At 36.2% G+C, this 72,089-nt stretch overlaps 3 protein-coding genes and 1 long non-coding RNA gene across 5 annotated transcripts; 1 reads left to right on the top strand and 3 right to left on the bottom strand.

Moving 5' to 3' along the window:
• Positions 1-30,239: 30,239 nt before the first annotated feature.
• Positions 30,240-31,133, bottom strand: LOC145073693 (subtilisin-like protease). Its single transcript, XM_079020207.1, has 3 exons — positions 30,808-31,133; positions 30,653-30,727; positions 30,240-30,535 (listed from the first exon to the last, which is right to left on the bottom strand). Exons 1-3 carry the CDS (start codon positions 30,970-30,972, stop codon positions 30,482-30,484), a joined length of 294 nt encoding a protein of 97 aa, XP_078876333.1. The 5' UTR covers positions 30,973-31,133; the 3' UTR covers positions 30,240-30,481.
• A 12,730-nt stretch (positions 31,134-43,863) lies between these two features.
• LOC145074423 (sec34-like family protein) lies at positions 43,864-50,001 on the top strand. Of its 2 annotated transcripts, XM_079020804.1 has the most exons (26): positions 43,864-44,120; positions 44,233-44,331; positions 44,877-44,960; positions 45,053-45,160; positions 45,250-45,294; positions 45,396-45,470; positions 45,547-45,642; positions 45,733-45,810; positions 45,896-45,981; positions 46,075-46,141; positions 46,234-46,296; positions 46,379-46,480; positions 46,564-46,668; positions 46,747-46,839; positions 46,929-47,017; positions 47,098-47,317; positions 47,415-47,501; positions 47,582-47,698; positions 47,782-47,814; positions 47,908-48,057; positions 48,158-48,274; positions 48,360-48,452; positions 48,535-48,660; positions 48,738-48,838; positions 48,936-49,111; positions 49,722-50,001. In XM_079020804.1, the coding sequence occupies exons 2-25, from the start codon at positions 44,248-44,250 to the stop codon at positions 49,063-49,065; spliced, it is 2,349 nt and encodes a 782-aa protein (XP_078876930.1). In that variant the 5' UTR covers positions 43,864-44,120; positions 44,233-44,247; the 3' UTR covers positions 49,066-49,111; positions 49,722-50,001. The 2 variants fall into 2 exon arrangements, with proteins under 2 accessions (XP_078876930.1, XP_078876929.1); XM_079020803.1 differs by lacking the exon at positions 49,722-50,001 and having other exon boundaries at positions 48,936-49,176.
• Positions 50,002-50,214: 213 nt separating this feature from the next.
• LOC145074426 (uncharacterized) lies at positions 50,215-55,070 on the bottom strand. Its single transcript, XR_013691837.1, has 4 exons — positions 54,829-55,070; positions 53,961-54,048; positions 50,729-50,787; positions 50,215-50,534 (listed from the first exon to the last, which is right to left on the bottom strand). It is a non-coding gene; the product is annotated as an uncharacterized LOC145074426 (long non-coding RNA).
• Positions 55,071-58,154: 3,084 nt separating this feature from the next.
• On the bottom strand, positions 58,155-60,905 carry HMG1 (hydroxy methylglutaryl CoA reductase 1). The gene is made up of 4 exons (XM_079020805.1): positions 59,877-60,905; positions 59,487-59,668; positions 59,051-59,397; positions 58,155-58,545 (listed from the first exon to the last, which is right to left on the bottom strand). Exons 1-4 carry the CDS (start codon positions 60,836-60,838, stop codon positions 58,297-58,299), a joined length of 1,740 nt encoding a protein of 579 aa, XP_078876931.1. The 5' UTR covers positions 60,839-60,905; the 3' UTR covers positions 58,155-58,296.
• Positions 60,906-72,089: the final 11,184 nt, after the last annotated feature.

Genomic DNA, 72,089 nt, shown 5'->3' with positions numbered 1-72,089 from the left:
TCAAGGCTAATTCAATATACACAATTTGATTAAATAATGGCATCGCGGCTATCTACGAAATTCAATACACTACAATACCAAAAGTCGTTGTTAAACGAATTGGTTCGGTCTCGAACCAATAAAATCCGAAAACTACTAACACTACGACGCTATGACACTACGACACTACGATTCATACAACTAACGATTTGGAATTCACTATACATACGAGTGTGCACAGACGTCTACGCACCATCTTCGGGCCCCAAAAGTGTAAAATCTTGCTTGTTGAGCCTAGCTAGCCCAATGACCTGATCTTAAGGCCCGAAGACCTCTATCTTACGAAGTGTTGGGTTTTACCAATCCGACACGACGTAACCGGACCTTCAATGGCTGTAGACTACTGGTCCCCAAGGGTCCTTTAGTGTCGCCAGTGGAGTCTGCCTTTTTGCGAGGCGGGTCTGGGACCCCTCGTACACTATATCCCCAACCGGTTAATGGAGTCACCGGGGTCTTCGTGACCTCTTTCTCTTCGGATGTGGGACTACACCTAGTCAGGGCGATTGGATAACGCGATTAGTACTGACGACGCCTTCGGGTTCGTTAGTATAACTATAAACTGGGCGTTTGTGTGACGCGGGTTTGTAGTAAATAATCCTGCTCGAGAACCTTCCAACGTCGCCTGTGACTGACACTATACGCTATGCAATGGTTTCAATGTAACTTCATGTAATTCAAGGAACTAGGAGAACATCGGGTTTTCCTAGGGTTTTCAATACATACAGATTTGAAATGCATACATCTTCAATGAACATTTTTTTTCAAGTATAGAAACAAACAAGCATACCTATGGATCTTCACAAACGTTTTCCAAAGCTTTTCTTTTCAGAAAATATCGGATTTTCTGGTGGTCTTTCAAGCAATACAAACATTCGATTTCCAACACTACTTATGAACTCACCAACATTTCATATGTTGACGTTTTTCAAAATACTTGTATTCTCAGGGAACCAGTGAATCAAGGGAAATCATACTCAGTGACGGTTGCAGTTTATTTTGTATGAATTGAACAAATTAATTTTTGGGGAATGTAATGTTAAAACAATGTATGACATGTAAACACTACTGGTTGTACTATGTTGATGAATGGTGACGAATGTTGTTTTGTTTCATATATATTCAATGTTATGGTATTCAATTGAGTCACGACAGCCCCCGGACGTTTCCGCCGTCTGGTTCGGGGGTGTGACATTGACCCTACTTGCCGAGTCAGCCTACTTACTCGCCGAGTTCATAAGCTCTGAAATCCCTTTCATTCGCGACTCGACTCGCCGAGTCAGACCATGACTCGCCGAGTCTACTGGTTTCCGAGTCCTGACATGTCCACTCATTGGGTCCCCACTCAACTCACTGATCCGAGTCTTAACTCAAAGGGTTTGGGGTTTCGCGACTTGACTCGCCGAGTCCTAGAACAGACTCGCCGAGTCCAAGGCAATCTTCAACAGACTCGCCGAGTTGTTCTTCCAGCTCGTCGAGTTGCTGTCTAACTTCATACAACTCGCCGATTCCACCCATGTGACTCGTCGAGTCTCTTCAGTTTTTAATCCATACAGTGGCTTTTCGAGCCATGCAGGGGCTCAAATCCATAGATCCATTCCTCTAGAGCCTACCCCCCACGTAAAGTGGAAAACTTTACGTGTAACCAAGGAGTTATAGGCTTAGAACACTCTTGGGCTAGGGTTTGTAACAAAGGGGCTACACCAACAACTTATTGGCCTAAACTTTATGACTTTCTAGGTTATTACCAACCTAGATCTGAGGTAGCAACCTCAGATCTACTCCAAACTCGAAATAGATCTCATCCATACTCAAAATACCCAAAACTCAAACATAAGCTAGATCTAGATGCACATAAGCCCAAACAACAGACTATTACCTCAAATGAAAGCTCCAACTGAAGTAAATCCCGGATCTACACCACTCCTTTGCAGCAAAGCCCTTGATCTTCAAGCCCCTCTCCAAGATTCTCTCATCCAAGGCTCTATTCTCTCAAATAATGAAGGCTCACTCAACACTAGGGTTTCTGGAACTAAAAAGGGGAGCAAAGAGGCTGAGGGTGGGTTATAATGTGCTTTATATAGGGCACATCCTCTGGGATTAGGGTTTTTCTCGCTCAGACCAGACTCGCCGAGTCCACTCGCTGACTCGCCGAGTCGGTCACTTACTCAATGACCCGGATCCCGCTCTGACTCGTCAAGTTCATCCCTGGACTCGACGAGTTGACTCTTGATTTAGATCTTAACCTTTATTTCTTGGTCTTCCTGATTCTGGGTGTTACAACTCTCCCCCACTTAAACTAGACTTCGTCCTCGAAGTCCACCACGGCCAACTATTTCACACCCCACTTACTGCTTTCCACTAGCTATGCATTGGACACTTTTCGCTACTTAGTATTGAGCACCCAACAATTAACTAGTCGAATTCTACCATAGTCTGCTTTCCATTACTGCCACTGACTAAAAATTTTTGTTGTCCCTTATCTGCCTTCTGGATGAACCGAGACCACCCTGGTCCTTACTGATGTCTCCATATCTGGATTACCGGACTCCTACCGGTTACTACACCCCATCGCAATCTCCTAGTTGCTTTCTGCGACTTCTGAAGATACCTCGACTATCTATAACTGTTCTATCCACTCTGCCACTCATACTGTATCGATGCTGCTGGAACCAACCTGCTTATCTCTCATCTGACTACTCAACTTCCAATAACTCGAGCCTTCCATCCAGAAAGAAAGGCTACCTGCCTAATTATCCTTGCAGATCACTTATACTTGGCAGAAAACTCAACTGATCCTGCCGAGAGGGACTTGCCATTTCAAATCGACCAACTATACCGTCAGCACTTGCATTCCAACACAAATACTAATACTGGCCATCATACTGAAACTATCCGAAACACTGAACTGCCTGCAATACTGAACTGCTTGGATCACTAAACTACCTGAAACACTGAACTGGCTGAACCACTGAACTGGCTGAAACACTGAACTAGCTGAAACACTGAACTGACTGAAACACTGAACTGACTGAAACACTGAACTGGCTGAAACACTGAACTGACTGAAACACTGAACTGGCTGAAACACTGAACTGACTGAAACACTGACTGGCTGAATGGCTGCTTCCCACAACACTTCAAGACCTTCCTAGTCTCCAATCATTCATCGGTTATCTGCAACACTGAGTTCCAACTCAACTGTGGAGCCCAAGGACTCCTTACTTAGTCGCTCCCACAACTTCTGAACGAAATCTTTCTCTGGAACTAGTTTCCACTAGTCATCCTGACACTGTGACTCTAACAACCTCCCGATCCAACCGACCGGGTCCATACGTCGAATCCTGACATCATCAAATCCAAAGCTAAAATTGGTGGCTCCCAGACTAACGGTAGCCCTTAACATACACGAACCCGCACGGTCCACTGGTTCCCTAATCTCATAACTAAGGTGACGATCTAATGACAATCGCCGACTTAACCATAACTGAACCATTTGGGAAATCCGAAATCTAACCCGTGGATTCCCATATTCTCACTATTGCACCCGAAGTGGTGGGTACTACTGCTTCCCCCGCGTTCAACAACGCGCTCAAGCTGCCTACCAACCTGATAAAGGCCACGGCTACACCCGCGGACTTACAACTCTCTAATACTATCTGGATGCTAGTGAATGCTACGGCTACCCCCGCAGACTTACAACACTCTACTACTATCTAACTGCTAGTGAATGCTACGGCTACCCCCGCAGACTTACAACACTCAACTACTATCTAACTGTTAGTGAATGCTACAGCTAGCCCCGCAGACTTACAACACTCTACTACTATCTAACTTCTAGTGAATGCTACGGCTACCCCCGCAGACTTACAACACTCTACTACTATTCCGAGGACATCCTGACTATCCCTAGTCCTGCTAGTGATTCCTCATCTGATTTCTCAAAACCTGCCCTCAGACATCGAATGCTACATCAACCTCGACATCTTATATCCTTGATACACTTAGCGGTCCGTCGAGGAATTCTTCAGCTTGGTTCCCAAACCAACCGTCTACTAATCTGGATACATGAAACTATCGTTGGGAAGTTTCCAAAACCCCCAACTCTTGAATCCACACAACCTGCATGCCGTCTCTGCCACTGACTACTAACATGAAAGCATCTCTTGCTAACCGTTCTCAAGATCCTCATTCCGACTCACTAGAGTCCTACAGGCGGTCCTCCAACCCTGAATTCCCAACCAGCTACTAACCATCTCAATCTCATGAACTCATTGTTGGGAAGTTCCTCAAACTCCCAACTCTGAACTCCTCAATCCATCAATCGCTGCACTACTATCTTTTCCTCTCAGAGGTCGTGTACTCATTCTGGAACTGCGTGCTCTTACCCTTGTATACTCGGAGGGTTCTCCCCCACTTGGATCCGGCTAACTCCTTACTGCTCACTGGTCGAAAGGATTCCCCAACCTTCCTTCCATTAAAAGGGCGATCTGCTGTCCGCCAATGTTTACCTCTATCAGCGCTCCAACTAACTTTTACCAGATCCGAACCATTCTTGCTATCTAACTGAGCACCCTTCAATCCTTAACTATATTTGCTTTAGGGACTGCATCCTGAGAACCTGCGTTTGGGGTGCAAATCCCCAACCCACTTCTTTACTGCCCGCTGGCTACCTCACTAGAAGCTCTAAATTGTCACTACTAAGAATTTAACTAATCAATCCCGAATGATACCTTTCGAAAATAGTGAGGTGTTACTGATTCTTACACATACATGCTACAGTCACCGCATCTGAAGTAACCTGATCTAGAGGGGACGACCTCCAATTTACCATTCTAATTCCAAGGTATGCAGATGGCATAAAACTCAGTCACAAGCAGGTAATATAATACCCCAACACTTAAGCTTATTGATAACAATGCAGCAACATAACAATAATATCATGAATAATAATTGACAGGAAGGTAAAAGATACGTACCCCCATCATTCAGTTCTGCTCGAATCCTTGCTGAAATCAACCGGAAAACTCGGCTCCGAGCTGTGGGCGCCCTTGAAGTCCCAGGGGCAGGAGCTGGCACCTGCCCTGCTGTATATAAATTCGGACAGTGGGCCTTCTTGTGGCCCCTCTGACTACAACGAAAACATATCGGATCAAGCCCCTGAGCGACGGTAACAATACAATCTCTGCTAAAATGGCCAATCCGGCCGCACTTGAACATCCAGCATCACCACCACTTCTACGCCCGCACGCACCCTCGTGCGTCCTACCACACTTCCCGCATCGACTGCAGCTCTGATAGTCCCTCGTCCTTAAATCCGAACCCTTGGGCCTCTTAGCCGAACCTGTGGCTACCTGAGTCTCATCTGTTTTCCTCTTCCTTTCCGACTCTGTGCCCGACTCACGCTCATACGTTACCTCGTCAACCCCATCCATCGTCTGAACAACTGTTGCCTGATCCTGAAGCTTCGCAGTAAACTTACCAGTGACCCGTCCAACGATGTTGGGCAGCTCCTTGCAAATGGCTTGCGCAACCTCCTTGACTATCCAATCATGCAGAGGTCTCTCCTGGGGACAGTGTGCCCCACTAACTCCTATCCCCTGATGGCAAGAGCTAAAAATAGGATCTCCCTCCCTGATGGATCCCCGAGCTCCATAAGAATCGGGCTCTAGACAAGCCCCAAACTGCCCTGAAACTATCCCGGCCCTAAAGGCCTCAAGACGACTGTCCAAAAGCTCCATAATGGCCTCCCTAACTGAACCAAATATCACGGGAGTCTGATCAATGATGTTGCGCATAATCTCTGCAGAAATAACATCTCTCATCTGATCATCAAACTGTTCGGCTCTAGGGGATGAGCCATATCCTTCCCCGGCATCTAAAATGCCAACTGATATCTCACGCAACGTCACCACGCTGGAAACACATCACAAATCTGATCGATATACATACCGCTGTTGAGGGATCTTTCACACACTTTACTAGCTCCCTGGTTTTGTCTCGGCCCCTCTTGAATCGAGTACGAATCCTCTGCTTTCAGTAGTACGGGCCCATACTACCTTCCACATTTATCCGTACTTTCCTTAAGAGTTACCTCAACTCCACCAAGTCCCTTTCCTCTACTGCTAATCTTTGCTACTCTCATCCTAGGCTGGCCCTAGGGAACCTCTGACTCCACCCAAACCAATCCTTAGCTGCTGAAGGCCCCCTTGCAACGCCAATTAGCCACCACCTGAATACCATCACATGCAATGAGGCTCGGATAATCCTTCGAGTACAAGACTCATCCTTACAACGGTTAGACTTAAACGAGAGCTGCACAATAGGGTCAAATCCGACACTCTGAGTTTATCCAATCCTGACCACATGTGACGTGATGTATTCACCTAATGGCTAACTCCCATCACTCAGAGTCCCACTAAGCACAAAGCAAGCAACATTCGGATAAGGAAACATACTCATGCAAACTATTCTCAAGAAACTATACTAGCATACCACGTTGAACTCATACTATCAGGCATAACCTAAACAAGCTATCCTACTGCTGTCCACTCAATACTATCATGCAATTCTCATAACGCTGAAACACATAAGCAGGCACATAAGGCATCCTCCTAGATCCTTAGTCCTATACCAGCATGCAGTTCTACTAAAACTGAAACTGAGACTGACACTGGAACTAAAACTGAAACTGAAACTGATAATCATAACTTGTATGGGTATTTTGGGGTACTTACTTGAGCTCGACTGATTGCATGCACCACACCCTTTTTCTCTTTTCAAAGTTCTTTTCTTTCTGAATTCTTTTTGCTTTTATAAAACCGTTTTCTTTCTTAAAACCCTCTTTTTACAAAACTATCTTTCCATTTTGAAAATTTTTATACCAATTCCTCAGTTTGAGTTCAGACACACTCGAGAGCATGTCCGAATCCCTCAAACCAAGGCTTTGATACCAACTTGAAACGACCCAAAAATCACGACTAAAAATTTCTTTTAAAACATTACTAAAACCATATTTATAAAACTGTATCATAAGTCATAACATAATTTTCGAGTATTAATTCAAAAGATAATCTCATTATCAGAGTAAAACATTCTCAGGCTAACTGACTATGGTGTGTAGGGATGAGAATTTGGCCCGAAAACCCGAACCGAACAGAAAACCGAACCGAATTAGACCCGAATAAGCAATTCGATTCGGTTTTTGGGTATCTATATAAGGCTTATTCGGTTTTCGGGTTATTCGGTCCGGGTTACCCGAATAAGGGCTTATTCGGTCCAAAAGGACCGAACCGAATAAGAAAAGTCACATTAGTTTTCCACTTGCACGATTGCTTATTCGGTCTTGTGTTCTATTGACCGTTACCCAAAATACCCAAGTAATGTTTCATGTTTAACTTATATACTTATAGATAGATTTTTGGGTGTTTTAGATATTAGTGTTTAATATGTTGCTTAATAACTATATCTTAAGAATGTGGTGGTTGGATTTTACATTTCATATATCAAGAATAGTTAATCCGTGTTATTTGTATTTATCATAAGCTAAAAAAAGTCATACAAAATACACTATTTATAATCATATTGTAAATGTTATTTGGGTTATTCGGGTTATTCGGCTCCTTAATCATCTTGTACATGTTATTTGGGTTATTCGGGCCGGAACTGAACCGAATCAAATAATACCCTAACCGAACCGAACCCGTATTGCTCATTTGGTTCGGTTTTCGGTTCATATAATTACCCTTATTCGGTTTTCGGTTTATTCGGGTTCGGGTCGGTTCGGTTCGGTTCTGACCCGAATAACATCCCTAATGGTGTGTGTGCACTGCAAGCTCTCCGAGCTCCTTTTTTGAAAACTGAGTACCTGAAACCAAAACTGAAAATCGTAAGCACGAAGCTTAGTGAGCTCCCCCAAACTACCACATACCATACAATAACATATAAAGCACTACTGGGCCTTGCCCACTTCATCGGACCGAAGTCCGGAAACTGCATCGGACCGAAGTCCGGAACTACTGAAGCCTTGCCTCCTGCATCGGACCAAAGTCCGGAACTGCATCGGACCGAAGTCCGGAAACTGCATCGGACCGAATTCCGGAACTAACTAAAGCCTTGCCCTCTGCATCGGACCGAAGTCCGGAAACTGCATCGGACCGAAGTCCGGAACTACTGAGGCCTTGCCTCCTGCATCGGACCGAAGTCCGGGACTAACTGCATCGGACCGAAGTCCGGAACTGACTGCATCGGACAGAAGTCCGGAACTACTGAACATAGCATAGCATAAACATCTCAACTAACACAACAACATATACTGCATACTGCTTCGGGCCATAACCCGGAACACATAACACGCAAACCTGTCTGAGCCACGAAGGCATCAAACATACTAACTACTGCATCAGACCGAAGTCCGGAAACTACTACTAATTGAACGGGCCGGCATTGTGGCCTTAGACCCGTTCCTACTGGAAGGAAACTACCTGGTACTGCTGAACTTGCTGATAACCCTCTGGCTGCTAACGGACAACCTTCTGAGTCGCTGCTCCTCTAGCTCTCTGAGCTACCAATATCAAAATGATACTTAGTCTGACAGTCCTTCAAAAGTCAACTAAGTCAACTCTGGTCAAAGTCAAAGTCCTGGTCACAGTCAACCTTCCAGGTTGACCCTACTCGCCGAGTCAGCCTACTGACTCGCCGAGTTCATAAGCTCTGAAATCCCTTTCATTCGCGACTCCACTCGCCGAGTCAGACCATGACTCGCCGAGTCTACTGGTTTTCGAGTCCTGACCTGTCCACTCACTGGGTCCCCACTCAACTCACTGATTCGAGTCTTAACTCAAAGGGTTTGGGGTTTCGCGACTTGACTCGCCGAGTCCTAGAACAGACTCGCCGAGTCCAAGGCAATCTTCAACAGACTCGCCGAGATGTTCTTCCAACTCGTCGAGTTGCTGCCTAACTTCATCCAACTCGCCGAGTCCACCCATGTGACTCGCCGAGTCTCTTTAATTCTTAATCCATACAGTGGCTTTTCGAGCCATGCAGGGGCTCAAAACCATAGATCCATTCCTCTAGAGCCTACCCCCCACGTAAAGTGGAAAACTTTACGTGTAACCAAGGAGTTATAGGCTTAGAACACTTTTGGGCTAGGGTTTGTAACAAAGGGGCTACACCAACAACTTATTGGCCTAAACTTTATGACTTTCTAGGTTATTACCAACCTAGATCTGAGGTAGCAACCTCAGATCTACTCCAAACTCGAAATAGATCTCATCCATACTCAAAATGCCCAAAACTCAAACATAAGCTAGATCTAGATGCACATAAGCCCAAACAACAGACTATTACCTCAAATGAAAGCTCCAACTGAAGTAAATCCCGGATCTACACCACTCCTTTGCAGCAAAGCCCTTGATCTTCAAGCCCCTCTCCAAGATTCTCTCCTCCAAGGCTCTATTCTCTCAAATAATGAAGGCTCACTCAACACTAGGGTTTCTGGAACTAAAAAGGGGAGCAAAGAGGCTGAGGGTGGGTTATAATGTGCTTTATATAGGGCACAGCCTCTGGGATTAGGGTTTTTCTCGCCCAGACCAGACTCGCCGAGTCCACTCGCTGACTCGCCGAGTCGGTCACTTACTCAATGACCCGGATCCCGCTCTGACTCGTCGAGCTCATCCCTGGACTCGACGAGTTGACTCTTGATTTAGAGCTTAACCTTTATTTTCTTGGTCTTCCTGATTCTGGGTGTTACAAAAACCCTCCCTTTAGGAGCTTACGACTATAAACCCCCCAAGAATGGGTTCCTGGGCCGTAAACTCATATACACTAGTCAAATGATGCCCTAAATCCATTCTAAGGCTTGTAAAATTAGTTTGAATCACATGTGATTGATCTAAGACCACCAACTCATTAACATAAGAAATGTATAGGAGCTTACGGCCGTAAACTCCTAGTTTAGGGCCATAAACTCCCTTTGATGGTTCCTTTGGTGGTTTAACTCATTCCTATGCCTTAGATTAAATCATAGCAACCTTCCCCAAGTGTTATTTGTCCATTTAGCATCATAAAACCCTCATCCATGAGTTCACGGCCGTGAACTCATGTGGAGTTGGTCTAGGGGCCGAAAACTCCATGAGGAGTTTACTCTTGAAGAGTAAACACATTATCCAAAGTCCCATATGTCCGTAGATGTCACCCGGGTCACTCCAAACACTTGATTTGAAGTGTTTTCGCGTCTTGGAGTGCATAATCATATCTAATTAGTAATTCAAAGTCTAATTAGATACCTTTGTATATCATTTCATATTACATAGGAACCTCACGCGTTATCAAGCCCCGAACCGACAATTAGCATCCAAACCGTCACGTTTTCTCGTCTGGTGAGTTCATACCCTTATCCCTTTTCAATGTTTTTAGGGGGGAATACAAGCAATAGTACAAGAATACCTTGTACTTAAATTCATTATTTCATTTGAATGGTTTCATAATCTGTACACTTTTAAGAATTGAAAACATATTAACAAACTGTTTGACTTGTAGAGTTGTTTTTCAAACCGATTTCAATTCTTATTATACAGTGTTATACTTTATACTTCGCAATTGATTGTTCACACATTTACTATTTGAAATCATAGAACTTTTGTATTGTCCTTAATAAAACACCCCTAGACACGAGTGTGAAGGACAGGTATCATTAGAACTTAGTCAGTCTTAGATAGTACTCCCCCTAGATACGAGAGTAAAGAGTAATCTTAAGATTGGAGACACGTCCTTTGTAACACTTCCCCTAGACACGAGAGTGGAGGACTATCCTTGTAACCAGAATCTCCGAAAGGGAGAGCGTGGCTTGAGTGTATAGATCTATACGGGGCTGACTACCCCGCACCTGGCTGCTAGCTACAGCCGAACCGAAAGGTTCAAGGGTGACAAAAGTCATAAAAAGATACTGGCCCCAATCCGAGTCATATCTAGTCTGAAGTATGGTTAAGGAACTCGCAATCAAGATTTATGAGAGCTTTAAACTTATTTATTAGTTTTATATACGTGTTAAAACTAATGTACATTTAAAGGTAACCAAACTTTCAGGAAACTTCACACACACACTTTAAGTATGGTGGATACTTGTACGTTACTTTCAGATTCGATAGCACTTCACAAACATTTTAGGAAAATAAGGGTTTTTCCTGGGAAAACTAAACTTGTTCTTAATCAGAGTGTGTAAAAATCAGATAACAAACTATTCTTAATCAAACTGGGTAACAAACGGGTAACTAAACTTTACATATAAGAAAATATGGGATTTTCTTGAGTTCGTAACTTTTCAGAAAAACCGGAAGGAAACTCGTTCATTTTCAGAAAAACAAACCGCTTATGAACTCACCAGCTTTATGCTGATTTTCAAAGTGCTTGTATTCTCAGGTCCACATTAGACAGCTACCCAGCGACCCTTTTGGCGAAGACGGAGTGCGTAGAAGACACGTCTGTACTTTTGTTCATATGATATATAAGTATGACACTTGTAACATTTTGATTTCAAACAAATGTAATAACTATATGTAATGTATTGCTTTGTGTTTACTATGCTTACTATGTACATTGGTTGCGATATTCATGACGTCCTCCGCCCCGGAACGTTTCCGCCATCGGTTTCGGGGTGTGACAAACACCCTCCCACTAGTGCTAAAAACGGATTCCGAAGCCACGAGTGAGACGGAAATGGCAAACAAATCTCTTGCCATCAATGATAGAACCGGGAATCTTGGACTATTCACTTTCCACCAATCTAGAATACTAAACATTTTTGAGTCGTCTTCAACACTTTCTTGCAAATACTTTTCTAACTCCCCAATTGATTCAACTATGTTCGTCTTCATCTTTTCTATTAGTTTATTTCTTAATGGGGGATTAGGTGCCATAAAATCCGGGTTTTGGCGTTTACCTAGTATCGATGATGAAGTGGTAGACTCGGCAGTACTTGAAGTAGAACTTAGAGGATGAATTCTAATATAATCATTATATAATTCATACATGGAATCCATGATATATTTCTTTTTGGCCTCCACCCCCTTTTCTCCATAACGATCCTCAAGTAGTATAACCAAATATTTTACTTTGTTCCTCGGATCAAGAATCAAAGCAAAGTAGAGCAATAAATTCATTTTTTCTATGTCGCCAAAATACATGTCAAACTTTATTTTCATGGCCAATGCAATATCACAAAGACTAGAATCGGAAATAGGATCATCCAAGAGCGTACGAATGGAATATATATATCTTCAATGCATGTGTTTGATGTCACATAAAGTGTCCCGGAAATCCTCAAAGTAACATCACGAAAAGGTTTTAAAAAATGACATACATTCCTAACCCGTTCCTAATCGCTTGATGAAGGTATCGGCAAACCCGCATTTTCAATTTCGTATCGAAAATCAAATTCATATCTCTCAAAAGTTTTTTCGTAAGCTTGGGAAATTCCAACATATGGTAAGTAGAGTTCCATCTTGTTGGCACATCTCTCTTCAAGTGTTTTGTTATACTGGGATTAGCAACCTTAGCAAACTCGGTAAACTTATGAATTCTAGAAGGCGATTGCCTAATCCATTTAACCGCCCATCGAACTATCTCAACCGCCTTATCAACTTTTTTTATGCCATCTTGCACCACTAAATTTAAAATGTTGGCAATACATCGAATGTGCATCCATTTCCCATTTAGAAGACACTTGTTGGATTTTTGAAAACTTTTTTTCAAGAAGTCAACTGCCACATCATTCGCACTTGCATTGTCAACAAAAATTGTGAAAACGTTTTCTATTTCCCACTCCGTTAAACATTTCTCAACCATTTTCCCAATAGCAACCCCACGGTGACTCTCTTGAGAAGAAAAACACAACACTTTTTTTTAATTTTCATTCATTATCAATAAAGTGGGCGGTGAGACACATATAACATGATCGTTGTTTAGAAGCCCACGTATCGTTGGTCAAACATATTCTACCAACATTTTTTTAATAAAGTCACAGATTTTTTGTTTTTCGTCGACAAATAATTGGTAGACATTCGTTGTGCTTGTACTTCTACATGGAACTTTAAACAATGGTTGAGTAACACTATTGTAATACCTAAAGGCCGCACCTTCTACAAAGCTAAAAGGAAGTTCATCAACTACCAACATGTGAGCTAGGGCTTTCCGACTCTCATTTTGATCATATTTTCAAGCTGACAATTTGTTTTCATCACCATATTGGAAAGCTAGTTGTGTTTTCCCACCACTAAGTTTAGCCAAGTAAACTTTACATTTAGTTAAATGATAACCTAGATTTTTGGTCCCATAACCATCTGATTCACACTTGTAATTCCCGCCACCACAATGCTTACATTTGCATCTTTGAACACCCTTTTCGTCCTTATACCTTTCAAATTCTTTCCAAACTTTCGATCTTGGGTTGAATTCTTTAGTTTTTTTCTCTTTTTCTTGTGGAACTTGATCATTGGTTGGGTTGTCAACTTCAATCGTCTCATCTTCCACTTCAATATAGTCATCCGTTTTTGACATCTAAAACAAGAAAAAAAAACAGAAAAAGTGTTAAAATACATAAAGTTCAGGAAAAAAAACAAAAAAAATTATAAACAGGAAAAAAAACAGATAAACTGCTGATGTAAAACATATTTCATCAATAATAGGCAAGCAAAATATTTCAATGAAAACGATGAATAGCATATTTCTATGCAAAAAACAGAAAAAAAAATTGTGTGCTTTACATAGTTTTTCAATTAAGTCTATGCATTTAGGTAGTAAATTTCATGGCTTAGTTTTATTTGGAAGTTCCAGTTGTACACACATTATCATATTCCTTCTTTGCCCCTTCTTTTCACATTCTATATTTTTGGACAAGGCCTTAATATGTCAATTAATGTTCCATTTTCATTACTTCATCTTGTGGGGCCTAATCTACGTCTCTTGATTACTTTGTTTCCAAATAAGATTTACAAAAATGAAGAACGAAAGCCAAAACAAATAAAGAGTATGAATTTTTCTACAACTAAATAAAAGAAGAGATGAATCCCAACAAAGTTATAACTTTTCTTTTGGGTGAATCTTTTCTAGTTTATGATATATATATATATATATATATATATATATATATATATATATATTATACTAAACATTTGAGCAAATTGTAAATTGTAAAATAAATTGTAAACTATAAAATAAAAACAAATTGTAAACATTTGTCCAGTTATGTATTTGACCTCTTTTAACTGTTTTCCAATGCAACTCGAAATATAATTTCATTTGCTTATTCTTATATTATTAACTTAATGTTTTATGAAGTACTTCTCATCACCCAATGCAAAGTTCAAAAAAAATTCAGCAATAATTGTGGATCAAGCTCTCAATTCTATAGTAAAACCCACCAATTTATCCACAAAAAAGTATCATCAGATTTGGAAAACAAATATAACTGAACGAAAGCCAAAAAAAAATAATACTATTAGTTTTCCCAACACACACAAACATAAGGCCATGTCTTTATGCCAATCATGATCAAGCTGAATCCCAACAAATTGTAAAGTGTAAAATAAATCCAATGCTTTTGCTTTTGCTTTTTCTTTAAAGCCACAAGAGCCTCATTCAAAGTTGCACTGATTTTCTAATTTTCTATGTCAAAAAAGGATCAATTTGTTGTTATAACTTACATTTGAGTTTGAAGTTCAAATCCGTGATTTTTTTCCTGGAGTGGTGACGAGCTGAAGTGACGCTGCGACGAGCCGACAAACACCTGATGACCAGCGAGGCAGCGGCGAACCGATGACCACCTGATGACCGGCGAGGAGGTGGCGACGACCAGCTGAAGTTGATCGACGGTGACAAACGAAGAGGCAAACAAGGGATTTTTTTGACGTAGAGAAAATAGAACGAGGTAAATTGGGTTGTGCTTTGGGAATTGAGACGGATAAAAGGGATATTGCCATATTTGGGCCATTATTTGTTATATATATTCCGGGTATACCCGAAACCCAATAAAATTACCCTTTACCCGACCTAAAAAAATCGGGTTACCCACATACCTGAAAAAACTAACCCGAATTACCCGATACCCGAAAAAATCAGGCAAGTAATTCAGGTAACGGGTATTTTTGACAGGGCTATAAAGAACCATGACTGGTTCGCATAGCGTATATCATCAAATATACATATAACACTTATTTCCAGATAATAAGCATATAACTCACATATAAACTTTCAACATATATTTAATACTTTTATTAATACTTCTATTAAAATCATGTTCATGAAAAGGACTATGCACTCACATGTTAAAGTGATGATTCGAAATTCGGATAGCGCTTCGCTTCTAGCAATTATCTTTTCGTTGACGTAACCTAGTATTATTATTACTAAGTTTTAGTCTAATATTTATTGCGACTAATTATTAGTCTAGATTCATCATTAATTCAAAGTCTATTTGATGGTCTATCGAGTAAGGAACAACCAGGTAGGATCATATCGGAGGTATGGTCCATTTGGTATACGAAGTATACTATTTGGAAATCTTACTTTAAACACCTCATTAAATCCAGACTATACATCATCCTCGTAAGTAGATCAATCAGTATAACGACCTGCAATCACTGATAAATCTTGTTTATAGGTTCATGATAACGATAATAAATTTAAACATAAGTTACACTTAAAGTGTAATAGCTATAGCTCCACTTACAGGGTTTCTAGCGAAAACTTAGAACTCTGTGGTCAGAGCTTTGTCGCTGAATCTTTTTTTCTAAAAAGATTCTTGTAGCGCTTTTGAGCTCACCTGACTAAACTAAATACAGAAAGAGAAGTTGGATCACGAGGGACCGAAATGTACGGGGATAAGAAGAGAAAGACTCTTGAATCAAGAGAATGGTGCAAGAAATATGAGAGCCTAGAGGCTCCTATTTATAGTAATTATTTTCAAAAACCACAATCTATAGTTACTTCAATGGTCTTATAGTTATTTAAACGACTAAATACCCCTTTATAATACTATTTTAAATAAATTTAACGATAATTATACTAAACTAATGTCAAAAGCACTCAACACTAGTCTTATAACGACCGCATCGTCAATACATTTCTAATGATATATATATATATATATATATATATATATATATATATATATATATATATATATATATATATATATATATATATATATATATTACATATATGATTTGTAATTTATTTTAATACGTAAATATGCTATTATAAATTGTAACTCGTTCATACGAACTCTGTTTTTAACATTCTTTATATCCACTCGTAGTTATCTATGAGCTCTATAACTTTCGTTTAAACTTCGTTGACTAATTTTGACTTTATTTTTTGTCCATATTTTTTAAAATTAAATGATTTTGCTAAAATCACAACTCTTTCATACGGACTCCGTTTTTTACATTCTTTTTCTCAAATTTTTTATTTTAAAGAGTACTATGATTTTCTTTTTGATGGATTTAGCTAAAAGTCAATCATTCTCTTCGTAATTTTTTAGGTCATACATTTATACCGAGTCGAATTTTTATGAAATTTATATTTTCAGGATTGGGAAGACATGTAGTTTATATATATATATATATATATATATATATATATATATATATATGTGTGTGTGTGTGTGTGTGTGTGTGTGTGTGTTTTGGCGCACTTATTTTTTCTATACATGCGATTCAATTGATTTTTCTGATTTTATTATATTAGAATAATCATGAAACACATCTTATTCATAAAATTCTTCTTTATTATGTCAAATAGGTTACGATTGTTAACCCTAACTATTAATTTGGTTAAAATTATTTATCCTAGATAATTTTCTATAAAAAAATCATTTTTAACGCATATTATATCTTAATCGACTAGCCTGAATCTGCGAGTGTTACAGAAGGACTTTTCCTTTTGATAGGTGAAAGTTATTTTGTAACACCCGCAGATTCGGGTTAGTTAATTTAGAGATAATAAACGTTAAAAATGATTTGTTGATTGAAGTTTATTTTGGATAAATAATCTGAACAAAAGGTATAGTATATGTGCAAAGGATTCCGTACATATAAAGAATGCTAAAATCCGACTTCGTATGAAGAAGTTATGCTTCTTCGAAGTTTCACGATTAAACCAACACGGCTCTGCGTATCGTAAAAAGGTAAATTGTTGATTAATTACATTTTAGCCTTATTAATCTAAATAAAAGTCATAGTATTCGTTAAACCAAGAGTGTGTATATAGAGAACGTCCAAATTAGACTTCAGTAAAGGAAGTTATGATTTTTCGAAGTTTCAGCGAAGTAGTGCAAACACAAAAATCGAATTTTAGATCAGTCAATTTTTAGCCAAAATGATCTAAATGAGAATTGAAGATTTCATTGATAGGAATTCAACGATTAAAAGACAGTCGAAAACGGAGTCCGTATGTAGAAGTTATGAATTTTACACGGTCATTAACAGTGTAATCTTCTCAGACTATTAAATTTAAGATTAGTTGATAATTAGCCGATAGGGTCAAAGGGAAAGTGGTGGTACTCGGAAATACCTACACTTAGATATAAAGAACGTCAAAAACGAAGCTCATTTCATCACACATTTCCATTCCATGCTCTCTTAAACCCTCTAAGGCCTCAATGCCTTTCTCTAGCACTTCCTAGGTGTTAGTAGCGAAGCTCTAGAGCGTCAGAAAGCTCCAAGAAGTAGAGCTTTCAACTTAGAAGCTCTGACCGTGCGAAGTCCGATTTCTCGCTAAATCACATGTAAGTTGAGTTATGCTTACCGTACTTTAAGTATAATTTATGTTTAAGTTCATTATCGTTATTATGAACCTATAAAATAGATTTACAAGTGATTCCAAGTTTTTATACTGATTGATCTACTTATGGGGATGATGTCTAGGATAAATTTAGTGAGGTGTTTAAAGTGGGATTTCCAAACAGTATACTTTGTAAACCAAACGGACCCTACCTCCAATATGATCCTACCTGGTTGTCCCTTATCAGCTATAGCTCAGTAGACTTTAAATTAATGATGAATCTGGACTAATAATTGGTTGCAATAAATATTAGACTAACACTTAGGGGTTGTTCGGCGGCATCTGAATTTTTAAGATCTGAATTTTTAAGAGGTCTGAATTTCTAAGAGGGTCTGAAACTTTAAGTTTTGAATTTTTAACATGTTTTTTGGTTGGAACATCTGAATTGATGTGCTGAATTATAAAAATGACCATTTTACCCTTCATTGTTATTTTTTGTTGAATTCAATGTTTCTGTTTATAAAATAACCAAACCAACTTCTTGAATAATTATAAAAAAAAGTATAAACACAATGCAAAATTCAAATTAAAAAAAAAAAATCAAACAATGCTCTAATATAAAGAGGTAAAAGTATAATGCTACAATAAATAAATCAATAAAAATACATTACTGTTTTTTGTATTTAACCCTTACAAAAACAATTTTACAATAGCTATGAAAACAACCTAAACTCTATGCTTATATGGATCACATTACATATATACAACCCAATTCGTACAAATATAATCTTATATATATTTTCAGAAGAAAATCCTCACAATTTGAAGCTTAATGGTTTTTCCACCTTGTTCCACAGTGAGAATTTTCTGCAGAGGGATGAGAAATTAACATCGTCATCATACAAAAGCAAAAATGGATACAAGAAACACCATATGCCAAAGTTCCAATTTCTCAAGGTAAAACATCAATGCCTAAAGTTTCAATTGCTCAAATGAGAGACAAAAAGGAACAATTTGGACAAAAAAAAGTTCACAGCCTTCATCCACCGTCATCTTAACCATCAAAAATCACACAGCACTCTAAATCAATAACCAATTTGGAAACTATACATCAGTTTATGATAACAACAACTATTATTATACCATGAAACTAGAAATCAATAACTAATTTGGAATGAAACTACCGATTCAAAACATCACAACATCACAAAAAAACCAAAACATGAACATTTAAAAACTCAGAATATTAAATCGATTTTTGATTTCACATCTTGAAAAAAATTTGATTTCATGCATGAGGAGTGATTTTAGAAACTTCATACCTGACCAATAAAGGAGATCGGAGACCGGCGTTGGCGATGGCGGTGTTTTCGAGGGCAGAACCGGCGATGTCGGAGCTTGGCGTCGGAGGTCGTAGTTCGGTAGTGGGGCTCGATTTCATGGAGGTGGAAGTGATATCAGAAGTTGTGTGAAACATATGGGTGTACGAGGTCAATGATGGGGTGGAGGTGTTGTGCGAGTCGACGATGGGAGGAGGTGGTCGGCGATAGGATGAAGTGTTCGGTGATGAGAGGAGGTGGTTGGCGTTTGAGTCGGTGGGAGGTGGGAGGAGACAGGAGAGAGGATATAGTGAATGTGGGTTATGGAAGCATTCATATGAGGGAAATAGAGGGAAGGGCGTGTATTTTTTTTATTCAGATATGAGTTCAAGTCTGAAAGTTTAATAGGATTTTAAGAAATTAACAGCCTTTTATTCATAGGCTAACAAACGCTTTACATCTGAAATAATAAGAGGTTGCCTCTTAATTTTTCGATTAAGAGGCTACCAAACAGCCCCTTAGTGATAATGATACTAGGTTACGTCAAAGGAAAAGACAGTTGCTAGAAGCGAAGTGTTGTCCGAATTTCCAATCGTCACTTTAACAAGTGATTGCATAGTTACTTTCATCTTACACATAGATATGAAGTATTTAATATAAATACATGTTATATGTGCCTATTATCCGTGTTCCTGATATTTATGCTAGATGAACGATTTATACATGTTTTACTTGATTTAAATAGTATATGTATTTTTATACATATAAATATTTTGGGTAAAGATGGGTAGATGAAAGATGATATAGATGATGAGAGATGAAAGATGATATAAATTATGAGATATGAAAGATGAAATAGATGATGAGAGGCCTTGACTTTAAAGACGACATCATCTAGCAGAGTATAGATGACCACCACAGACTATTCTAGACAGTCCAGTGGAACGCTAGCAGGCTCGCAACCTGTAGGTGTTTTTGAACTAAGTGTTCAACAGATGTACTCTAAAAATCCATTGACATGTATTATGGGTGGACTTCCTAAAATAATACTGTCACTAAAGGACATGAACCCGGGCAGATATGAACTTAGTGCCTATTAGATATATATATTGGTAGCTATGGACTTAGTGCCCTATAGATGAACATTGGCAGCTATGGACTTAGTGCCCTATATATGAACATTTACAACTATGGACTTAGTGTCTAATAGATAACACTGGCATCTACGGTCTTAGTGCGTATTAAGTGTTGGCAGCGATGGACTTTGCGCCTATTCCTTAGGACAAATCCTTAGGAATCAATATTGAAAAATACCTACCGACAAGTATTATAGAGAAACCCCTGAACTAGTACTGTCAGCATAGATGATCCTTAACAATAAAGAAGATAATGGGGATGAGAAATTGGGTTAATTGTGTGATGATTAAACATAATAATTATATTATTGTGGGTTGAAAACCCTATCTATTCACCAGGTTTCCCAACCTGACTCACTAAGTTTATTGTATCACATGTAGCAATATTAAAGATACATTCTACTAAACGATTCAAGGAGTATTAGGCCACTAGTTTAATTATTGTAAGGCTTGTAATATTTCGTTATGCTTATGTTTTTTGTATTGACGATGACATCCCAATGTTTTAATATAAATAAAATACATTTCTTCGGAAATGCTTTGATAATATCATTACCATGTTTTTTGGGAACAAATTCCACAATGTTATTCCTAATAAAGGATACTCTGATTTTTCAATAAGCATAAACATATCGGTTTTTTCTGGACCTGAAAATGGGGATGTCACATATTTGGTTCAACAACTTAGTTGTTTTACTAGGTTGGTTTTGGCCCTAGAGTTTGCGCTCGCGAGTTCGGGGTTCATCCTTTTTTCAAGTCATTGGCCTATGTTTTTAGGCTAAGGCCTTAGCTAACCTTCTCTTTTGGACCTTGGTTGGTTCATTTTTTATCACGGTATTCTCTTTTAGGCAAAGCTGTATAGTTACCCTTTAAGACTTTGTTCTAAGTATTGGGCCGATGTGAGTTGCACTCCGGCCCTAGTCATCTAAGTCATGTCGAGATCGTCACCTCGAGGCGTTTAAGACTTAGGTATTTTATACATCAAGGGAAAGGTTATGAGTCTTTAAAGCCTTTGTTCATGTCATGGGCAAAGGTAATGGTCCTTTGAGTTAAATTGACACATTTAGGGAAATTTATGAGCCTTTAAAGCCTATGGTTGCATCCTTACATCGGTTTCGCTCAAGTGACATGGATGATCAGTCCTTGTTATCACTTGGTAAATGTGCACAACCTCTTATTGGAACGATATCAAGATTGGATAATAATAATAAACATCTAAATTGTTTTCGAAAATAGTCAGTCTCTACCATTCTAATGATAATGTTCTGGAAATATCAACATTGTTTAATGAGGACAAAAATTACTAAACTTTGACACAAAAATGGGACTAGAAATAGAGCTAATTGTTGGGGTGTAATTATCCACTTGGATTTAGATCACATTACCCTTTCCCTTGATGTGTCTTATTCTGTCTTTTCTCCCTGTTCTAGGAGTAAAAGTGGCACAAAATGTGCGTGTTCCAAGTCTGGGGAATGGGCCTTCCTTCTTGTGCTTCCAAGACATAAGTTTCATTCTGGTACGTCTCCACTATCTTGTATTGGCCTTCCCAGGTGACACTTACATTTCCATGGGGTTATGCATGACTGGGTTCATTCTTCCTTAATATACATTCTCATACTTTGATGTTTTTCACTCGTACACACCGATTGTAGTAATTTTTGATGCGAGATTTGTAGGCAGCTTGGTCGAGTTGGGCGACTTCGCGTTTTTCGTCAAGCATGTCTAAGTCTTGATGTTGTCCCGCTTCATTGGTGTTCACGTCAAAGTCTGCCACCAGTAGTGATCCGACCAAGATTTCAGGTGGTTGCACTGCTTCCGTTTCATATGTCAGGCTAAAGGGTATTTCCCTAGTACTGGATCTCGAGGTCGTGTGATATGACTAGATCAATGTGGGCAATTCTTCAACCCATGCTCCTTTAGAATTCATCAGGCACTTCTTAAGGCTATTAATGATTGTCTTGTTTGACACCTCTGTTTGGTCATTGCCTTAGGGATACACCACTGAGGTGAATCGGTGATGGATTTTTTTCTCTTCACACCATTCCTTGAAGAGCCTGCCATCAAATTGGGTGCCATTATCACTAATTAGGATCCTTAGGGTGCCAAAACGTGCGATGATGTTCTTCCACATGAACTTTATTATCTGTCTTCACGACACGGTGGTCAAAGGTTCGAACTCGATCCATTTAGTAAAGTAATCAATGGCGACCAGTAAGAATTTAGCTCCACCTGGGGCGGTTGGAAACAAACCGACAATATCTATGACCCATTGGTGAAAGGGCCAGGGATCGTTGATGATGTTCAGTGGCATGGCAGTTTGATTTTGGAAAGGAGCAAAATCTTGGCACTCCGGGCACTTTTCGGTGAGCTTGGATGCATCCTTATAGATAACTGGCCAATATACTTCTAAGCGGAGTATTTTCCTGGTGAGCTCCATGCGCCTTCATGCGCTCCAACTTCCCCTGCGTGGCTCTCTTCTAAAAGTGATTGCCCTTCTGAGTGGGAAATGCACTTTAGCCATGGTTTCATCTATCCCCTCTTGTATAATTGTGTGTCCCTTACCGCGAATTGAGGGGATTTAACCTTGACCTTCCTATCCTCCGTGGAATCATCTGGGAGGACCCCATGCAAAAGGTAGTTTGTGAAAGGATTGGTTTAATCAGGAGTTGTTGTGATAACGTCAACTTGCTTGTTGTCGATGCTTTTCTCTGGGATGACCTCCACTAAGACTTTCTTGGTTAGATGATAGAATGATGTCGAAGCCAATTTTCTAAGAGCATCAACTCTCACGTTTTGTCCCTGTGGATCTGTTTGATTGAAAAGCTTTTGAATGAGTGTGCTAAATTTCGCACTGCGTCCAATTACCTTTGTATTCTTTGGTCTTTGGCCTCGTATGTACCATTGACCTGATTGGTGATGAGGAGAGAGTCACTGAGGATTGCAAGGCATTTCACTCCGACTTCTTGGGTTAGTCGGAGGCATGTTAAAGTGCCTAATACTCGGCCTCATTGTTGGAGGCCTGGAAGTTGAATCGCAAGGCATACATAATTTCATCATCATTGAGGGTTTTGAGGATCAGTCCTACTTCGGACCCTTCCTTGCTCGCAACTCCATCAGTATGTAGCTCCCAAATGTCCTGGCTTGCCCCAGTTCTGAGGGGCTACTAGCATGATTTTTGGTACGCTTTTGAGTGTGTCGGGGATTTCAACTAGGAAGTTTGCCAAGGCTTGAGCTTTGACGCTGGTATGTGGCCGATAATCTATGTCATCCCACCCAGCTCAATCACTCATCTTGCTAAGCATCCAAATTTCTCTGGCCTCAACATGATTTGTTTTATTGGGTAACTGGTTAGGACCTCAATCTCTAGGGCTTGGAAATGTCACATGAGATGCCTGACTGCATAGATTAACGCGAGCAACAACTTCTCTAAGATCATATAGTTAAGCCCAGGACCCTGTAATGCTCTTCTCACGAAATGTACCAACAATTGTTTCTTGACCCTCTCGATGGTTAGTACCGATGATATGGTCTCGTTGGATGCTGCCAAGTACATTTGCAAAGTTTCTCCTGGTAGGGAGCTCGTCATGGTCAGGAACAAATGTAAAGCTTCCTTCAGGTGTTGCATGGGCTTCTCGGCCTTTGTTGTCCATTTAAATTGATTCTTGTCAATACACCTTCCAAGGTTTGAAAGAGTGGGAGAGCTTTCTCGACCGACTTGACGATAAATCTACCAAGTCCCGTCAACCTTCCATTGATTTCTTGTACTCCTTTGAGATTGTTGGGGAGGGGGGGGGGGGGGGGTAGATTCGGGGAACTCTTTTATCTATGTTTGGTTTGTCGAAATTCCTTCTTTGCTTATCTGATAACCCAGGAATTGGCCTTTCTCTACCCCAAAAGTACATTTACCCAGATTGAGTTTCATCTGCATCTTTGTCAAAGTTTGAAAAGTTTCTTCGATGTCGCAAAACAATGTTGCTTTATTATGGCTATTAATAACCATGTCATCGAAATAGACTTTGACATTCCTACCGATTTGATTTGAAAACACTTTGTCCATCAGACGATGGTATGTTGCCCCAACGTTCTTAAGGTCGAACAACATCTTTTGGTAGCAGAAGGTGCCGTGATCGATATGAAAACCAACCTTCTCTTCATCTTCTTTTCTCATTTGAACTTGATGATAGCCTTGTAGGCATCGAGGAAACACTTGAACTGAAATCTCTCCAAGGACTCAACTTTTTGGTCTATCTCTGGGAGAGGGTAGTGATCTTTTGGGCAGGTGTTGATTAGGTCAGAGTAATCGATATACATCCGCCACGACCCATATGGCTTTTTCACCATCACTAGATTTGCTATCTAGGTAGGAAAAATTGCCTCCTAGTGAATGCATGTGTCTATCATTTTTGCCACTTCTACATTTCTTGCCTTGTTTCTATTACATGCTTGCCCCCTATTTTTTTGTTTAATGGGGAAGTTTCTCGGGATAACATTCAAGATGTGCTCGATGACCTCGCGGTCGCCAGGCAAAGACCATGGATTACTGCTTTAGGGGTGTGACTAACCTTCCTTTGGTTTCTTCCAATAGGTTGGTGCTTATTCACACTATTTTCTTTGGATAATCTGGGTGGATGGTGTGTTTTTCTATGTGGCAACATTCCTTCCATTTTTCGAGGCTCGCACCAATTCTGGTGTGGCAATGATTTGATGATAGTGGTGTACGTATGGGTTAGTGGCGACGATCGTGGTTGACCCGGCACGTGTGTTGAACTTGACGATACCATGGATTGTTGATGGTATGGCCTGTAGTTGATAAAGAGTCGGTCGTCCGATCAAGATATTCTGCTCTTCTGGGTAATGTACCACTGAGAATTCAATCGTTTGTGTGATCTTGTGTTTTCCATCATGACTGACTAATGTGAGCGGGAGATGTATTGTGCCTAATGGCCATAAACTATGCCTGGTGAACCCTACGAGCGAGCCGCTTGGCAGCGGTTTTAGACCCTCCTTCCAGGAGGTTGGCAGCTGCCTGAAACAATGTTCTTAGAGTATATCGGTGCTGCTACCGTTGTCTATGTATACATGATGAACATTTATTTGGTGTATGTAGGCGGTGACCAGGAGTGGATCTCTGTGGTTCTAATTGGGTGGCCTTGGGTCTTTTGTCGAGAATGTGATGTTGAGTATATTTATGGATAATACCTCAATGTCTTCCTCTGTTTCATGAGGTTAACTTCTCTTGCGGGTCCTGGTGATGCTGAAGATGTCGCCCTTTTGTCGTGGCGCTTGCCAACATCTTTTTGAGCTAGGGAGTTCTTCTAGTCGGCATCAAATTTGGATCTCAAGTCATTTTCAATATCAGAGAGGTTGCCCATTAATTGCTTTTCTTCAATCTCTTTCTTCAACATAGTGCAATCGCTAGTTTCGTGAGTTTTACTTTTGCGATACTCACAGTATTTGCCCTTTTCTTTTTCTGCATTTGGTGGCGTTTTCTCGATGATATGTACTCCGGTTCGATGATTTCGATTTTCTTCTTTGTTTAATGGAAGATATCTTCGGGATGAATATCAGTTGTGCTTGTCATGGCCCCCTTCCTGACGCTCTCGATGGCTAGTATTGGGGCGAGAGACTGCTTCTTGTTTTAAGTACGCATTGACAACCACCTTTAGGTTGGTTTCTTTTCTTTCTTCACCTTCGACTTGATCGATGTATTTCTCAACTCTATATTTGAGTTCATCTCATGATTGGGGTATTGTTCCTTGCATCTTCTTCGATAGGGGGTCGGGAAATAAACCTTAGGCGAATGCGTTGTTGACAACGAATTCATCGTGACCTAGGATGTTTAGTGTTGCTAGAGTGAATCTATCGTAATATGCTCTTATTGAATCTCCCTCCTTTTGCTTGCACGCCATGACTGAGTTCATGTCTCCCTTACCCTTCATTAACTGCATGAAATTATTGAGGAAAAGGTACCGTAACTACTCAAATCTCGAGATGTTGTCGGGTCGTAGTGCCTTGAACCATTTTGTCGTATTTCCTGATAGTGTGATGGGGAAATACGTGCAAGTGAACCATTTATCCATTCTTAACCATGTCATCGTCCATTCGTAAGTGTTGATGTGTTGGTCTGGATCGATGGTGTCGTCGTACTTTGGATGTTCGGTATCATGGTCGAGTGTGGGATCTCGTATTATAAAAGTTCCTGGCAGAAAGCAAAGCTAGTACTTCTCACCGGGTTATCCATGTATGGGTATGGAAATCCACCGTACATCATGAATTGCTGAGTGTAGTACGAGTTTCCATACGCCTAATTGTATATAGTCGTCGACGATATCTACGGTTGTTGTTGCGAGCTCATTTGTATGTTTTGTTGTAGATGTGAGCTCGATCCCAGCCACCGGAGTGTATATAGATTCGACCCCTACGACTATTATGCACAGGGATTGAGTTGTTGTGTCGATAACAAGTAAAGATTAGAATCCTGCATCGATATTGTGTGAGGGTTAGACCCTTACGACGATGACACTTGGGGAATGGATCCCTGCAATTGTTGGATGTAGGGATTAAACATCGGGGGTTGTTGTGTGAAGAGCGGAATGTGTGACATGCCTGCTGTGGGAGAGAATTGATAGTTTGACATTGAGTGTTGCACAGAGGACAGTATGGTACCTGGGACCAAGTGTTTGTCCCCGCTTGTTGCAACAAAGATTGTGGCTGAGAAGTCGGTGGTTACTACCAGTGTTGTAAAACTCGCCGATTTGCCCGAGTACTCGCTAGTCGGCCCCTTACCGAGGTGAGTTAAAAAAATCTGAGTACTCCTCGATCCTCCCCTTATTGAAGCGAGCATTGTTGTAAAATTCGGACAACTCGGTGATTAATATGTATAGTATACTTAATGATTTATTATTTAACACACAAATATGTGATTATTACTACATACATACATATATATATATATATATATATATATATATATATATATATATATATATCTTAAATTTTCAATAATTATTCACAAAGTGGAACCATTGTTTGTTTTTTTAGTTTTTGTGTATTCACATGTATCTAATTTTGTTATATATTTCATTCAACTTATGGTTTTAACTTATGATTTTGACATATATAATTTCCCTAAAAATATTTCTATATGAATTACCGAATCCGAGTACTCCCGAATACTCGCTACTCGGTAGTCGTCCAAGTAGGTACCGAGTACCGAGTTCTACAACCATGGTTACTACTGCTGAGTCATCATTATCTATGGCACTGTGGTCGTAGTTGTGACCAAATACTCTATGGAGATGGGTGACGGTCGCCCTAAGTTAGCTATTGACGCCACTATGATGTCCACCGTCGAGCCTGGTGGTGCTCATGCGGCTGGCATTTGGGTGAAGGCTTGTCTTTCTGGTGCAGATGTTTGTGTGTTGTCGAGCGATGACATAGATCTGAGTGGACTTATCTCTCATCCGTCGGGTGCCACAGGTCCTTTCCCCATCATTGTCGATGTCTAGTGTCGTATCAAGGTTATGTAACTCTAAGTGCTCCGCGCTTAACGTCATCTTGTGGTGGTTCCATATGAGTTAAGCCATTTAATCGCAAAAATGAAGAAGATGTGTCAGTTGATGTCCAAGAGGTGGTCCTGGGACAAAGCTCCAACGGTCTAATTAGTCTAAATGTGTATGTGTGAGTATAGAGATTAGGGTTTTTATTGTAAAGAAGCGATCCTTTCCTTTGAGGGAGAATGATTCCTTTTATACTTGTCATCCGTTGAGCATGCTCCTAATAGTTTCCTTTATCCCGTCTGGGCCAACAGAATGTGGAGGAGTCCCATTAATGGATCGTGCACCACTAGTAGCCAATGTTTTGAAAACCAGACCGGACATCGAACCGGCCGTCTTACCGGTTCGATGGTTCAATTGGTTCGACTGGTCGAACCGGTCCCAAAAACCGGATGAACCGGATAATGTTATATATATATATATATATATATATATATATATATATATATACACACACACACACACACACACACACACACACACACACACACACACACACGATTTAAAATAAAACAACACATTTAAGTTTTAATATATGTTCTAATATATTAACTAATAAAACATCGCGATTTATGTTCTAGTAATTTTATACATCCTTCTAAAAAAAAATAATAAGTTATATGTTAATGTGGAAGAGGAATATTCATGGAGTATTAGTGATTGTTTTATGTTGAAGACAGTCATCTCACATATCCCACATCGGCCAAAACACAAAAGTAAGAGGGATTGGAAGTTCTATAAAAGGAGTGGGTCACCAACAAATTGAAAAAAAGCCAAGCGTGGACTTTAGTATAAAATCGTGGGTCCTTTGGATTTTTTTTAGTACAATTTTTTTTTATTAAAAACCATTGGTTTTTCCGGTTTGACCAAACCGGTTTTCACTGGTTTTTGGTTGAACCGCCGGTTTTTTCCGGTTTGATTCACAAGCGGTTTTTAAGCTTTAAAAAACCGGAACCATGGCCGGTTCCCGGTTGAACCGGACCGGCCGGTCCGGTCCGGTTTTCAAAACCATGCTAGTAGCAATCTTTTCTGTTATTGGTGCAAAAGGAATCAAGCGTAATGTTGTGAGCATTACACTTGTCGTCTTAGGGGGTAACCAATTGTGTTTTGGATTATTATAGACCAGAGATTATCGTCTGGAGTTGGGTCGGGGCGTGAGAGCGCCAAACACCAAAGTCCTAGTGCGAGACCGCGAGGGCGAGGATGAGGGTTTGGTACTAGTTAGTGACCGTTAGTTTGGTCCTCCTAAGGTGATTTTGTTCCTAATTTGTAGGATATTGATGTAAATAAAAATGAAATATTCGTTAGTTCACTTTGAAAGTTTATGTCATTTATTTAAATAGTAAGTAAATAACAATAAAATAAGATAAGATAAGATCCTTATGGTTCAATCGCCCCATGTTTATCTATGATTTTTAAGAAAGAATTACTAATGTAACCATTTTATCTAATTACCTATTCAAAAATAGCCAAAAATTAGTAATTGTCTAAAAATAGCCCACGAAAACCATAGGTAATTAGAGTGGGCTACTGTTACGCCAAATCGTCTATTGTTTCGGGTTAACTATATTTTTTTCATTTCGAAAATCTAAAACCGTAGGTTATTTTATAACCTACGGTTTCCTCTCTACAAACTACGGTTTCCCAAACCGTAGTCTACGGTTCTGGGTAAAAATTATACGGTTTTATTTATTTATTTATTATTTTTTTTTAAATAAATAGAAAGTAGTTTTATGAAAAATATTTTTTATCAAAATAATTGTCAAAAAACTACTCTACATTTTATAAACAATATTTTTTTTATCAAAATAATTCTAAAAAAAACTACTATCCATTTGTTTAAAAATATTAAAAAAAAATTAAAACTATAGACTTTTTACCCAGAACCATAGTAGTTCGTCGAGAAGAAACCGTAGGTTATAAAATAACCTACGGTTTTAGATTTCGAAATGAAAAAAAAAAAAAAAAGTTAACCTGAAAAAATAGACGATTTGGCAAAACAGTAGCCTATTGTCCTAAAACCGTAGATTTCCCCCTTTACTCGTTGTCAACGCTCGTTGACCGTAGTCAATTTTGGCCGAACTATTCTTTCGTGGGCTACTTTTGGTTAATGTATTTTTTTGGCTATTTTTGGATAGATAATTAGGGAAAATGGTTAGTTTAGTCATTTCCTTGATTTTTAATAGTCTCTTCGTTTCATGGTTAAACTTTATATTAAAAATGTTTTGGCATAATTACAAGAAAAAGAAGTTTCAACAAAGAAACAATAGAAAACAATTTCTGAATTTCTCTTCGGTTGTACATATATATATATATAGTAAAACAATATCATGAAAAAACTAAATTGAGCTATGAACAACAAGATCTAAAACACAAAAACTATATCAGTTACCACACACAACTGATAAAGACTGTATACACGCAATTAAAGATTGATTTATTATAAAATTATACCATATTTTGTCCTTATGGAAGTTCAGATGGATATTATTACAAGGTTGATGGCAACAATGAACTTTTTTTCTCAGTAATCACTGAAGATAAGAACAAAAGTTACACAATCACAATGTGACATACCATTAAAGAAGAGAAGTATATACAACATCAAGAACTTATGTATATTCTGTCAAATTTTCCTTACACCCTCTTCCACAAATCACTTGTCAAGATCTTTGGGTTTCTTTTTGTTACCATAGATTAGCCCAGTTTCCTACATAATCGAGGAATTCAATAAATTCATGCCGCATGCTAGAAAGTAGAAATTGGTATTGAACAGGTGAACCGAGGCACAAGAAATTCTTGAATTGAGGTTAACAATTAATCCTACCTGAGGATCGGGTACGGGTTTTACTTTCTCCACATATCGATAACGATCTGATGCTGCTGCAAGTGCTGCCCTCGCCTACACAGAACCAATCAGCAATTGCGAATTAGTATGAATTTCAGTTAGAAAGAGAAAGAAGAAAGAGTTGGGAATTTTACTTCTTGCTCTCGTTTGAGCTCTTGTGCTGGCTTCACCCATAGAAAATAGGCTAGGGTTCCGGCCACTACCCAAGATGCTAGGTTGCTTCCTCCACGGAGACCACCCATTGCATTTCCGAAAGCCGATCGGACATTCCCAAATGATTTTCTCCAACCACTACTCATAATAAGAAGAATTTTTTGAAATCGTGATTGAGCGAGCTTATGAATGTGCTGAAGTTAATTCATTAATGGATGATTTCGCATAAATGCTCAGGCTCAAGCCTGAATGACTGAGATGAAAGCAACCGCCTCCCAAATTGGTTGGGTTTTATGCCAAACGACATCGTCCGGTTTTCTGAATTGGTGCATAAATGGACCTTGATGTTGGGTTGGTGTGTATTTACTATTTAGTTAAGTTTGCCCAAAATAAAAATATATTATTAAGAGTGAAGTGTAGTTTTAGTTTTTTGTTACAATCTTTATTTTTTTTTTTGCCGGTTTTTGTGTAAATTTGTTTTATGTTGATCAAAAATACTCAAACCAATACGCAAAATCCCCAACAAAAAAAAGTGAAAGTGAATACTATTCAACCACATGCTAGAGTGATATTATTATTACATGTTCACGAGTTTTTGTCTTTTAAAACTTTTGAGGAAGATAAGACCATTGAGGTTATAGAAGATGATAGAACTTTAAGAATTTGAAGATGAAGTTTCTCTTAACTTTTGAGGAAGATAAGATGATTGAGGTTATAGAAGATGACAGAACTTAAAGAATTTGAAGATGAAGTTTCTCTTAATGATTAAAATTTGCAACGATAAATTTAGGAACTTAAAAACCTAAAATTTAAAACTCAAATAAATCAAAACATGATTCACACACACCTAACACCACTCACAAGTAATGGAATAATTGCATATTTATGCAATAATGTTTCATATCTTTCTCAATTTATGCAACTAACATTTTTTTTTCTAATTAACAACATTAGTTTTTTCTAATTTTTAATTTTTTTTACAAAATATGCAAGGACAACTAGAAACAATCGATAGCGTAGGTATTGGGTGGTGCGTGAATCTAACAAGATTGATATAGAAAAAGAAGAAAATAAAGCAAGATGATGTTAGAAAAACATAAAAATAGTTACAAAGTTGTAAGAGTATGAATGAATCTTGTTAGTAATTGTAGATATTGTATTTATTTTTCATATTTCGTATCCTCGTTAATAAATAAAGGTTTTTTTTGCCACATTTCCTCTTTTCTTTAATTTGGACACATGTCATTTTCTAAAAAATTTTATTTTCTATTTTTCACTTGTCATTTCATTGTATTTTTCATTTTGTTAAATTAAAATTCCATATTTAATATTTAAGGTTATATATATATATATAATATTTATTATAAAGGGTTTATATATGTAATGTATTCAATACATTAAAACCTCATTAATTTTAATAATTCAAAATTTTTCTCATTTTTCTTATAAATTCAAAATTTTCAAAGTGTTAAAATTTTATATTTAGTTTTTTTTTTAAATAAACTCATGTAATACATGGGTCTCACACCTAGTCTTATAAAAAAATAGAGTAAATTAAAGAAATGATCCTTTTGGTTTGGTCGAATTTTTATTTTTGGTCCTTAAATTTAAAATTTGATATGTTACATCCTTTTGTTTGTAAAAATTGTAAAACAGGTCCTTGGTCCATATTTCTTTTTCTTATATATATATATATATATATATATATATATATATATATATATATATATATATATATATATATATATAACTTGATAAATGAAAATTATTTTGTCACATTTCTTTTTCTTCTTCAATCTCTCACATATTTTTTCTATTTTTTTATTTTTTTTTATTTTCCACTTGTCATTTTTTAGTGTTTCTGATTTTCTTACATTAAATTCCCAGAATTTACGGTTATATATATAGGGTGTGAGATTTGACTATTATACGGGTTTATTAAAAATAAAAATTTAATATCAATATATAAGCATTAAACATTTTATAAAGTAATTGAAAAAAGAAAAGAAATCAATATGTTTGTAACATTTATGTGAATTTATTTTCAAATTAATATAACGATAACTTTACATGAATATAATAAGAACATTATAAAATTAAATATAACAGTAAATTCTGGAAATTTAATGTAAGAAAATCAGAAACCCCAAAAAATGACAAGTGGAAAATAAAAAAATAAAGAAAAAAAAAACAGAAAAAAGATATGTGGCAAAATAAAGAAGAAGAAGTCATGTGACAAAATGATTTTCATTTATTAGATGTGTACTCGCGTAAAGCAGCGACGACAAATAACATTTTTGGAGAATAGTTTCTTACGGTTAAATAATTATTATATTTTATTATTAGTTACTATGTAATAAAAAAAAATATCACTTTAAAATAAAATAATTATGTTTATACATTATGTTTATATTGCATGTCTATACTATTGATGTAAATTAATTATTATTGGTGTTTTGTTTAAGAAATATAAATTAATTTATATACATGAATTTAATATTTTAAAATTTTATTTTGCTCCAAATTGAATTTCTTAATTACTTTCCTTAATTAAAATCCTCAAACTTTTGTTAAGTATTAATGAATTATTTGTGCATAACTGATATGTACAAAAATCTTTGTAACTTATACTTCTTAAAATTCAAGATATTACTAATATGCTTTGTAACTTATATATATATATATATATATATATATATATATATATATATATATATATATATATATATATATATATATATATATATATATATATATATATAATTAATATAGATTATTTATAAAATTATTTTTATTTTTTAAATCAACTATCTAAATTATATAAAATCATATTATTATTATTATTTATTTTTTTTCTTTATTTATTTATCTATATTAATTCCATTAAAATAAAGATAGAAAACAATAATACATACATACATATATATATATATATATATATATATATATATATATATATATATATATATATATATATATATATATATATATATATGTTGTTAAAAGAAAAAGAAAAAAGAAAGAACAGATAGTTTGGTTTTTTATATGGACCAAGGATCTACAATGCAATTTTCACAAATCACAGGGAAGTAACCTATCAAATTTTGAACTTAGGGACCAAAACTAAGAATTCGACCAAACCATTAGGACCATTTCTATAATTTACTTTAAAAAATGATATCCTTTGTCATCTAATCTAATAAGTCAAATTTAATCCATTCCAAAGCGTAAATAAGAAGTTAATCATAAATCACTAACAATATTTTAAACTTGTCAAGAGTTTGAAACATGAACCATGTATGAAATTTTACACCTCAACCACTTATTCTCATTGTTAGGCAAACCCGTAAAACTATGTGGACAAAAAGGTTATGTGTACCATATGATGTTAATGATAGATGTATCGACCTTGCCATTGAGTTTTTAAGCAATGAACATTGGATTTGCAAACTCTGTGGACTTAGAATTAGACAATAGTAACATTTGACTTGTAAATAATGCTAAGAAATTTCTTTTAAATAACTTTGACGCTTAAAGTCAAATGCCCTCGAGGTATTTGATGCAAAATTGGATACTATATGGTAAAATATCGATGCAACTAGATGGATCATTTTCTGAGATTCAAGTAATCCGATATAATAACCCATACATATTACCAAAATAGACAGTATAAAAGTACTATAACTTTTTATTTTTAGAGTAAATTATACGAATCATCTTTGTGGTTTAGGTTATTCTGCACGTTTGGTCCCTAAATCTTTTTTTTTTAACTCGGACGGTCCCTCAAATGTATTTTTGTTACGTGTTTGGTCATTGTCAGACATAAAAAGACTAATTTGCCCTTGACAATTTTTTTATAACTTTTATATTATTTATTTATCATTTTTAAATTAAAAAAAATAAAAAGAAAATAAACATACACCCACCCTCATACAACTTCTTAGCATCCCTAATACCCACACATGCCTTCACCCCTACTGCCTCCCCCCTCTCCCTTTAATCCACCAAAGATTTGTAACGCTAAGTTTCGAATCGCTTCATTATTCGGGATCGTGGCCCGATCATCGGTTTTCATAAGGCTTAGGGCCTTGGGGAAGAAAGGTTTAGACCCATTTGGATGTGGAAGATGTTGGTTATGTGATGAAAGGGGTCGATTTTCACTTTAGAGCCCAAGGGTATCGGTAAAGGCGTTGGTTCGGGCCTTTTATGAATTTTGGATTTTAGTTCGGTTGGTTTCAGGCTAAATAAAGTTGATAGAAGTGTAGGGTTTCTCGCTACCTTTTTCATGGATATAAAGAGCGTCGAAAACATATAAGGGATGCAAAAGTTATGACCATTTGAAGTTAGAGGGGTTTTGGCCCAAAATGGGTACGCATGGCGTTCAAAAAGGAAATTGGATATGGGCTAACTTGGGAACGTCGGGCGTTCCTAAGGGAACGACGAGCATTCGTTGGGATGTTTCAAAAGCTTGTTTATAGTTTTTGGCCCCTTTATAAGCATCATTATGGACCCAAACCTCTTCCATCCTTCAGCCTCGATCATCTCTAACCCTAAGAACGAAACCCTAGCCTCCATCTAAGTGATTCTTGAGCTTCATAGTGGTTTAAGTATGTTTTTGGTGCTTGAGGAGGAAGAAGGAGCTTCTTGAAGAGTCATTGATTGGCTTGGAGCTTTTGGATCCAAGCTTTATTCAAATAGATCTAGCTTCTGGAGGTATAAAGTCTCAACCTTGATGACTCTTTCATATAGATATAGCTAAGTGGTATTTTGTTATGGTTTTGGTCCCTTTGTGGTGCTCTTGTGAGTAGAAGTTACTCCAGAACCTTTGAGCTTCATATTTGGTCTTTGTTAGGGTTATGGAGTCATAAAGTTTGGATATTGATGAGTATTAACCTTCCATGCATGATTTGGTAGTATTTTGGTGAAGCTTGGGACTTAGGGTTTTGATTTGGTTCCCATTAAGTCATGCTAAGTCATAAAGTTAGGAACTTTATGACTTAAGAAGTCTCTTTGAGTCAGATATGGAAGTTTGGACCGAGGTATTAAAATATTAAGGAGTTTTTAACACATTTTAGAGTGATTTTGACCTTTGGAGTTCATCTTTGGTGTTGGGCTTCATTAAGCCATGAAAAGGCTTAAAGCCTTCACCTTTATGGATTAAATCACTGATATGAAGCTATTTTGAGGATTTGGACGTTGGACTTAAGGTATTAAGACATTTGGTGTGATTTTTGGTTAATGGTCGGGAACGCAATGCGTTCGGTTCATCAGTAGGCTTTTTGGGCTTTTGGTCATTGGATTTGGGCTTGTTTCTTTGGGCTATGAATTATCTTTTTGGGCTTTGGTTGGGCCTCAGGACTTTGAATGGGACTTAGGTTTGGTTTCGGCCTCAAATTGTGTTATTGGGCCATTAGTAGGCCTTGGGTCAAGTTTGGATTGGGCCCATTAAGGAAATGGTAACATGGTTTTTTCCCCTAGGAGTAGGGACTTATGAGTTGAGACCAATGTTAATGGATTATGACATAATTATTAATTGGGATTTATTTTTTATTAGTGTGGAATTTTCGGTTCGGCGGTCAAGTGTTATCTGATTTGCAGCGGATCGAGGTGAGTCTCCTCACTGTGTTTAGCGGGTCGAAGGCACCAAGGTCGGCCCATGGTTTATCATGTCAAAATTCTAGTTGTCTACGTGACGCTTGCATGAGTATGTATTAGTATGTATGCCAAGCAGGGCTCAATGTCAGGTGGGGCCCGTTATGTGAGTGTGGGAGGGGACCAATATGCGAGTGTGGGCGGGCCCGTATCTTAGTATTATGCAAGTGTGGGAAGGGCCCATATCTCAGTGGGCGGGTCCCGATATACGAGTTTGGGCAAGGCCCGTATCTCGTTGGGGAGGGGGCCATTATGTGCTTAATTATGTATGGTATTAAGTATATTTGGGAACCACTAAGATTTGTGCTTACGTTTTTTGTTTATGTTTCAAGTACTTTGGTTTTCAAATGGAAGAACTAGGGATGATTGCAGAGCACACACCACATGTTTCTGCATTTTGTGATTTACTCAGATTCGATGATGTTTTGCTAAATCTTGATTACCTTGGTTTTATGGAAATGATATGTATTAATGATTTATTAATCTAAAAGCGAAAGCTTTATGTCATTAAGATTGGGACGTTACAAGTTGGTATTAGATTCTTGGTTTGATGGATTTAGACACACTCCTGGGTGTGTCTGAACTTAAAATGAGGATTTGGTAAAGTTTTTCAAAAATGAAAGAAAAAAAATGATTTAAAAAGGGAAAAACAAGTTTTCTAATACAAGGAAGTGTGTAATGTGTGCAATCGACCGAGATCAAGTAAGTTTCTCCCAAAATACCCATACATGTTATCTGGTATGATTTGATTTATGAATCTATGAATTGCATGCTAGCTAGGGATAAGGATCTGCTTAGTTTTTGCACGATAGAATGCTAGGAGAAAAGCCTTGTATGCCTATTGTATGAGCTTGTAGATTTGCTTGCTAGTTCTGATTAGCCAGTGATAGGTTGGCCTGTTATGCGATGCCTGGTATCCTGGGAAGCATGGGATGCTAGCTTGGGTATGATGTGTATGCGTAAGGCAATCAGTAGCGGGAGTGGGAGCTCCTAGTATGGGTTGTAGTATGTAGAATTGGATGCTTGTGATTACTCGATGGATTGGAGTGTTACTGCATGAATGTTGATTGCTTTGTGCTTTGTGGAACTCTTAGGTGATGGGAGTTAGCTACTAAGTGAATATGTCAAGTCACATGTGACAAGGGCTGAAAATCTTAGAGTGATAGATTTGACCCCATTACGCAGATCTTGTCTGAGTCCAACCGCTGTAGGGATGAGTTTGTTACTCAAAGGATTATCTAACTTTGTTGCATGTGATTGTATTCATGAGATGGATAACCGACATTATGGGGAGTTCTTTAGCGGCTGATGGTAGGGTGAGGTCGGGAACCTAGGAAAGCCTAGGGATTGCTTATGTGGGTTTTGTTGTGATGGGTAGTGAGTGTTTGGGTATGAAGGTGACTTATAGGATTCGGGAGGATTCTTGAGGAAAGTATGGATAGGTGTGGAAGGTAGTATTGGGCCCGTACTACTAAGGATCCATACTCGAATCGGGGAGAGCCTTGGAGAATCTAAGAAGCATGTGGGATGAGGATTCTTGGGTATATTCAGATCTCTTGCATGTTGTTTTCGGTATGGTGTTGAGCACTCATGAACGGGGTTCAGATTTTGGTTTCGGCTCAGTAGCAGGTACTGAGCCGATCGATACATGGACACGATGGTGTTAGAATAGTGTCTAAGGCTGCAACTATATTAGGCAAGTATTTGACCCGATTGTGCATGGTCCTTTTGGGTTGCCTTCACCATAGCAACTTGATAGGATGATTTATTATGAGAGAATAGATATTATTAATATATTATGAGAATAATATAAGGAATAATAATATTTTTATTTGATTAATATAAGTCATAGATTAATTAGTATTAATTTGGTGACTTAAAGAGATTAATTAAATAAGAGGGTATAAACTGTCAATTGTTTGATAGTTACACTTTGGGCTGTAAATCCTCCATGGATAGAGGTTGGACGAATTCTAGGGCTTGGGATAGCCTCAAATTCGTCCAAGGCATTATCTTGGAAAGGATTTGGATTGCTTTAAGGAAAGATTATCCAACTAGGGTTTAAGGGTGAAACCCTAGGAGCCTTACAAGTATAAATAGACCCCTAGGGCAAGGGAAATCGGCACCTCTGCTAAAGCAAAGAATCCCTGGCCAATTTCTAATCCCTCCCCTCTCTCTCAAATCATCCTCCTTGCTAGTTGGTGTTTGTAAGCCATTAGAGGAGTGACAATTGTGACTCTAGAGCTCTAAGACAACAAGATCAAACAAGAGATTCAAAGGTAAACTTCTAGATCTGATTTTGTTTTGTTCTTATACCTAATTAGTCATTAGAAGTATTGGATTCAAAGCATGGTTAATTAGAGAAACCTAGATCCAAGCATTAGGGTTTGCATGTGCACATAGGAATGTTCATATGGCCAAAACCCATCAGTGGTATCAGAGCCTAGATTGGTTTCTATTAAATTGTTGCTTGTTTGTTTGAATCTTACTTGCAAAATTCGAAATTTGTGTTTCTGAGTCATGGACTCGGCGAGTCCCATAGTGGACTCGGCGAGTTGGCCTGACTCGGCGAGTCCCATGGTGCACTCGACGAGTCCGAGCGTCAGGAAGGGCCAGATTCGGGATTTTTTGATATTTATCTTATGGAAACTTGCCTTTATCATATTAGATCAACTTTAATCTGATTTTTTGATATATATGACTATAATCTTGATATAATTAAAGATATTTATCAATTAATAAAATATTTAATTTCCTTATGTGATAATTAATTAATTATTTTGATTAAATTGGTAAATTATTATGCAAGAAATCCTAAATAAATCAAATATGGATAATTATGGAATTAATTGTTAATTAAGATTATTTGTTATTTGATCCTCCATGTTTTAAAAGTTTAAAACTTGTCCTCAAGTTTTAAAATTTATGTTTTGTGATTAAAAGTTTTAATTTAGAAAATTTAAATTTCAAACCCTAAAATTTTACAAGTTTAAAATACAATCCTATACTAATATAATATTACAAGATTAATATATATATATATATATATATATATATGTATATATGTATAACTAAAATGCTAGTCTTACCGTTAGTAGACCTCATTCACGAAGCCGATTTATAAGGTGGGTATAAGGTTGCGGCCTATAAAATGGCGCTTAATGGGTGTACACTCACACCCACAACTTGCTTGATCGGTGGAGGGTTGTTAGCCGAACGGGTAGGATAGGGCAACCTCATCCTCTCATTAAAAGTATAATATGAAATACAAAGTAACTACATGTTTTTTAAAATTTCCCAATCTTAGTTACTTTAGGAAAAGTGAATTGATGCAATCCCATGAAATTACACTTTGCACCCTTGCTAAGAAGTTAGTGGAGTGTGTGTGGTTTACCGGCACACTAATTGGTTCTAAGCAAAGGTGGCAAAGGGTGATTCATTGTTTATCATAGTTTGATGGAGCGTGTGTGGTTTACCGGCACATCGAATGGGTGATCGTTACAATGAAGGCACCATGTGAATTTGCATGGTAATTCACACCCGCTTTGTGATCCTCAGTATCCCAGTCACAAACAAGAGGGGCATATCGAGATTTAAACATGCCATTGAAATGTTTCAATGAATCTCATCTAAACCTAGGAATTCTCAAATTCATTTAGAACTTAAAGTTAGGTTTTCATGGTGGAGAATTAGTGAATCGTCATTCACTTACTTTTAAATTGTTTGCATGTTAGATTACGACATCCCTTTTCTAATATGTAAATATTGTTGTTGGATCCTAGCCCTGATTTTTCTTATTGGGTGACAATTAGGGATTCATATTCTAATCTATCTTTGTCCTTTCTATTTGTAGATGTCGAACGCGAACAACGATGCTGCTAGTTCTTTCACATTGATGAGCCTTTGTCAAAAGGTCACTTTCGATGGGACGAACTTTAGCGAATGGATAAGATACATTCGCACTATTGCTCGCTATGAGGACAATGAGTATGTCCTCGATGAGAAGCTCGAGAAAAACATCATCAAGTTATTTCATTTCATAAAAACCATAGATCATATGTCTCAAAAGCATGTCATAAGATAGTAACACTGTCAGAGTAAAATCCCCACGAATCTCATATGCGGAAAATCGTGTGTGTGATGTGTTGCTACTGTGTCGGCTCCTTTCCTTTTAAGGAAGAAGGACCTAAAACAAAAACTGAGAACCGTAAGCACAAAGCTTAGTGAGTTTCCCTATCATACCACATACCACACAATATACATACTGTCTAACATATCTGGGTATTTGACTACCCCTTCGGTCTCTTTCAACCGGTAACTGCCTAGCATATCAGGGTGCTGGCCTACCCCTGTTGTCATGCCGACCGATACCTTGCCTAGAATACCAGGGTGCTAGCCTACCCCTTCGATCCTTTTGACTGGTACCTCGCCTAACATATCAGGGTGCTGGACTACCTTTTCGGTCCTTTCGACTGATATCGGGACTATTTCACCTATACTTCTACCATATAGCATCCTAGTGCGTAAACATATAAGCCATATACTACCTAGCTTATCCGGGTGCTGGCATACCCCTTCGGCCCTATCGACCGGTATTGGGGTCTATCCTATCCCTCCTACCACTATCACATAACATCATAACATAATAGCACATAAAGCATAACAAATAGTGACATACCAGATAATTATCACAAAGACAATCATCTCTACTATAACTCTTATTAGTGGACTGGCATTGGTGCCTTCGGCCCACTTCTACTGGAAGGTAACTCACCTCAGTGTCGTGAAGTAGCTGAACTCTCATCGGCTCTGGGATCAACTCTCCTCAAACTCCTACATATAAAATCTCTTTTAGTTACTCTTTCATACTCATAACCCCTTTAAGGGTCAACTCTTGTCAAAGTTCAAAGTCAAAGTTAACATCCTGGTTGAATCAACTCGCCGAGTTGGTCCATCAACTCGTCGAGTTCCTTGATCCATAAAACTCTGGAAATCTCGATCCTACTCGTCGAATTCTTTCATGAACTCGTCGAGTTCCATGATCCATAAAACCCTGGAATCTCAATCCTACTCGTCGAGTTCCCCTTCGTACAGAGTCGGGACATTTCACTAACAACTCGCCGAGTCCCTCCTTGAACTCGTCGAGTTCCTCAATCTTCATAACCCAAAACCATGGCCAACTCGCTGAGTCATCTCCTAGACTCAACGAGTTTGATCAGTAACATAAAAGGTTGGGGGACCACGACCCAACTCGCCGAGCTGTATGAATAACTTGTCGAGTCCCCCATACTCTAAACCCATTCAATCGTTTCTAGTTGGGTTCAATGCTTCCAAACCATAGATTTGGTCCCCTAGGACTAAGTTACCACGTAAAGTTGTTAACTTTACGTTCATGCATGGTGTCATGAAGCTAATAACACCAAAACTCAACTCCTAAAGAGATTTAAGGCATGGAGAAGGGCCAAGACTTAAAGTTGGCAATTTTGAGTCTCATAAGGCCATGGACATCTAGATCTGAAGTCATAACTCCAAAACATGCTTGCATCCATGAATGGTTCCAAAATAGGCTCCTTAAGGCCCTAAACGACTCCATGAAGAGATCTAGTAAACGGATAGTCAAGGTATAGACTTTATACCTTAATAAGGCTGCTTTGACAAAGAAATATCTAGATCCAAAGCTTCTTCCTTCAACCAAGCACTTCTAACTTCCACTCTTTCAAGGAAATACCAAAGAATCACTATCTTTTCACTCACACACACACACACACTAAAAAGGCTCAAGATCACGAATTAGGGTTTTGCTGGATTGAGGGAAGTGATGAGGGAGGCCACAAAAAAGTGTTAAGGTCCTTAAATAGAGTGAAAACCCTAAAAATTAGGGTTTCACTATGGCAGCCCTACTCGTCGAGTTGAGGCTTCTTAATTCGTCGAGTAGACTTCAAGTCCCGCGTCCAAGATTCGTTTCTACTCGACGATTTTGGGGCCTCCGACTTGTCGAGTCCCTTTGCAAAAATGAATAAATTGACTTAAAATACATACCAAGATTCAGGCGTTACAGTGAGTGTGGGCGGGCCCGATATACGAGTGTGGGCGGGGCCCGTATCTCAGTGATTGGGGGCCGATATACGAGTGTGGGCGGGGCCCATTATGTGCTTAATTATGTATGGTATGAGGTATCTTTGGGAACTCACTGAGTTTTGTGCTTACAGTTTTCATTTTATGTTTCAAGTACTTTGGTTTTCAAATGGAAAAGCTTGGGATGATTGCAGAACACACACCACATGTTTCTGCATTCTGTGATTTACTTTGATTCGATGATGTTTTGCTAAATCTTAATTACCTTGGTTTTATAGAAATGATATGTATTAACGATTTATTAATCTAAAAGAGAAAATTTTATGTCATTAGGATTGGGACATTACAAGATTTCTCCATCTCCGTCGTTGCAAAGAGTATCACCATCGACGACCCTTCCGATAAAGCACACCCTTGAGACCGGCGGTACATCAACCCATTGTGAAACCGACAATAATATGAGATTCATCAATTTCTTCCCCCGAGTTTTAATTTGAGGTTCATCAATTTCTTTACATGAGGTTTGATTTGAGGTTCGTTGTTGGTCTAATTTTGTTTCAAAGTTCGATTTTGGTTTTCTGATTTGCTTGGGTTTAAGTTCGATTTTGTTTTGATTTGGTGTTCTTTTGGTCTTTGTTCAAGATATAGCCGAAGCAGAGAAATCGAGTATGGTGAAGGGTAGATTGGAATCGAAGGTCCTGGTGGAATCGATATTACATCCCATGGAATACCGCTCAATAGAAAATCGTCGACGCTGAGGCTTTTTCCGACGAACAAAAACCCAGACCCCATTCTTGCCCTACCTTCCCATGTATATTTTCATGTTCCACTCACATCCGCCTCTGGGTTTGTACAAATTTGATTTATGAATTCGATTTCTTGATTTGATTTTTGGTTTGAATGAATTTCTAAGTTAGATTTATGATTTCACTTCTTTATTTGATTTCCATATTTGATTTATAGGTTTGAATGTGTTATGATTCATAAGTTAAATGGATTTATTGGTTTGTATTTTTGCTATTTTTGAACATCCATGGTGGTGGTGATAGATGGATAGAGGTGGTGACGGGATTGATTTTTTAAATAATGATAAAAGCAATTATTTAAAAATAAATTAATTAGAAAAAAATAAACTAAGAGAAAAATGGTCATTTTATGTCTATCAAGGACAAAATACGTAACAAATAAAAGTTTTAGGGACTTTTCAAGTTAAAAAATGATTTAAGGACCAAACATGCAGATTAACCGAAACCACAGGGACCATCTGTGTAATTTACTCTTATTTATTTTATCATTTATATTTTCACTTGAATTAAAAGCGTACCCTTCTCCCCTCCCAGTTAACTGTAATTCCGACGAGATTTCTGGATTGCAAGATTGCACGCATCGGAGCTTCAAACGACGTCGAGAATCTTCTGTCCAGGCTTGCGATATATGTATTAGCTGAAGGGGTTTTCAAACGCCGATTTAGAAATCTGAACATTGTGAACTCGATCACTGTAAACGGCATACGTGAAGGGGTTTTCATCAATTTCGAACCTTGAGCGACGATTTGTGTTCAGAATAGGTAATTTCTATCAGATCTCGTTTATGTGTTCATCACCAGTATATAAATTTTTCTTACAGCTCAGCAATTATTAACATTTCAACTAATTTTCCCTCAATGTTGATGAAATCAGTTAACGAATAAGGAAATGACTACTACTACCACCAGAACAGGCGTTCCAAATTCAGAAGCTGTTTCTAGAGGCTACAACTTCGCCTCTACGTGGGAACAGGTTCTGTTCTTGTCAATTTGTCATATCATTTACTGTTTCTTGATCTTAAAAGTCGTGTAGTTCCACAATTTTCAATTGGAATAGCTAAGTTGTTGGCAATATTTACTATTACAAAACTTGAATGTTAGCGGATGTATACATAGAAATGGGCTTTGTCAAATCGAAACTGAAAGAGAATGCTTTGAATAACATTTCTAACAGAAGGAGGAGTCTTACAATTAGGATTCCTCATTTGGAAGTTGAAGATCAGTTTCCAACAGTTTAAATATCAGTGTGATGTATAACTGTGAGTGGCCAAATTGAGGAAATTTAGTCTTGTTGCACCAGAATTGCTTTTTTCCTACTTCTTTAGAAAGTGAACTCCAGTGGTGGGAGGGTGGATGAAACTTAACAATGTATAACACTAATGATATCTTACTGGAAGTTATAAGGTGAAATTGAGGAAATTTAGTCTTGTTATGTACCTGTGCATCTTTTTCACTCAATAATATATTGAAATGCTGTCTTATTTAGGTGCTTATCCAGTGCTTGTTTTTATTCTACAGAATGCTCCCTTGACTGAGCAGCAACATGCGGCAATAATAGCACTCTCTCATGCAGTTGTGGATCGACCATTTCCTTCCAAATTGGTGAGTTCTTGCTTGTACATAACATTTACTTGAATGTGCATCATGCCTATTGCATAATTTGCTGATATTGTGATCAATAATATGGTCTACAGTCACAGGAAAATATATCCAGAGAGAATAATGGTTTATCTGTTTCAACAAAGCATGGCACTGTGGAAGAATCTGGTGAAATAGATGGTGTTTTGGTCAATACAAACCAGGTATGTAACAGGTCTCAGCCTGGATTTCATTACAATATGCTTTTCTTGATGAATTAATGGACACTCATTGACCTTGAATCTTAATACAGTTTTACAAGTGGTTTACAGATCTTGAAGCAGCAATGAAATCAGAGGTTAGTAGCATGTCTTTCCTCTTTCCCCTGTTGTTTTCTTGTTTTCCTTTGAGCAACCATTGGCTATCACTTCACATCTGATTTATAATACTATTTCATAGACAGAAGAGAAGTATCAACAATATGTTAGCACCTTAACTGAAAGGATACAGACATGTGATAGTATTCTTCAGCAGGTATACATAAACTTTTGTTCCATGTTTTTGTAGGTTTACCTAGTTGACAAGTCAACTTAACCATTACACTTTTCAGGTGGATGAAACCCTTGATTTGTTCAATGAATTACAAATGCAACATCAAGTAGTTGCAACAAAGACCAAAACTCTTCATGATGCATGTGACCGAATGGTGGGGTCCTGTTTGATTTTATAATTAATATCAGTAACATATGTTTAATCGTATCTGAGTGTTTGGCTAATTATTCTTTCTACACTGCAGGTAATAGAGAAACAACGATTGATCGAGTTTGCAGAATCCCTTCGCAATAAACTCAATTATTTTGATGAACTAGAGAATGTAAGAGTATTATTTATAGCCTAAATCAACTAGTTTCTAATAAAGATTTTGTTAAATTAAGTCTTGTTCATACTGTGTATTGCAGGTTGCTACCAGCTTTTATTCTTCAAATACAAATGTTGCAAGTGAAAACTTTCTTCCACAACTTAAAAAACTCGATGATTGCATCACGTAAGTAAATTACTCAACACTAGTATGTATTTACTTGGTTCAAAATTACTATTCTTTTCATATATTAATGCATCAGTTTTATTGGATGTTTAGGTATGTTGAAAATAATCCTCAGTATGCTGAATCCAATGTTTATCTGGTCAAATTTCGTCAACTTCAAGTAAGTAACACACTTTTCCTTCTAAAAATCAGGTTTTTAATTTCCCCAATTTGAATTTTGCTTGACATTTTATCGAGTTAACATAATTACAGTCTCGAGCCTTGGGGATGATACGTGCTCATGTTCTTTCTGTTCTCAAAAGTAGTACTTCTCAGGTAAATATTTTGAAGCAAAGCACTTTTACTTTACTAGAACAAAAATGTTTATTTTATTTTAATTTTTTTTTTTTTTGTACAGGTTCAAACAGCACTCAAGGGTAGTGGTGGAAATAAAGCAACTGTTTCTGAGGGTGTTGAGGCATCTATCATATATGTCCGCTTCAAGGCAGCTGCAAGTGAGGTAAAAAAATATCTTACTTTCTATATGATGATCCCTTTAACCCCATTAATAAAATAAACCTAATAGTAGCCACATATGCACAGCTTAAACCAGTACTTGAAGAAATCGAAAGAAGATCTTCAAGGAAAGAGTATGTTCAAATTCTTTCAGAATGTCACAGAATATACTGTGAACAACGCCTATCTTTGGTGAGTTTTCACTTTTTTTTTCAGAAATTTTCAGTATATGATCTGATTGTAATTATTCATCTTCTTTATGTCATCCAGGTAAAAGGCATAGTATCTCAAAGGATTTCAGAATATTCCAAAAAGGAGACTTTACCTTCTTTAACCAGATCCGGATGTGCATACTTGATGCAGGTATCTAATTTATAATGTTTTTGCCTTTATGTATTCATATATGTAAAAAGAGTATAAAAATTCTGTTTGTATTGTAATCACTTTGACAGGTTTGCCAGCTGGAGCACCAACTGTTTGACCATTTCTTCCCATCAACTTCAGAAGATATAACAAGTCTGGCTCCTTTGGTAGATCCACTGTAAGTTATAAATGGAATTCTTTTATATAATCTTTAATGTGTATTTGTTGAAAATTGAAATGCTGCTTTCGTGTTTACAGATGTACTTTCTTGTATGATACACTGAGACCAAAGTTAATCCATGAAACAAATCTTGATGTTCTTTGTGAACTTGTGGATATTCTCAAAATAGAAGTTATAGGAGAACAACTGAGCAGAAGAAGTGAATCTTTGGCTGGAATTCGGCCCACATTAGACAGAATTTTAGCAGATATTCATGAAAGGTTAACCTTCCGTGCTCGAACACATATTCGTGATGAGGTATTATGTCATTTCATATTATCCTTTTATTGAAATAATTTCATTACTAATAAGCTGTTATCTCCATAGTTTAAATTCTGTTTCATGTTCATCTTAGATAGCAAATTATCTCCCTTTGGATGAAGATCTGGATTACCCTGGAAAGCTGGAACAATCGCCTGAGATCAAATCAGATCCCACTTCTGTAACTAACTTCTTAAATCACCTTTTTAATCCTATATATGTTTATATAAATTCTATAATTTTTAAATTATTAATTTGCAGATTGAACTGAGTTCAGATGTTGTCAAGACTTGGTACCCTCCACTGGAAAAAACCGTATCCTGTCTTTCAAAACTATATAACTGTCTGGAGCAAGCAGTTTTTACTGGCCTTGCACAGGTGTGTGAATTTTCAACATCTCATAATATTTTTTAGTTTTTATTTTTTTAATTCAATTCCTTTTTTTTTCTTCCATTCTTCAGGAAGCTGTTGAGGTTTGCTCTTTATCCATCCAAGTAAGTGAATTTAATTGCTTTAGATTTCTTTTTATGTTTAATCTACAGTTATTTTAAGGTGTTTGAATGTTTCATTTTATTTGTTTGCTACAGAAAGCAAGCAAACTTGTTGCAAAAAGATCATCACAAATGGATGGACAACTTTTTCTCATCAAGCATCTTCTTATATTAAGAGAACAGATTGCACCTTTTGACATAGAATTCTCAGTCACACACAAGGAACTGGATTTCTCCCATTTGTTGGTTAGTATCTACTTCAACTTCTCCTTTTTCAAAAAAAAAAAAACAATAATCTCTTAGAAGAATCTGAAAGTTTGTATTCATTTGTATGTGATCACTTCAGGAGCATCTGAGACGAATCCTTAGAGGTCAAACCTCGTTATTTGATTGGTCAAGGTCAACTTCTTTGGCAAGGACACTGTCGCCTCGAGTTTTGGAAAGTCAAATTGATGCAAAGAAGGTATACAGTTAGTAATTCATGATTTGTTACTTTTTTTTTGATTTAATTATATTGGTTTTTTGTATTTTTGTATTATTAAATGTAGGAACTTGAGAAAAACCTGAAAGCCACATGTGAAGAGTTTATCATGTCAGTCACTAAGCTAGTAGTAGACCCCATGCTATCCTTTGTTACAAAGGTTAGTTATTTATCTTCTCTCTTTTTCAGCAAAATAAATAAGGGGACAACCTGAATAAACATTTTTTTTGTGTTTCTTGAAGGTGACAGCTGTCAGGGTGGCATTGTCATCAGGTGGTCAAAATCAAAAGTTAGAGTCAGCTATGGGAAAATCACTCAAGGAGCATGCGTTTGCTTCACCAGATAAGGTTGCTGAAATCGTGCAGAAGGTATGTGCTTATAAATCCATTATTTTTTAAACCAATTATTATTATTATTTTTTAAAAGTTATATTGTTTTGGTACAGGTGAATGCAGGCATGCAGGATGAGCTGCCAAGAGTGATGGAGAAAATGAAGCTTTATCTACAAAATCCATCGACACGTACAATACTTTTTAAACCAATCAAGTAAGATTTTTAATCTGCATTCCCTCAAATATCTTTAAGATTCTTTTAGATGTTTAGAATGAGGGAGTTGAATAATTTGATGTTTTTTTTTGTTTAGGACGAATATCATAGAAGCTCATGAACAAGTAGAATCATTGCTGAAAAAGGAGTACTCTCAGGAGGAAATTGATAACATAAAGATGGTGTCCATTCAGGAACTTCAAGCACAGCTTGACAATCTTATATAGAGTTTGACAATTCCAAATGTTTTGTAGAGATACCAAAAAGATCAAGGTACATGAAACTCATCAAACCTATATTAGGATTTCACAAGTTTTGTTTCAAGGCTTTTCATATTATCTGTTTTTTCTTTTTTTATTGTGAAGAGGCATATGTATTTCTGGCCTTCCCTCATTTTATAACAAGGTTTTTAAAAGATACAGATATTTAAAAGAAAAAAAAAAATCAACTATAAGGCCATAAAGTAAAAATTTTCTTATCCCAAAACAAAAATTATAGTCAGGTTTTAAGATTTTGCCCTTCAAGGCGAAAACCTTCCTCAAATTAAGTCATGTTATGTCTTTTTAGTTATTCTTTTTAACTTACAGCATTGGATTGTTTTGGTTAAATTTCTTTTATATGAAAAGCAGTAATAAAAGAAACTTGAAAAAACAAATTTGAAATGTGAAATATATAAAAGTAACCTGACAAAATGAGGCGATAATACATTCGCGAGCTTTTATTCCTTCCACATTCTCATGTGTTAAGGAGATCAACGTAATGGGGCCTTGATAAAGAGTTGTATACACATTTAGTACTCGTGAGAAATTGAATTTATCTTCTTCACTATGCAACTGTAAGGACCTCATTATTGACTCGCGGTCTTCCTTGAATATTTGCACAGGCATTGAACCAACCTCTATTTAAGTCCAAATTGATGATAATTGACGGGTCATTATTGCTAAAGAAATGGTTTTGTATATTTCAAACAACACCGATATAAGTGGATGTTCTATCTTTCGTCTTCATACACTTTCTTCCAGCGATTATTCCACTAAGTCAATAGGATCCTATCAACCTACTTCTCATACAGAAGAGTTGTCTACACGTCTTGATGAACCGTCCATTGTATGGTCTAAAAAACTATTTAATTAATTTCATAATCATTTTCCAAAATATTTAAACATCAATTGTGGATAAAAACAAGATGGGGCTAGCCCACTTGACTGACAAAGTATCTAACAAAGAGGTCATGAGTTCATTCCTAGACATATACTAACTGTCCATTCTAAAAAAACCATTTGTGGATAAAAAGTCCTAATATTTCAACTCTAATGTTTTAAATGTTCAATTAGTAGTTTAGTTATCAAAGGTTTACAATCAATATCAATGCATAAGTCATCATTCAAAATAACATCATGAATCATCAAAACATCAATGCAATGTTTTTTGTTTCTAAATCCCAACCTCTGTTAACTCAAATCCAATCTTTACCTATGTCATCGTTAATAGGGAAGCACATAGCTAAACAATATACATGTGGGTCATCATACCTACAATAATATGCCTATTACACAAGATCAACATATGAGGTAACTAGCCTCACGCGCAAATGAGGTATCTATAGAATGCCATCATCGTTGTACATTTGTCTTCGTTGTTTAGGTAACTAGGATAATCGTTTGTCACACAAGCCATCATTCCATCCTAAGTAAATCTACAAGTTCGAAAAGTAATTGCAAAATATCACGTTTTACCCTGATTTGCTATATAAAACTCAATCAAAACAATTTTCATGGTTACACATTATACATATAAGTAGTCACAAAACATAGATGTATAATAACACATGAAAACTAAACATTTGAAGTCATGGAAGTATGGGATATTTATTCTTGAGTAATAACTCACCTTAAGTGGTTGAACAAGCTCCCTTCACTTCTAAGGTTGTTGGAGTATTTAGTGGTTACCTAAAGTTAACAATAGTTAGATCATTTATTCCTCAAACGTGTACTAAGGTGTTGTTTGTTTTTTAAGAGGTAAAATATTTGTTGTCCACAGACCACATCTGCAAGCATCTACAGAAGAAAAAGCTGACCAAATTTTTGCAGTCTCCAAGAAGATTATTTAGTTTTTAACGTCTAAGCTGTTAAAATAAACTGAAATATAAATGAACTTACTTTTAAACTTAAAAGAGTTTTTCAACACTGAAATGTAATGATTTCTAGTTTTATAGCACTGGAATATAATTCATACAACCACAATCTATATATATATATATATATATATATATATATATATATATATATATATATATATATATATATATATATATATATATATATATATATATATATATATATATATATTAAATTGTTCATTCCATATTTTAGCAATTTCATCATGTAAATGAGCCATATGTTCCCGATTCGTTGAACTACCATGGCCTTCGAACAAGTAAATATTTCAAAGAATTTTATTGGACTTATTTATCTATATCAAATAGTTACATAAATAAAAATATTGGCTAAATAAAAAAAACCAACATTTAGGCTTTACGTAAATTAGCTGGTTATTTAAAAGATTTAAAAAATATAAAATTATAGAACTTATAATAAAAAATTAAATAAATATATTTGTTATTTTTTAATATATCAAGGAAAAAAAAGAATAGAGGAATACATGGGTTTGTGAAAAAAAAAACAAGAAAAAAAAAAGAAAAAAAATGGTGCATGTATTTGCTTGTCTTAAGTTATTTATATACATTTTTTCTTTTTTATTTTTTTTTATCTAGAAAATGTCTATGAGAAATAACATAGGAGACAACTAGACATAATTTGGACTTCATTTGCAAAAGTTACAAAAATTGGGTTTCTCCAATAGGAGTTTGACCAAAGTTAAATTAACAAAAGATTTTGAAATGATGTGGGCTAGGTCTTCGACAAATATGATAGCCAAAATCGATTTTAAAGAATTTTCAAGTCGTTAGATCAAGTCACATGGCCACATCCAAGTTTAAATCATTTTTCAAGTCAATTGATCAAGTTTAAATCATTCCTAACTCCAATCTTTTTAGTTCCGATGACGTAGCTTGATCAAGTACATTCCACTAGGAGTAGATATTTTTCATGTCTAGTTAAGTTTGAAGCTCTATGGTGTTTCTATTGAAGATCTAACTCTTGTTTCATCACCCCTAATCATAGAAGGTAGAATTATTCTCTAATTATTCATATAACATGTCTAAGGTTTGTAAGATTTCTCCAAATCCGAATCTCCATAATTAATTCTAGTGTTTGTTTGATTTTGTAACATTGATTCTTTTCCTAGTTCATCATCATACAACAACTCCTTATAATTGTTTGATTTGAAGTTTGAGCAAAATTTTAGGGGGATTTTCTAACCTTGGCTTCTATGAACTCGAAATTTGTGTTTTGATTAATGAAATTATCAATCATTTAACGGTTAAGCCGTTATATCATTAAATATTCTAAGATCAAGTTAGCAAATTATGCTTCTAATTGTGCGTGTATCGAGTTTTTGGAGGTTTTGAGCTTAATGTTAAGAAATGATTAAGTTCTAAACTCTTATGACAACTTAATTTCATGTGGAATACATTCTATATCTTTTATGTGTGCAATTTGAATGAGGTTCATAGGTCAAATGAGGCGAAAATGCAAATGTTGGGCCATGCCTCCAATGAGGCTTCTAGTTCAGTTTTTGGAACTTCTAGTTATTAAATCCTTAGTTTAAGTATGTTAATCTTCATGCTTTTCATGTCTGTAATTAGATTTATTAATCATTATTAGGAGTTTAAAAGTCTATTGGAACCATTCATGAAGCATTATGACCATCAACAAAGTACATTACCTTGTGAGAAAAATTGCATGTTTTAAGTGACCTATATATTTCCCATGGGTCGTGTGGTTTTCATTTGTAAAACACAAGGGTCATGTATCTTGTTCTTTCAACGTCATAATTACTTTTGGCCGCCTCCATTTTTACTCTAGGTATAAGTAATGAATGGTTTGGGGTCAAGATGACTTAAGAAGGTTTAGTGACACTTATTTACTTAATAAGGGGGAACAAATGAAGTATACTTATCTATAATTATACATGTATAAGTGAAGATTAAGTTGCCTAGCTATTTATTCACGAGTTAATGTAAGAACTTGATACTATATTGAGGTGAGTTTCTACCCATAGATACATGTTACCCTAAGTGCAATGTGACTACTATATGATAATTATGTGCATTCATGACTTCTGTCTTGAAAATAAAATCATTTTCAATAAATATTGGTTAAGAGTTTTAAAAAGGTTTTTGCATCATTTAGATGCATATTCATGTTGGATAGGTTTAGATTGAGAGTTCACTTGGACTAGAGATCCCAACATTGGCTAATGATTGACGACGTAATTCTAGAACACCTCACTTGTGTGTGACGACTGGCTATCCTACATGTGGTATAGTGAGATGACACACTAATACCTAGTATTTTAATGAACAAGAGGATGCATATGTGCTTTGTGTTATACTACGATCAACTCACTGGGCAATAAATGTATGAAGTTTACAATACATTAAGCCTAGATCTTTTTCATCAATTTATGAGTTGGGATATGAGATTGATTTGGGTTGTGAATATTTTGATACTTGCATTGCATTCCTTATTTATGAAACTCTTCTTATACTATGAATTTGTTGGCTTTCAAATGATTGAATTGTAGTGATTTCATCCCTCACGTGGGAAACTATTTTTTATTGGAATTTGCAAATATTTTCAGGAGTTTGACCTTAGGAATCAGATTGGTGAATTATCCTTTCTTCGTATAAGGTTTGACTCTGAGATTAAATCATTAGGCATCCTTTTCCTAACCTATTATTTTGATGTGTATCCAGACTAGATGGATTTATGAAGGTTAGAAGACTTAGCTGGACTTTTGAGAATATTTATGAAGTAATGACACTTTTACATTCGTGATGTTATTAAATTGGATACTTCCTCACATATTTTGGAATATGATGTTTTATGAGTTTTGTGACCGTATTCTCCAAAAATCACTAAGCTTAAATAATTTTGAATATGAAAACCTATTTATATTTTCAAATGACACATATGATGGGTATTTCAATTGAGATTACCATTTAAACAGTCTTCCCACACATGATTCACGAGACAGTCTTCCCACACATGATTCACGAGCTTTGTTGCCACCGTATATCCATAAACCTACAATTGGAGTCAGAATATAATAAGACAAGATATAAGCTATTTTGGAAAATATGCAAAACAAATGCAGGCAATCAAATTTCCTTGAAAATATGGTGGCATTATGCCATCTCGTACCGAACGCGTGTAAAAACCTAGACGAAATCGGATACAAAAAGTGGTCATATGCATACTTTCCCACCATACTTTATAATGTAATGACATTTAATGATATTGAGTCCATAATCACGTTAACAAAACATGCATGAAAATACCCAATTATCGTGCTAGTTAAATTTTTTGAAGCACGGTGCAAGAGTGGTATTGTAAACTTCGACAAACGGGAGATAAAATAAAAAATTGCATACATATAATTGATTTGATCTACTTGTATGAATAAAATATATTTTTCCATTTCATGCCCTAGAACTTAAAGGGTATCTCACCAAATATAATAATGATAAATTAAAGAGGAGAGTTATATGTTCATCAACGTGCATTGATTTTGCAATGGCATGCCACATTTTTTGAAGTAAATGACAATAGTAAAAACAGGGACAAGATTTTTATGAGCACTTTTTGGTGGGAGTTGTTCCGTGTGCAAACGGATGGTCAATCGGAGATCGTCAACAAGTCCCTGGAACTATATCTCTGCTATTTTTGTTCAAAGAAAACCAAGATAGTGGGCACGGTGGCTCCAATGGGCTGAATTCTGTTACAATACCGCTTATCACACATCAACCCACTTCTCTCCATTCAAGATAGTCTACGGGAGAGATCCACCAGGGATTTATCGAATACCTTGTAGGAGCACGGGGGTCTCGTCCCTCGAGGAACAACTCATCGAACGGGATAGCTTATTGGATGATTTGAGAGGCCATATTATGTACGCGCAACAGAAGATGAAGATTCAAGTGATCAGAAGCGTAAGGAACTCAGCTTCGAAGTGGGAGAGAAAGCATATCTCAAACTACAACCTTATCGACAGAAATCAGTGGTACAGAGAGCTTGGCAAAAGCTAGCTGTCCGCTACTATGGACCGTTCCTAATTCTGCAAAGGGGAAAATGACTTAAGAGACCATCGAAGTTTTAAATTCGTTTAAAAAAAACCATTCAAGTATTACATGTTTAAAAAATACCATCAAACTAAGACATATGTTCAAAAAACACCAACGAAGTACATGTTATGTTCAAAAATACCATCTCTACGGTTTTGAGTAACTTACAGATTTAGTCCCTAACTTTTTTTTCTTAACTCAGACGGTCCCTTTAGTTTAAATTTGCTTCGACTTCAGACCCTTATCGAGTTAAAAGACTAATATACCCTTATTACATTCATTTAACATTATTTTTATTATTTATTAATTATTTATAGAATTTATGTTATTATTATTTAATAAATATATCAATTGTATAAATAATTAAAAAGTAATAAAAATAAACGTTAAATGAAACTAATAAGGGTATATTAGTCTTTTAACTCGATCATGGTCCGAAGGCAAAATAAATATAAACACTAGGGACCGTCCGAGTTAAGAAAAAAAGTTAGGGGCTAAACATGTAAGTTACCCCCAAACCATAGAGATGGTGTTTTTTGAACAGAATATGTACTTCGTTGGTGTTTTCTGAATATATGTCTTAGTTTGATGGTGTTTTTTGAGCATGTAATACATGAATGGTGTTTTTTGAACAAATTTGAAACTTCGATGGTCTCCTAAGTCATTTCCCCTTCTGCAAAGCATTGGTAACGTTACGTTGCTTATAAATTGGACCTGCCAGAAGGGGCAAAGGTCCACCCCGTCTTCCGTGTCTCTCAATTAAAAAAAGTAGTCGGAGATAGAGCAATGCAACCTGAACTTCCCCCACAACTGACACACAACCTCGAGTTAATACTGGTACCAGAAGCTGTGTTAGGGGTTTGTCAAGGGAATAATGAGAAAGGGCAACAGATGGAGGCACTTCTCAAATGGAAGGACAGGCCGAAATTTGATTCTACGTGGGAAGAATTTGAGAACATACAAGGATTGTTCCCAGAAGTCGATCTTGAGGACAAGATCAGTCTTTTGGGAAGGGGTAATGTTACACACCCATCACTCCAGTTCACCTATCACAGGAGAAATAAAAGGGGGCCACGAGATCATGGGAAGCAACCAGGGGAGGATTCCACTAATGATGTTAGCCAATAGAATAGTAGAAGGGTAATTTGGGAATTAGTGTTTTATGCTCATTTATATATATATATATATATATATATAGCAGGATAGTCGGTGGTAGAGGCAGGCAAAGACTAGAATTGTTGTGGCTCCATACCGTTCAAAATAACCACTAATAAACACAACACCTTTTCATTTGATCATCAAGGGTGGTACTTCTGCCTCTTTTGAATGTTGAGTAGTAACCATCTCTTGAGTTAATGTCGTTCTTTTTAACAAACTTCGAATCATCGTATCTTCCTTTTTTACTATAGGTTAACTCAATTGGAGAGTAACATGATTAATTTTTAAACATAAATAGAAGTTAATTCAACACCAACAAATAGTCAATTAGGAGGGAGGATGGCAGACTGAGAGTCAATAGCAAGGCTCTAATTTTGAATTATATAACAACCATATGGGGAAGAAGGTAAATTTAATTTCTCCCAACTAACAAATGCATACGACAACTCAGGGCCATATCGTTGTCTTCGAGGCTGCAATGGAATGTGGAAGCAATAAGAGGGTGTTTGGCTTAGCTTTTAAGGAGCAAAAGTCAGTTTTGTAAAATGACTTTTTATAAAAGTTGTTTATTAAAATGTGTTTGAATTAGTTTTTTAGGGGCAAAAGTCAAAAGTTGTTTTTAAAAAGAGTTTGGTTTAACTTTTACATGTAAAATGACTAAAAAATACATACTTTTAAAAGTTTCAAAAGTTTGAAGGGGTTATAAAAGTAATTTAACTTTGAAGGGATTCAAAAGTTTCAAAAAGTCAGGTTTAGGTGACTTTTCAAAAAGTTCATTTTCCTTATATCCGAAAAGTAGCTCTTAAAAGATCTTTCGCCTTTACCAAACACCTTTTAGCTTCTTTTTAAAAGATAAAAACTAAAAGATGTTTTAAAAGATAAAACAAACACCCTCTAACATCTTATGAAAGTACTATTTCTCCGCATATCGGTGTTAGGGGGTGTTCGGATAAATAGTTTTTAGCTTATTAGCTTATTGCGGTGGGAATAAGCATTTTTTAAAAATGTGTTTGGATTAGCTTATTGCGCTGAGAATAAGCAATAAGCAATAAGCATTTTCAAGTGATTGGCAAACAAGACAGCTTACATGTGTAAAATGACCAATAAGCAATAAACATTCTCCCATTGCTTATTAAAATCAGTTTATTTGGCTTATTCCTACCACAATAAGCTGATTTTTAAAGACTTCTATTCAAACACTTAAATTTGCTTATTGCGGTGAGATTAAGCAATAAGCAATAAGCAATAAGCAACCTATTTTTTTCCCTATCCAAAGCTTTTGCAGAAAAAACTAAGGGTGCGTTTAGATACGAAAAAATGAGCCGTTTTTCGGAAAAAATTCCAAGAAAAATAAGAATTTCATTTTGTAAACACGTTTAGCTCAATCATTTTTCTAAATTTTTCATGGAATTTTCGTTTTCTAAAATTACAAACAACATAGAAAATTTTAGAAAAATGATAATCATTATTTTCCATATTTTTATAATTCTAAAAAATTCTAAAATATAAACACACACCCACCCCACCACCACGACACTGCTAGCACCACTGCCACCCCCGACAACGCCAATACCACCCCACCACCACTACAACCATCAACATCACTACCACCATCGCCGCCACCATCAACATAACTGCCACCATTTCGAATGAAAACTGAAAACGGAAAACGAAATTGAAACCGGGAAATGAAAATTGTTTTTCCACAACTAAACGTGACCTAAAGCATGGGTGTAGCAAGGTGAAGTTCATAGCTTTGATGGTCATTTTTCTTGTACTTTGGAAAAATATGGTCATATGGAGATATATCTCTTCAACATATGGTCGTTTTAGAGAATAACTCTAAAAGTTTTTATCTGTAAAATAAATTGATGATCAATAATTAAATGGCTTTTAATGAAAATTAAACAATTACCAATCAAAAAATAACGACTTATAAATAAATAGCTCTTCACAAACCAGGACTCCCCTATAGATTTTAATTTATACATAAGACTGATCGATACAAACACAAACACAAATACAATTTAATATAAATAAAACTGCAAAAGCTTCAAACAGTTGATGCAATTGCTGCCATATCCCTGTTTGATCTATTGTATTTCATGTGGCTCTTAACCAGCTGTCCCGCTGCTATTGCTGACATCAGCGACAGCTCACCTGCCAAAACCGAACCAGCAACCACACTCGCCAACAGCCTCGCATTTGACCCCGGTGACCCAATGCTTGCACCCTTCACTCCAAGTAGGTTCAGACATGCTGACTGTGATGCCAGCTGTGTCCCTCCTCCAACCGTACCAACCTAATATAAAGTATAAACAAACATACACCAAATCAATATGACCATTTTACCCTTCACAATGTTTGTATCAAGTCAAACATTTATCCATAGAGTACTTGATAGGAAAAAAAAAGGGAGAAAGAGGGCCACATGTAAACTAGGCTAGCTGTTGTTTGAAGGGTTAAATGCACCTCCCTAACTGTAGCCGATTTCTTATTTTAGGCAATGTATGTTTTTTACTTAAAATGGGAACATGATTTAGCTTCTGTCCACAATTGCTAAAAATAGATATAGGACAAAATAACACATGTGCAACAATCATCATCAATGCCTGATGGACAAACAATTGAAGTATGTGGCTATTTTGCATAAATTTGGCTATAATTAATAGTACATTGCCCAAAACAAGAATTGGTTTTGTTTTAGTTTCATTCTGTTGTTTAATGCATTCTTAATATAAAGGATTATCAAAGATTAGAAATCATAATGATCCTGATTTTAATTTATAGAGAAACTGAAGGGATACCTCAATTGAAGGCATAGTAACGGATATGTGGAGGTCTTTTCCATTATTGACAGCCTCCATCATGGTTATGCAGTGGGAGCTCTCAATGTTTTGGGCAGGATCTTGACCAGTGGCTATGAAGACTGCAGACACAATATTGGCGGCATGGGCATTGAAGCCACCAAGAGAACCAGCAATGGCTGAACCAGTTAAGTTCTTGAGCATGTTAAGTTCTACAAGACCATGAACTGTTGTTTTAAGAACTTTTTTCACAATCTCTTCACTGATCACTGCTTCACAAACAACAGACTTCCCACGCCCTTCGATCCAGTTCACGGCAGCAGGTTTTTTGTCCGAGCAAAAGTTTCCTACTCAAATTGACATTTCATAACACATTCAAGAATCCATGGTTGCTGATTGCTCCAACATATGAAGTTAAGAGAAATGGAGGGCTTACCAGATATGCCAATCACATCCATGTCTGGGAAATCATTTTGAAGAAAGTCTAACACGTTTTGGACACCCTTTGATACCATGTTCATTCCCATAGCATCACCTGTGCTGCAAGTGAATCTGATGTACAGATTTTTCCCAGCGATTGAGCATTGAATGTTTTGGAGCCTGCCGAATCTGCTTGATCTGTTTATAGTAAAAGATAAGATCGATTATGAACCAGAAACTAGTTTTGTACGGAGTTGAACCTATCAACATCAGATATGGCGATTGCATATGATAATTACATGACTGTTACCTGTCTAATGCAGCTGAATTCGGATTTGGAACTTAGAGAATTAGATAGGAAAACTACTTATGTATATTGAAAAGAACTGATAGAGAGGGAACTTACTTATTGAAAACGACGCTTAATGTATCAAAATTGATGGCGTCTTCAAGAAAGAACTTGAGTTGTGAAGCTCTCTCCGCCGTGGCAAACCTTACAACAGGTGCTCTCGTCATTCCATCTTTCAAAAGAATCGCTGTAGCTCCACCGGATGCAAAAATAGCTTTACAGCCTCTGTTTGTGCTTGCAACCAAACACCCTTCGGTGGTTGCCATAGGCACCATGTACTCACAACCATTCAACAACAACGGGCCAGCGATTCCCACGGGTATCTGAACATAACCAACAGGCATCTCGCAACACTGCCCTAAAATCGAGTCATAATCCAAGCCTTCCAAGGGTAATCCTAACAACGACCTCCCCGTTGTTCTCTCCAACGCCTGCCGTCGAATCGAAGCAGCCCTAAGGCAGTCCCCGAGTTGTGACTCCAGAGAATACGACGAAACCGATCCACAAACCACAGACTTCACAATCTCCTCGTCCTCTTCAGACGCGAGAGCGAGAGACGGCAGTGGATCCATAATTCTAGGTTTAGGTTCAGAATGGTGTTCGACTTCACCTTCAAGCACAAAACTGTCTTCTTCGCCACGTGCGGTGGTGATAAAGGATTGCACGAAATCGATGCCAAAGAACCCTAGAAGGTAGATGAACGAGGCAATGAGGGAGACGATGGCGGCCAGCTCCGAGAGCGTCACGACATGGAGCGGCGTAGACGACCGGATCTTGTCACGCCAACGGTGAAGAAGGTAGTAGGCAACAGAGAAGAACAAAGTGAAGAAAATGCCATTTGTTAGGTAAAGAGGAAGCGGTAATGCATCCGACGCTTTAGGAACTGGCGACGGTGAGCGATCAATAACACCGGCCTTCGTGGAGGAAGGTGACCGATCTTCACCGTCAGTAACAGCCTTCTGTTGGTTGAGGAAGGTAGTGGATGGAGGTCTAGGAGGGAGTCTACGACGGAGATCCATAGTGTTGGCGTTTGGTGGGGACGATGGCCGACGTGCGTTAGTTTCGGAGGTAGGGGTGGGTTGTTTTATACAAGAGTAGAATATGCAGGCGTTAAGGCTAAAATGCGCTGGCGTGGGGTGTACGTTAGTGCTGTCATTTTCAATGGTTGTGGTACAACACATGGTGTGCACCCACCCCCACCTGTTCTTGTTTTCAAAATTGTTGATTTTTTTTTTTTTACTAACCGAACTTGAGAAAGAAAAAAAATACTACCACTCCTTATAATTTATAGGTAAATAAATATTTGAGGTCATTTTCGGCAATTGATTTATTTATATGATTGTAATCATATAACACAAAGATACTTCAGGGATATTCTAAAGTATCTTTTGTAAATGAGTTTATTTACAAAAATAACTATATTTTTTATCAAATATTGTATGCCAGAGTCGATTTCAGTCTCGGAGTTGTCGTTTACGTCTTGTTCCCGAGTTCTACTTAAGGAGGGAAATGAGAGGATACGGAGGGAAAGTGAGGGGTATCGAAGGAAAATCGTGTTCCCGAGTTTCATTAATGGAAGGAAAGCGAAGGGATGGGAAGGATTTTAGAGTCATATTTTACTTCCAAATTTTCCTCCCAAATTGGGTGGATTTGGGAAGAAAGTGAGGGGAAGGAAAATTTCAAGTTTTATTTTCTTTTTCCTCCTAACTCGGAAACACGAAAACATAAAATTTTCCTTTCATTTCTTTTCATTTCCTTCGAACTCGGGAACACGGTATAATGAATATTTTCCTTCCCCTCCCTTTCTTTCGGTCAAAATTTTCCTTTTCTTTCCTTTGATGAATTTAAAGAAAAAAACTAGGAAACAAGGCGTTAAATATTTTTTTATTAGAAACTAAATGTTGTCAATGTAATTTAAAAGTAAAAAGTCTATAAATTTTCACACCAACACTAAAATAAATGAAGTGTAAATTGCACAATGGTATCTCTGGTTTAGGTAATCTGATTGGTTAGTCCTTAATGTTTTTAACTAGGGTTTTTTTGTTGGTGATTTATTTCACTATTATTATTTAAATATAAGACAAAATTTCACAATTACTCCATGTGGTTTACAAAATATCGTATTTTGAGGACTTCCTAACAAAAAGTCACGCGACTGGTCTCTGTGGTTTGTAAAATCACATGAAAGGTCCTCCTGCCGTTAAATCTAACTTTCCTGTCGTTAGATTTTTAGGGAAAAGACTATTTTGCTCTTGTACCAATATTGCAATACACAACAAACCTCAAGGACCATTCGTGTAATTTTCTAAATATACAATTATATATATATATATATATATATATATATATATATATATATATATATATATATTATAAATTTCGCAATTTTGTATATATATAAATTATAAATATAAATTTTATATATATGTATATATATAATTTCAACAATTTGATAAATTTTTTTTATCTCTTTGACATTTTGTCTATTTACTTGAATCAAAATAAATAAAAACATTAAAAAACAATACATAACTAAAATTATAAACTTAAATTCGATAAACCATATCGAAACTTTTTTTTTTCTTAATTATGAAATGAAACGCTAATGTTTTTTTAATTTTATGTTGTTACGGTTTTTTTTTTTACTTCGATGCTCCATAGTTAATATCGTTAGCAACTTTATGTTTGCATTTATCATTATCATTATTTCGCATTTTGTTGTTTTTTTATATATATTTAGTTATTTATTATTATTCTATTGTGTTTATTTATTTTGATTCAAGTAATGTAAAATACTCTAATATATTGATACATTTTACACATTTCATATTTTTTGGTTTTTTTCGCATTTTTCTTATTAATTTTTGTTATTTATGTTTTTTGTAACTTTTTTTTATTTTGATTTGTGTGAATAAAAAAGTTATGTTTATTTTTTTTATTTATATTTGTAAATATAACTATTTTATTTAATCGAATGAAAAAAAATTACAAAAACCATAAATAACCAAAATTATAAAAAAAAAAAAAAACTAAAAAATTTCAAACACCAAAATTGTAATATACTCTACTATATTCATACATTTTACACTTTTTGGAAAAAGTCAAAAAAAAGTTATCAAGTTGATGAAAAATAACACGAAACAACAACAAAAAAAAGGAAATAATTAAAAAATAATATGAAAAAAATTAAAAAAATACGAAAAAACCAAAAAAAGATGAAAATGTAAAATGTATTAATATATTAGTGTATATTAGAATTTGGTGCAAAATTTGGGTTTTTTTTTTTATTTTTATGTTTCAATTTTTCATTAATTGAATCAAAATAAATAAAAACAATAGAAGAATAATAAATAATTAAAATTATAACAAAAATAGAAAACAAAAGGTCAAATAATGATAATGATAAATGCAAACATAAAGTTGCTAACGATATTAACTATGGTAGCATCAAAGTAAAAAAAAAATAAACCGTAACAACATAAAATTAAAAAAATAAAAAATAAAAAAAATAGTCTTTCATTTCATAATTAAGAAAAAAAAAAGTTTCGATATGATTTATCGAATTTAAGTTTATAATTTTAGTTATGTATGTTTTTCAATGTTTTTATATATTTTGATTCAAGTAAATAAACAAAATGTCAAAGAGATAAAAAAAAATTATAAAATTGTTGAAATTATATATATACATATATATAAAATTTATATTTATAATTTATATATATACAAAATTATGAAATTTAAAATATATATATATATATATATATATATATATATATATATATATATATAATTTCATATTTAGAAAATTACACGAATGGTCCTTGAGGTTTGTAGTGTATTGCAATATTGGTACAAGGACAAAATAGTCTTTTCCTATAAATCTAACTGCAAAAAAGTTAGATTTAACGGCAGGAGGACCTTTCATGTAGTTTTACAAACCACAGGGACCAGTCGTGTGACTTTTTGCTAGGAAGTTCTCAAAGTGAGATATTCTGTAAACCACAGGGACCAATTATGAAATTTTGTCTAAATATAATGAGATTGATTTGTTGACCAAAAACAATCTTGAGGAGTGCATACTTATTTGAGTTTTTTCAAGATTCAAAATGCACTGTCATTTATGGGAGAAGCCCCTGAATGAACGAAATGCCTTTGATACCGGGGCCTAAGAAGCAAATCCCCTGACTGGGTCTAGCTACCAGGTCAATGCGGAAATTTTTTATTTTGATTATGTTGCTTGGTTAAAAATACATAACAAATCTGATTTTTAGAAAATTGATTTGTTTTTTACTTTTGTCTTGACCCTGATTTAAACACGTTTTTTGTGAAAGTTTGAAACTACCTTGTAACAGTTTGAGCAGTTTTCAAACATAGAAGTTTATAATTCATTTTTTGTCATAATTTTGTGATACGTATATAGACAACAATTCTCCAACTTTAAATTCCCATCAGATGGCAAGTGGTTATGATTGTCAATTGCGACCAGAAACGAAGGATCAAAAGCTAATGGAAGTTGTTTCTCTAGCATAAACTTATGTTTGCATTGCAATAGGTTGCGAGTGCAGGAAGGATGTGAACGAATCTAAACAGTCGCAAGTTGTTGCAATCAATCGGGTTCAATTGTGAAAGAGTGGAAGGCGTTGGAGTCCCTTGCGAGCAATTGCGAGTACGGACGACTTGGTTGCGAATGTGACTTCAAGTACCAATTTGGTTGCGATTGGATGCGAGACGTTACGTTCTGAATAGCTTGGTTCCAATGGGCGTGGATACAATTTGCTTGTTGTTGGTTCTGAGGGACTTGGATGCGAAAGCTTGGATGGGAAACATACTTAGATGCAAAAGCTACTCAGTACCAATGGGATATATGGATGCGATGGATTGCTTGGTTGCAACTTTCTTTGGGATGTGATTCAGGTAAAACCTTGGATGCGAAGGGTCGACAGAATAGGAGGTTGCGAACGAAGACTGAATGGATGTGAAGGTTGCTGATGTGAACGGTGTTTTTTAGATGCGAAGCTACGTTACACGTGGAGCTTTCCTGGACGCCTTGGAAGTTGTAGCCACCTTTTCTCTAACGCCCGCATATTTGGGCTAGTCAATTTTGAGACAATAAGCGTCAAAAATGACTTTTTGATAGAAGAATATTTATAATAAATAATATTAACCAAGTTATAGTATATGTCACAAGGGTTCTGTACATATAAAGAACGTTGAAATCCGAGTTATAACAAAGAAGTTATGACCTGACGAAGTTTCGCGACAAAACCAACACGACACCGGGAATCGTAAAAAGTGAGTTTACGATAAAACACTTTTTAGCCTTAGTGATCTAAATGAAAGTTGTAGAGTATGTCTCCACCTACTCCTGGATATAAAGAACGTCAAAAATGGAGCTCGTATGCAAAAGTTATGACCTTCTGAAGATGCAGTTGTCTGATAGCATGACATGTGTCAAAAACCCTAATCTGACTGGACTCACGACGTGAGCATAGATTCATGGATTCTCACAACGTGAGGAGTCAATTAGATACCTTCCGAATCTAGGGACGCAAATGGCAAGTCTATAAGGTGAGCAGGCATGCCTCACGACATGAGCATGTGTGGCTCACGACGCGAGAGACCAAAAATCAACCTATAAATAGCAAGTTCGACTCTTTCATTTCTTATACCTAAAACTTCTTTCTCTCTCGTTTGCTGAATGTATTCCACGTCCCGAGCCCGACGATCACGAACCGCTGACTGTTTCTAGTTAGATTCTATCCAATCACGTTACTAATGTGAGTGTATAGTTACTTTCATCTTACACATAGATATGAAATAGTTAATATAAATTACGTGCTTGTGTGCCTATTATATGTGTTCTTGATATCAATGCTAGATGAATGATTTATACATGTTTTAAATGAGTTAAACTGTATATGTATTTTATATCTATGAATATGTTGGGTAGATAAATAATGATGGATGAAAGATGATATAGATGAATATTGACAGTTGCGCCATAACCCGTAGGTGTTTTTGATTTATGTGTTCACCGGATGTACTTTAAATATCCTGGTAGTTGTGCCTAAAGGATAATATTGCATGTTGCGCCTAATAGAGAACGTCATAATCCCGGCAACTGTGCCTAAATGATAATATTGGCAGATGTGCCTAATAGATAACATTGGCAGTTGTGTCATTGGCAACGATGGACTTCGTGCCTATTCCTTATGAGAATCCTTAGGAATGAATGAGTGAATGATAGAAGATTCTTAGGGTAGATTCTTAAGAATAAAAAAGATAACAAGGATAGATAATTGGGTTGATTGTTTGATGATTAAACATAATAATTATATTATTTTGGGTTGAAAACCCTATGTACTCACCAGGTTTCCCAACCTGACTCACTCAGCTTATTTGTATCACAAGTGTCGATACAAAGCTACATTACACTGATAGATTAAAAGAGATGTAGATCACTAGTGTAAATGAATGTAAGTCTGTTTATATGTTTATGTTTCTGTATTGACGATGACATCCCAAAGTTTTAATATAAACAAATTACATTTCTTCGGAAATACTTTGATAATATATTTATCATGTTTTCTTAGAACAAATTCTGTAATATTATTTTTACTCTAATTTTCAAATAAGCATAAATAATTTTTTTTTAAATGACCGTGAATTTGGGGATGTTACATTTTCCACTTCCCAAGGTGTTACTTCCCAAGACAAGACGTTACTAGCTTTTATTATTATTTTTATTAGCATTAAAATAAGTCATTTATTGGCATACTTATTAAGAGTCTTTTGATTAGTTTTACCATTAGATTGTAAGGCTATATAAATCCTTGTATATATGAAAATTTGAACTGTTGTCCATTAGAGTTGTTGCGTATAATTCGAAATTAGTCTTTGTTGGGATGGGTTTCCTGATTCTGATCATGAACTCAAGTTAATAGGTCTTAACTTGTTTTCATCAAACTTAAATCAATAGGTCTTGATTTGTTTTCACCGAAGTTTCAAACTATAAGTCTATTTTGATCATCTTACTATCATTTTATTGTTCTTGTCATTTATCCTTTCTTCTTGTTTTTTGTTCTTGTTTATCGTGTTTTATGACGCTGTAAATTTGATTCCAAGCTCCAAATTTCAAGTCAATTGTGGTGTTGGAAATCCAAGTCGTGTTGTGGACTCTTGGAGCGGTCCAAATATGCATCAAATGGTATCAGACCCACAAGTTCATGTTTGACTAGAAGTTTCTATCAAAGACCCAAGTTCTTGTGGAGTATTGTTGTTGATTCTAGTTGCTATTGCAGTTTAAAAGAAAAAAAAGAAGAAAAAAGAATTTTTCTGTCGAGTTTGTCAAAGCAGAGTTCCTGGTTCAGAATGTCTCCAATGAGAAAAAGATCAGAATCCGTGGATGTTTACTTCTCGATTTTGTTGAATAATCGTCAACTCTTTCGAGACATGTTAGGTGAAGACCAGAATAGTCATTTTGGTGACACTGATTCCATTAAAGAAGATTTCGAACCAATCTATGAAACTAATGAAGAAAAAGAAAAAGAGGAAGAATAAGAGGAGGAATAAGATTCCACTCTTATCTACGACACTGATGAGGAAGGGGGATTTGTTAAAAAATCAATTTAATGATCGAAGAAGAATTTATTAAAGAAGTTGAAGATTTTCAAGTCCTTCAAGAATTGAGGACAATTCCTTTCGAAGGGGGAGGGTTTGATATAGATTGCGATTCTCCAACTTTAAATTCTAATATGATGGCAAGTAGGTATGATTGTCAATTATAACCAGAAGCGAAGGACTAGAAGTTAATGGAAGTCATTTCTTTAGTAGAAACTCCCGTTTGCATTGCCATAGGTTGCGAATGGAGGGAGGATGTGAAAGACTGTGAACGGATGCGAACGGTCGCAAGCCTTTGTAATCAATCGAGGTCGGTTACGAATGAGTGGAAGACATCAGAATCCCTTGTGAAACATTGTGAGTGCGAATGAATTGGTTGCGAATGCGACTTCAAGTTACAATCTAGTTGCGATTGGATACGGGAACTTATATTTTGAACAACTTGGTTCCAATGAGCTTGGATACAATTTTCTTGTTGTTGGTTCCAAGGGACTTGGATGCGAAAGCTTGGATGGGAAACATACTTGGATGTGAAAGCTACTTGGAGCCAATAGGATATATGGATGCGATGGATTGCTTGGTTGCAACTTTCATTGGGATGTGATTCAGGTACAGCCTTGGGTGTGAAGGGTCAACATAAGAGGAGGTTGCGAACAAAGACTGAATGGATGTGAAGGCTGCTGATGCGAAGGGTGTTTGTTGGATGTGAAGTTGTGGGGGTGTGATGCTACTTCACATGTGGAGCTTTCTTGGATGCCTTGGAAGTTGTAGCTGCCTTTTCCATTTCCGAAGACGCTACTTCCTAAGACATGAATTTACTAGCTTTTATTATTATTTTTATTAGCATTAAAATAAGCCATTAATTGGCATAGTTATTAGGAGTCTTTTGATTAGTTTTACCGTTAGATTGTAAGGCTATATAAAGCCATGGATAATCATTTTTGAGTGTTATGTGTTATGTTGAATATATGAAAAACTAAATTGTTGTTCACTAGAGTTGTTGCGTACAATTCGAAATTGGTCTTTGTTAGGAAGCGTTTCTTGATTCTGATCTTGAACTCAAGTTAATAGGTCTTAACTTGTTTTCACCAAACTCAAATCAATAGGTCTTGATTTTTTTCACCAAAGTTTCAAGCTACAGGTCCAATTTGATCTTCATACTATCCTTTTATTGTTCTTGTCATTTATCCTTTGTTCTTGTCTTTTGTTCTTGTTTATTGTGTTATTCCATTGCAAATTTGATTCCAAGCTCCTTTTTTCAAGTCAATTGTGGTGTTGGGAATCCGAGTCGTGTTGTGGACTCTTGGAGCGGTCCGAATACGAATCATTTTGGTACAGTCCTACGAATATATATTCACATATTCTTTATTCTGAAATCTCTGAATTTTATCCAATTGATTGTTCGATCTATACCATCAAAATACTTCAATTTGATAGTGTTTTCACGACTTTCAAAGAATCCAAGCAATTTGTTATTGCTAATTTCTAACAAAAATTGAAGTATTTTGTGACAATGGAAAGTGGAGATTATGTGAAGGAAATGATAAGCAAATTTGACAAGTTGGTGAAGTTTGAAGGCCAAGACTTTCATAGATGATAGAAGAAGATGCATTTCCTCCTAACAACTATGAAAGTGGTGTATGTTTTGAGTACACCCATGCCTAGATTCACTGAAGATGAAACTTTGAAGGCAACAAGGAGGAGATCAAAGTAGGAAAATGATGACTACATATGTCGTGGCCACATTCTCAATGGTATGTCTGCCTCTCTTTTTTAGGTTTATCAAAATGTTGAATCTGCAAAAGAACTATGGAATTCATTTGAATCCAAAATACATGGTTGAAGATGCTTCTAGTAAGAAGTTTATGGTCAGTAATTTCATGGGTTACAAGATGATTGATACCAAGCCCATAACGGAATAATTCCATGAAATGTTAAGGATTCTTGGATAGTTTTCTCAACAAAATATGAAAATGGATGAGGCCATTTATATGGTTGTTGTCATTAACAACCGTCTCATTCCTGGAAAGAGTTTAAACATACTTTGAAACATAACAAGGAAGATTTAACTTTGATTCAACTTGGAAGCCACTTAAGGATTGAAGGATCTTTAAGGACTCAACAACTTTATAATAATCCTAAACGCAAGAACCAAGTTGGTTACTTTTTTGTAAATATGGTGGAAGGTGATGGATCAAATAATTACAACGAGTCTAAAGGCAAAAGGAAGTTCAAAGGAAATGATGACAAATCTTCCAAAAAATGGTAAACTTGGTTTGTTGGAACTATAACAAACCAGACCACTTCAAGAATGATTGTTGTCTTCGTAAAGTGAACAAAGATGTGGGTACAAGTAGATATAAGGTTCCAAAAAAGCAGCAAGGACAAATTTATGTTTTCATGCAGAATTCTAATTGTATTCATAATTATGTTTCTTTGATTTCTGAAACATTTTATGTGCATCATGATGATGATGTTGCATGGTGGGTTGATTCGGGTGAAACAAAGTCATGTTTGCAAGGATATTCATTGGTTTAAAGAATGTCAACCTATTGAAGATGAATCTATTATGAATATGGGAAATGTTGCAAGTGAACCAATCAAGGGTTTAGGATTTATTTTACTCAACTTTACTTTTAGGAAATGTTTCTGTTTGGATAATGTATTGTATGTACTATCTGAAATAGTTGTAAATAAGTGTGGGTATAAACAAGTGTTAGAAGCTAACAAGTATATACGTATGATTAGGCTTAACTTAATTATCCTTCTTATGATAATTCGATTTTCATAACTTCAACTAGTACTAGTAATAACTCGAACATGTCGTATTTTTGGCATGCTAGACTAGGACATATTCATTACAACAGATTAAAAGACATGTATAAAATGAGTTTAATTCATGATTTTGACATGAATAATGAAAAGTGTAAAACGTGCATGTTAACTAAGATCACTAGACAACCTTTCAAGGATATTGTTAGGGGATGCAAGGTGTTGGAACTCATACATAGTGATTTATGTGATTTTTTTTGCAACACCTTCCCTAGTAAACAAGAAGTATGTCACTACTTTTATTGATGATGCATCTAGATATTTTTATATCTATCTGTTCATTCAAAAGATAAAGCTTTTGATAAATTCAAATGTTATAAACAAGTACAGCTACACAAAAACAAAATGATAAAAAAAATTATGTACTAATAAAGGTGGTGAGTATTATGATCTAATTTTATTTTGAATTAACTAGAGTAACACATCAAAAAACGACTCCTTATACACCATGATAAAATGGTGTAGCAGAAAAGAAGAATAGGACTTTGAAAGAAATGGTTAACTCCATGCTGTCCTATTTAGGTTTAAGTGAAGGGTTTTGGGGTGAGGCTATGGTAACTGCTTGTTATATCTTGAAAAGAAATCCAAAAAAGAGTAAGAATACTCCTTATGAACTTTGGTGTAAAAAAGTACCAAATTTGAGTTATCTCAAAGTTTGGGGTTGTAGAGTTGTAAGGCTCACTGAACCCAAAAGTAAAACATTGGGTGATAATGGTATAGATTGTATCTTCATTGGGTATAGCATTCCAAAGCATATGGATTATATGCTTTATAATCTAATGACTTTGTGTCTGTGAATAATGTTATAAAGTCAAGATATGCTATCTTTGATGAAAAGAGATTTACATCTATACCTAGACCAAGAGACATGATTCAACAATCTTCCAACTAGAGCACAACTCGAGCTGAAGATGTTTCTAGTGGTACAAGTTATGTACCTGAACAAAGGAAGAGCAATATAGCTAGGAAAGCTAAGTCTTTTGGATTTGATTTTCAACTTTATTTAGTTGAAGGAAAAAAGGATGAGACTGTGTATCTGATAGGTTTTGAGCATAACAAACAATCATATATGTGCATGCAACCCTAATATGTTGGATCTATGTTTTCTCTATTAGACATACACGTATTGAACACAAAACAATAAACCCTAGAAGGAAACTACGATTTTCGAAATTGACAAACCAAGGGTTAGAATACATACCTTTATTGTTATATTGTAATAACAATGGATTCCTTGAAGATCTTGAACTTTGAGAGCAAGTGTCACAAGTGTAACACCTCTAATGGCTCACAAATACACTATGCAAGAGAATGAGAGGAGAGACCAGGAAGATGCTTCAAGATTTCAGGTATCCTTAGGGTTTGATGGCATGGCCGAAATCCATAGGGTTGAGGCTTTTTAAATAGTTGAGGTTGCTTAGAGCTAAAGCTAGGGTTTGCTGGAGGAAACCCAACTTTCCAGCTTAAGGCCTAAGCAACCCATGGACTCGACATCCCTAAGGCCATGGACGAAAATTCTAGGTCCTCCCTAGAAGTTTTCATCCATCTCTTATAGGATGGTCCAAGAGCCCAAAACCAAAACTATTAATTAATTGCTAAATAGCTCATGTACTTTTAATTAATTCATTTAATCCCAAAATTAATTCCAAATTAATTTCTGATTAAATATTAATTAAATAACATGATTTCTAACTAATATATTATTTTCATAATACATTAATAAATGATTTTTATATATTAATTTATTGTTCCAAATAATAAATTCTTCCTCTTTTGCAACAGGTCATCCTGTCTAGTTGCTAGTATGAAGACAACCCA

Source organism: Lactuca serriola, chromosome 9 (assembly GCF_051521515.1).
Source record: "Lactuca serriola cultivar US96UC23 chromosome 9, Lser_US96UC23_V15, whole genome shotgun sequence".
NCBI classification, from domain to species: Eukaryota; Viridiplantae; Streptophyta; class Magnoliopsida; order Asterales; family Asteraceae; genus Lactuca; species Lactuca serriola.
Note: the sequence above shows the minus strand (reverse complement) of the source record. Positions and strands in the feature narration are given on the sequence as shown.

Coding starts and splice junctions, on each gene's coding strand:
- LOC145074423 (XM_079020804.1), top strand. CDS start 44,248: ATGACTACTACTACCACCAGAACAGGCGTTCCAAATTCAGAAGCTGTT. Junction 47,318..47,414: donor GAACACATATTCGTGATGAG/GTATTATGTCAT, acceptor TGTTCATCTTAG/ATAGCAAATTATCTCCCTTT. Junction 47,815..47,907: donor TTTGCTCTTTATCCATCCAA/GTAAGTGAATTT, acceptor TGTTTGCTACAG/AAAGCAAGCAAACTTGTTGC.
- LOC145073693 (XM_079020207.1), bottom strand. CDS start 30,972: ATGAGTAGTGGTTGGAGAAAATCATTTGGGAATGTCCGATCGGCTTTC. Junction 30,728..30,807: donor AGCTCAAACGAGAGCAAGAA/GTAAAATTCCCA, acceptor GGTTCTGTGTAG/GCGAGGGCAGCACTTGCAGC. Junction 30,536..30,652: donor AACCCGTACCCGATCCTCAG/GTAGGATTAATT, acceptor TCGATTATGTAG/GAAACTGGGCTAATCTATGG.
- HMG1 (XM_079020805.1), bottom strand. CDS start 60,838: ATGGATCTCCGTCGTAGACTCCCTCCTAGACCTCCATCCACTACCTTC. Junction 59,669..59,876: donor TTAAGCGTCGTTTTCAATAA/GTAAGTTCCCTC, acceptor TACTATAAACAG/ATCAAGCAGATTCGGCAGGC. Junction 59,398..59,486: donor GGATGTGATTGGCATATCTG/GTAAGCCCTCCA, acceptor CAATTTGAGTAG/GAAACTTTTGCTCGGACAAA.